General features: G+C 42.4%; 1 protein-coding gene and 1 long non-coding RNA gene across 2 annotated transcripts; one reads left to right on the top strand and one right to left on the bottom strand.

Moving 5' to 3' along the window:
* Nucleotides 1-50,521: 50,521 nt before the first annotated feature.
* On the bottom strand, nt 50,522-63,524 carry LOC307028725. Its single transcript, XR_013805084.1, has 5 exons — nt 59,902-63,524; nt 52,930-52,990; nt 52,584-52,756; nt 52,370-52,434; nt 50,522-50,655 (listed from the first exon to the last, which is right to left on the bottom strand). It is a non-coding gene; the product is annotated as an uncharacterized lncRNA (long non-coding RNA).
* Nucleotides 56,282-67,685, top strand: LOC307028677 (N-acetylneuraminate-9-phosphate synthase-like). The gene is made up of 6 exons (XM_079663912.1): nt 56,282-56,494; nt 56,785-57,000; nt 57,079-57,178; nt 57,382-57,536; nt 57,919-58,185; nt 66,823-67,685. Exons 1-6 carry the CDS (start codon nt 56,363-56,365, stop codon nt 67,024-67,026), a joined length of 1,074 nt encoding a protein of 357 aa, XP_079520038.1. The 5' UTR covers nt 56,282-56,362; the 3' UTR covers nt 67,027-67,685.
* The last annotated feature ends 4,404 nt before the right edge of the window (nt 67,686-72,089 follow it).

The raw sequence follows: 72,089 nt of genomic DNA, 5'->3' as shown, positions 1-72,089 counted from the left end.
TCTGCAGATACATTTTACGTGTTCAGAGAAAAACACCAACAAATGCATGTAGAGCAGAATTAGGCAGATACCCACTGATCATTAACACTCAAAAGAGAGCACTGACATTCTTTAACCACCTTAGATCCAGCTCCCGAGACACCCTCCACTCCAAAGCCCTCCAAAGCCAAGAGCTAACCCCAGAGAAGAGTCCCCTATGTCAGCTGGTGCTGAGGCTAACTGCCCCCTCTCAGAGCCACTCTGACCAGTCTCTCAACAACACTGCTCTCCAAACACCAATCACAGTCAAACGCATTATAACACAATGTAAAGACAACTATTTACAACATTGGGAAGAAGAAACTAGAAGCCAAAGTAGATTAGAATGTTACCTGGCTCTAAACAGAGAGTATGAGCTGGCAGAGTATCTCTCTACTGTCAGAGATAGAAAGCAGAGACAGATCCTAACCAAGTACAGGCTCAGTGACCACAAACTGGCAATCGAAACAGGAAGACTCAAAAGATCCTGGCAACCAAAAGAGAACAGAACATGTGGTCACTGTACGACAGGTGAGACTGAGACAGAGATGCACTTCCTCCTGAAGTGCCAAACATTCAACAAAGTAAGGAGCATTTATTGGAACAAGTTGAACTCTGTAATCCCAGGTTTCAAGGAGGTTGATGACCTCTCAAGACTGAGAGTACTCCTAGGAGAAGGAGACAAGGCACACCTTGCTGCCCAATATGTATACACATGCCACAACCTGAGGGACAGTGAATGAGACTCACACACACACACACACACACACACACACACACACACACACACACACACACACACACACACACACACACACACACACACACACACACACACACACACACACACACACACACACACACACACACACACACACACACACACACACACACACACGTGTTGAAATGTAATTGTATCACTGTATATATATATCATCAATAATATGTAAAAATTTGAAATGTCTGTTAATGTTGTTAATTATTTTGTATTGTGATGCTTTGGCAACATTGTTTAATTTAACTTTCATGCCAATAAAGCCCCATTGAATTGAATTGAATTGAATTAATAGCTGTACACATTTTTTAATGGGCCACATGCCATGATGCACCAACATCATTGTATTATTTATACTGACATTAAGAAGTTGAATCAACTCATTACAAGGAGAGAGAGAGAGAGAGAGAGAGAGAGAGAGAGAGAGAGAGAGAGAGAGAGAGAGAGAGAGAGAGAGAGAGAGAGAGAGAGAGAGAGAGAGAGAAAGAGTACTCCTAGGATTGGGCCTGAAAATAGGCTATTTCTGAATGGAGAGCTTCAAAAATGTCTTCTTCAAAATAAGGAGAATCCGTGAGAGTACTCCTAGGAGAAGGAGACAAGGCACACCATGCTGCCCAATATGTATACACATGCCACAACCTGAGGGACAGTGAATGAGAGAGACACACACACACACACACACACACACACACACACACACACACACACACACACACACACACACACACACACACACACACACACACACACACACACACACACACACGTGTTGAAATGTAATTGTATCACTGTATAAATATATCATCAATAATATGTAAACATTTGAAATGTATGTTAATGTTGTTAATTATTTTGTATTGTGATGCTTTGGCAACACTGTTTAATTTAACTTTCATGCCAATAAAGCCCCTTTGAATTGAATTGAATTGAGAGAGAGAGAGAGAGAGAGAGAGAGAGAGAGAGAGAGAGAGAGAGAGAGAGAGAGAGATGTGTACTGATGGCAAACATAACATATTGGGTAACAAGTTCGACTGGATTTGATAGCGTGTACGGTAAACGTCCTCAACCAAAAAAAGAGCAGGACAGACCTGTCTGTCTACTCCTTACAGCTGTGAAAGAAACATATCTTTCCATTAAATGGAAAGCATGAGGATGCCAACAATATTATATTGATCTCATTTGAGATGAAAATCTTAGAGTGAAGCACAAGTCATGTATGGTTAAACCAAAGTAATTACAAGGCGAGAGAGAGAGAGAGAGAGAGAGAGAGAGAGAGAGAGAGAGAGAGTATACAGTACCTCACTATACAGGTTAATTTTGATTGTTTGTTTTTGAAAAAAAGATGCGTTCTTTTCATATAAACTGTTGGAATATTCAGGGACTCCACTCCTCAACCTTTGAGGTTAAGAGTGAGAATCCAGAGTTCTTAGAATCTATCAAAGATGTTGATCTAATTATATTAACAGAAACATGGTGTAAAAATGCTCTGCTCACTCACTGTCCTCCAGGTTATAATGAAGTAATGGTGCCCTCTATAAAATCAAAAAACATACGCAAGGGCAGAACATCGGGGGGGATCTTGGTGTGGTATAAAGGAGATCTTTGCCATCAGATCTCAGTAGTAAAACAAGGTAAATCACACATGTGGCTAAGGTTAGATCAAACCCTGGGCATAACTGACAGGAATCTATACGTGTGTGCTATTTATATACCCCCAGTAGATTCTCCTTATTTTGAAGAAGACATTTTTGAAGCTCTCCATTCAGAAATAGCCTATTTTCAGGCCCAGGGAAATGTGCTTCTAACTGGAGATCTGAACGGACGAACAGGAATTGAACCTGATGTCATAGACCAACAGGGCAGCCACCATGTATTTGATGAGCCCCCCCTGTTTACCACACCAACCGTCAGCCATCGGAACAGCCTTGACTCTGAAATCAATCAGAATGGCAAAGAGATAGTGCATCTCTGTCGGGCCTTAGGCCTGTACATAGTGAACGGGTGGTTCAGAGGGGACTCTTTAGGGAGATTCACATACTCCTCAGCTCTAGGGTCTAATGTAGTAGAATATGAAATCACTGACATGGACCCCTCCACTATCAGTGCATTCACTGTCAGACAGCAATCCCCCTTTTCAGACCACAACCAAATCAATGTGTTCTTTAAAGTCTCAGGTCCAATGAGTGACACAACAAGGGAACCCAGTAAGCTGTATACATTAAATCCGACTTACAGATGGGCCCCAGACAGTGGAGACAAATTCACCATGGCCTTGAACTCACCTGATCTGATGAATGACATGTCACTATTTGACCAAAATCAATATGTTCCTACCAAAGATGGTGTAAACATGGCCATTGATTATATCAATATGATATTTCACAAAGCAGCTATTAAAGCTGACCTTGTAAAACAAAAGCGGAAGCCTGTTAAAAGGCAAAACGCTGACAAATGGTTTGACCAGGAATGCAAGACCATCAGAAAAGACCTGAGAAAAATAGCAAATGAAAAACATCGGCAACCAAACAACCCAGCCTTACGTATTAGATACAATGACCTTTTAAACAAATATAAATGTACAATAAGGAACAAAAAAAAAAATTATACCCACATGAAACTTGAGGATATTGAGAAAGCCATTGATCAAAATCAATTCTGGGATCTGTGGAGCAACTTCAACACAAAACAACCGCAAGCATTACCCATCCAAAACGGTGACATCTGGAGAGAACATTTTGAAAGTTTGTACAAAGACATACCAATAAATCTAATGAATTCAGATCAATGTATTACAAAAGAGAAACTCCAAACATTAGAAGACACTATTAAAGACAACCAAAACCCCCTTGATTTCCCAATGACTTGGGAAGAATTGACCACACAGACACAATCTCTTCGGCCAAGGAAAGCTTGTGGCCCAGACAACATTAAAAACGAAATGCTCAGGTGCAGCACCCCAGAGATGCAGGGTACAGTGTTAAAGCTGTTCAATATCATATTGCAGTCAGGATGTTTTCCTGACATCTGGTGCAAAGGACTCATTTCCCCCATTCATAAGAGTGGAGACAAATCAGACCCTAATAACTACCGTGGCATCTGTGTCAGCAGCTGTCCGGGGAAATTATTCTGTAGTATTCTAAATAAAAGAATACAAGATTTCCTTAACCAACAATCCATATTGAGTAAAAATCAAATTGGCTTCCTTCCAAAACACCGCACCACCAACCATGTATATACCCTTCACACTTTAGTTAACAAACATGTACACCAAACAAAACATGGTAAGATATTCACTTGTTTCATTGATTTCAAAAAAGCTTTCGACTCTATTTGGCACGAAGGGCTCTATTATAGACTTCTACATTGTGGTATAATGTCGCAAAATGTACGATCTGGTTAAATCAATGTATTTAGGGAATAAGTGTGCTGTTAAAATTGGAGACAAACAAACTGAATTCTTCACCCAGAGAAGAGGTGTTCGTCAGGGTTGCAATTTAAGTCCCACTTTATTTAATATATATATAAATGAACTTGCTGTTCAGTTGGATCACTGTGCTGCTCCTGGCCTCTCCCTCCTAGATAGAGAGGTGAAGTGTCTGCTCTATTCTGATGACCTTGTCCTGCTGTCTCCTACTGAACAAGGACTACAACAACAGCTGGACATAGTAGACCAGTACTGTAAGAACTGGGCCCTGGCAGTCAATATGAAGAAAACTAATGTCATGGTTTTCCAAAAACGCCCCAGATGTCAGGAGAACAAATACCAGTTTACCATAAATAATCATATCATCGAACATAGTATGAGTTACACCTACCTCGGTTTAACGATAACAGCATAAGGAAGTTTCAACATGGCAGTGAATGCACTCAAAGAAAAAGCCAGAAGAGCTCTAAATGCAATTAAGAGAACATTTTATAATGTCCAAATTCCAATTAAAATCTGGCTCAAAATCTTTGATAGTGCGATCCAGCCCATTGCGCTGTACGGTAGTGAAGTATGGGGTCCACTCAGTCACCAGAGCTATACCCGCTGGGACAAACATCCAACAGAGTCTTTACATGCAGAATTCTGCAGATACATTTGACGTGTTCAGAGAAAAACACCAACAAATGCATGTAGAGCAGAATTAGGCAGAAACCCACTGATCATTAACACTCAAAAGAGAGCACTGACATTCTTTAACCACCTTAGGTCCAGCCCCCGAGACACCCTCCACTCCAAAGCCCTCCAAAGCCAAGAGCTAACCCCAGAGAACAGTCCCCTATGTCAGCTGGTGCTGAGGCTAACTGCCCCCTCTCAGAGCCACTCTGACCAGTCTCTCAACAACACTGCTCTCCAAACACCAATCACAGTCAAACGCATTATAACACAATGTAAAGACAACTATTTACAACATTGGGAAGAAGAAACTAAAAGCCAAAGTAGATTAGAATGTTACCTGGCTCTAAACAGGGAGTGTGAGCTGGCAGAGTATCTCTCTACTGTCAGAGATAGAAAGCAGAGACAGATCCTAACCAAGTAGAGGCTCAGTGACCACAAACTGGCAATCGAAACAGGAAGACTCAAAAGATCCTGGCAACCAAAAGAGAACAGAATATGTGGTCACTGTACGACAGGTGAGACTGAGACAGAGATGCACTTCCTCCTGAAGTGCCAAACTTTCAACGAAGTAAGGAGCATTTACTGGAACAAGCTGAACTCTGTAATCCCAGGTTTCAAGGAGGTTGATGACCTCTCAAGACTGAGAGTACTCCTAGGAGAAGGAGACAAGGCACACCTTGCTGCCCAATATGTATACACATGCCACAACCTGAGGGACAGTGAATGAGACACACACGCACGCACGCACGCACACACACACACACACACACACACACACACACACACACACACACACACACACACACACACACACACACACACACACACACACACACACACACACACACACACACACACACACACACACACACACACACACACACACTCACACACACACACACACACACACACACACACACACACACACACACACACACACGTGTTGAAATGTAATTGTATCAGTGTATATATATATCATCAATAATATGTAAACATTTGAAATGTATGTTAATGTTGTTAATTATTTTGTATTGTAATGCTTTGGCAACATTGTTTAATTTAACTTTCATGCCAATAAAGCCCCATTGAATTGAATTGAGAGAGAGAGAGAGAGAGAGAGAGAGAGAGAGAGAGAGAGAGAGAGAGAGAGAGAGAGAGAGAGAGAGAGAGAGAGAGAGAGAGATGTGTACTGATGGCAAACATAACCCATGAGTGCTATATTGGGTAACAAGTTCGACTGGATTTGATAGCGTGTACGGTAAACGTCCTCAACCAAAAAAAGAGCAGGACAGACCTGTCTGTCTACTCCTTACAGCTGTGAAAGAAACATATCTTTCCATTAAATGGAAAGCATGAGGATGCCAACAATATTATATTGATCTCATTTGAGATGAAAATCTTAAACTTAGAGTGAAGCACAAGTCATGTATGGTTAAACCAAAGTAATTACAAGGCGAGAAAGAGAGAGAGAGAGAGAGAGAGAGAGAGAGAGAGAGAGAGAGAGAGAGAGAGAGAGAGAGAGAGAGAGATGTGTACTGATGGCAAACATAACCCATGAGTGCTTTATTGGGTAACAAGTTCGACTGGATTTGATAGCGTGTACGGTAAACGTCCTCAACCAAAAAAAGAGCAGGACAGACCTGTCTGTCTACTCCTTACAGCTGTGAAAGAAACATATCTTTCCATTAAATGGAAAGCATGAGGATGCCAACAATATTATATTGATCTCATTTGAGATGAAAATCTTAAACTTAGAGTGAAGCACAAGTCATGTATGGTTAAACCAAAGTAATTACAAGGCGAGAGAGAGAGAGAGAGAGAGAGAGAGAGAGAGAGAGAGAGAGAGAGAGAGAGAGAGAGAGAGAGAGAGAGAGAAATGTGTACTGATGGCAAACATAACCCATGAGTGCTTTATTGGGTAAAAGTTCGACTGGATTTGATAGCGTGTACGGTAAACGTCCTCAACCAAAAAAGGAGCAGGACAGACCTGTCTGTCTACTCCTTACAGCTGTGAAAGAAGCATATCTTTCAATTAAATGGAAAGCATGAGGATGCCAACAATATTATATTGATCTCATTTGAGATGAAAATCTTAGAGTGAAGCACAAGTCATGTATGGTTAAACCAAAGTAATTAAAGATAAAGTCATTTTAACATTTATTTATTTATCCATATTTTGTAATCTCTCCAGTTTTAAAGGATATTGTTGGTTTACTGTCCTAATAGCTTATTAATGATTTATAAAGTGTTCACAACCTAATGAATAAATGAATTACAAACTATTCGTAAACCCTTTATAAGACTACATTGTGCATAACAAGATAGAATCATAACACCTCTATCAGCTGACGCCAACAGGCAGGAACAGGGAGACAAAACACTGAGAGCACAGCAGCCAAGGTTACAGGTGCGTGTGCTCAGTCAGGACAGTATGACCTGATAAACTGGGTCAAAGTTATGGGCTTTGGAAAATATTTCCCCAACAGTTTCTCTCTTTTTATCAATTTTGATAATCTAACCCTTAGTCTAATAATATTTTGTTCAATACTTAAATCAATGGGCGTCTTCAGATTTGAATGTGGACTTACACATCATCAATTACATCAATAACAATCACATTAAGAACAACATAATAAGATTGAAACATTCAATCACAATGATTGAGACAGCCAATCATAATAGAAAAATCATCTCTCGTCAGTGGATCATCTTTTGTCAAAAGCATAATAATGAACACATATAAAACACAGGTGCACAATAGCAAAATATTTGTTTTAAACTAATATCTTTTATCATTTACTCACAAGTTAATCTCACTTATCAAATTATAACATCAAAACCAGCTTGCAGTTTAAAGATTTACTTCAAGGCAATCACTAGTCAAAAGCATTTAAAACGTAGGATCATAAGAGATCCAGCTAAGGTATAAAAATGCACAGTTAAGGTATAAAATTCACACTCACATTTGATCAACCTGTAATCTGCAAAATTGCAGTGTCCTCAATTTTTAGGATTACTTTTACGTTTACGTCATTATGCTTTAGTCAAGAGTAAGGCACTTAGTCTTAGTAAAATCAATAAATTCATTTTATTAAAGTACATTGTTCAAAATCTGAAAAGGAAAAGTTAGGCAAATATTCAAAGAACTTTGTAAAAACCTGGAAAGGAAGGATTAAACAGTCTTAAAACTTGAATTATTACATTTGTAAATGCTACCACTGATCTGTACCAAATTAAGTCTATCAATTATTCTTATTAGTCATACTTACCTGAACATCTACTTATGGTACTTGGAAAGGGTTCTTCTGTGTTTATCTAATGTTGAATATAGAATATCAATTTCTTTAGATTATATTTCTCTAATTTGAGGATCAAATATGCTACATAATTGTTATATGAACTATTATAAATATTTGTTTTGGGCCAAAACTGAAATTAATCCAGTACTTTAAACATCATTTTAGGTCTGTCTGTGCATGGATAATTCATTAAAGAGTTGTGTTGTTAAGCCTGATTGCTGGACGATTAAAGATATTAACATTATCTGTAATATTAGAAATATCTTATTATTCAATACCTTATAATCTGAATATATGTATTTATTTATTTTTGTTTATTGCGAAACTGTAATCTGATCCGACAAAAATATATGAATCACCACTATTTAACACATTTCTGGTTATTGGAAATCTAAAAACAATCCTTAATTGTACATCTGTTAACATCTGGTTATTCAATTCAAAGTTCATCTTTATACGAGAGCTCGAAGAACATGTCCTCCTGACTCGTTCTCCTCCCCTCTTTATGACACTGAGTGTCTGGTGTGTAAAGGCATCCTGATACTGTAGATTAGCAATGAGGTGCTGATTGGCTCAAACTCTTCTTCATCAGAGCGTCATATTTCAACCCCCCCAATTGCTCTGCTTTTGTGTGGCTCATTCAGTGAGCAATGTAGTTGATCCCCCAGTGAACTGGAGGCTCATCTGCCTGCATTCCTTCTGCTATCTGCTTGAGAGGAGTGCAACTGCGTATTCCAAGTAGCACATCCAGGTGTCCCCCCGTGATGGGAGAGGTTAGGAAGACATCAAACTCCTCCAAGAAACAAGGAACCTTGTATTATAGAAGCCTCTGAAGCCCTCGCTCGTCCTGCAGGGTTGTCTGCTTGAGCCCACCGAGCAGAAAGGTGAAGAGAAGAACCCCCTCTCAGTAGAATGGTGAAGAGAAGAACCCCCTCTCATCTCGAACGACCTCGTGCTTCCTTGCCCGTGGCTGGGGGTGCTCTCTGCAGCCGGAGAGTGTGACCCTCTCTCTCTGACCCTTGGCCTTCAGAGCTGTCCTAGTTATTGGGTTAAAAACTGATAGGGATGTTTTCCCGAGTGAAGACAACTCAAAGTAATGGATTAGCACATTATAATTTAATTACAAAAATAGGATAGGCCCCTCAGAATTATTTGGGAGCCTTCCTGACACATGCACATTATCATTTTGAAGGTTTGTGTTAGTCATTTAACATGCAAGAATCATATACTCATCAGTCCATAGCAGAGACATTTTATTTTAAGTTAAAGGTGAGCTAGTCCCTGTGGATATAACCCCTTCTCAATGATTCTAAATGTTATATTAATTCACCATTTACCTTTTGATAACATATTAGTTTATCAGAAATACATTTTCTCTTCCATAAAACATAGGTTTGAGAAATAAATGACCAAATATAAAATAAATTACTCAATATAATTGACTCTTCCCTCCCTTTTCTTACATATGTTACATATGAAATAATAACTTAGGAGTCTATTTAAGCATGGTATAGTTTATAATCTATGAATCGAGAAGACTCAGTATAACCTGTGTGCAGATTACAAAAAACAATTGTGAGAAACATATATTATGCAGGAAATGTACACATTTATTGAAGAACAAAGCATATCTGATTTGGTAGGAAAAGCTTCATCCCCTTAACATCTGTGTTATTATTGAAGGCATAGCACTAATGGTAGTGGGTGTCTGAGGGTGTCATTACTGAGAAACGTCAAACAAAATCAAAACCCTAAATTTGAAAACAGGTTTGCATTCCTCCACTTAATGTGACATTATCATCGGAAACAATAAACGCTAATTGTTTTGATGTAGAATCTATAAATTGAATCGTTAGAGCAGAACAGAATGGTTGTATTGTAGCCTGAGTTTCGTGCAGCCTTTAGTTTGACTAGGCGGAAACATTGTCTATATAATGTGAATACATGTAGAACTAGACATTAAGAGGCCCTTGACATCAGGCCTATTTTAAACAATAGTAGGGGCTTTTACCAGCTCGCTAACTTACATGCATCCTCTGCATAGCAGTATGAATAGCCTTAAAAAAAAATACCCACTCTGCGGGAACGAGAGTCATGTATCTGAACCAAATGCCCTAAGTGATGCCGTTAGTCTCATCTGACTGACCCAAGGGTTGGTGCTGGTGTGAAAGGGATTTGGTTGATACGAGAAATAATTTTAAGCAGTTTAATAAAGAATGTTAAACTATATTTAAAACTGTAATTGAACTTCAATTTATATTAATTATCTGATTCCAGTGCCCAGTTGGAATAGATAATCAACAAAGTATCCATTTTGCAGCAGCAGGGCAAAATGTTTCAACAGTAATTCGTATTATGTCTGAGTCTAGTTCTATCTTATCAGCTTTGTTTCGGAATGTGTTCAATACTTTACGTTTTTATTTCTTATTACCATACAATACATAGATTTAAGAATAAATGAAATAAATAATACAACATTGACCTAAAAGAGCAGACAGATTTTGCAACTCTGACCTCCTCAGGCAGGTTTTTTACGACCAGCAGTGATGCCTCTGAGGGTGTCGGGGTGCAGGACGGGACATAGGGTTTATACAAGGTCACAAACATATCTTAACATACCAGCACTACAATTTAAGAATGTATTCTAAAAACAACCTAATCTTCTTTTCTTCTTAGCACACACCCTGAAAAGTGTGCCCTCTTGTTTACATTTTCCAGTCTTTACACTGGCTTCCTGTGTGTCAAAGAATAGATTTCAAAATACTGCTGCTGGTTTATAAAGCTTTGAATGGTTTAGGCCCAAAATACATTTCTGACCTACTGCTAAATTATGAACTATCCAGAACTCTCAGGTCTTCAGGGACTGGTCAGCTTTCTGTCCCCAGAGTCACAACTAAACATGGAAAAGCAGCATTTAGTTATTATGCTCCAAATATCTGGAACAAACTCCCAGAAACCTGCAGGTCCGCTGCAACTCTGACTTCTTTTAAATCCAGACTAAAGACTTTTCTTTTTGCCGCTGCTTTTAATTGAACTATTCACATCTTAAACTGCACTGTAACTTTTATCCATGTATTTTTTATTTTAATGTTTATTTGATTATCTTTTATTTTTAATAACTGATTGTAAATGCCATTTTCTTAATGTCTTTCATTTTTTGTAAAGTACTTTCAATTGCCTTGTGTTGAAAGGTGCTATATACAGATGCAGCGTTTCATTTCAGACGCCTACCCGTGCGGGTCCGTGATCTGCACGGGGTGGTCCCCTGCTGAAAAGGAAAAGCCCCCCGCAGACCTTGATACGCCCCCTTGATAAATAAATGTAATTTTAATGAAACCAGCTGCAATGGATCATGGATCCACCAGATCAGGTGTGTGTTTACCAGTGTTGGGACTAACGTGTTACAAACTAACGCACACAACTACCTTTTGCGGTAACTAATAACGTTACTAGTTAACTATTCCCATTCAGTAACGCCGTTATAGTTACTGCAGTGTTTCCCCTATATACAAATAGTGCTGAAATATGAGCGCCGCTGCTAGGGGGCGCCAGCCAGGTACCCAAAAAAAAAAAAAAAAAAAAGCCTTTTTCATTTTTGATTGTTTGTTATGTGGATTTGTAGTATTTGTATTACTGGCATAGCCGACACAGGCGGTCGCCAATGTAACACCCTTTTCACCCCGGTTACACGTTTAATTTGCCCTGTACGGTGGGCGCTGTAAGTATGAAAGTGGGGGATGTTGGCTTATCAGGCGCCCGCAGCTCACAGCCAAAGTGGTAGCGTGGTAGCGAGAGAGCGAGCAAGGGAGAGGGCGCACCGGTACCGGCGCTGATGTTATTAGAATCTGGTGCTAGCTGCGCTAACGGATATAAGAAGTAGATGTTTCTACAACCAGGGTGGAGGAGAGCTCTCCTGTCAGACTGAGAGGCTCAGTGAGGTAAAGGACTCTCTGAGTATTTAGATAGTTAATTTTAGTCTAAGTTATCTCAGTGGGTCTCAAACGTTTTGACCACAAATTATGTAAACACATATTTCCAAGGCACTCCTTTATAATTATTAGGATAAATAAAAACAGGTTTGAAATCATTCCAATGTATACTATAGGACAGTAAACCAAAAATATTGTTTAGAGTTGGAGAGATACAAAAATGTGCATAAATAAATAAATGTTAACTAGGTAAAATAAGATATGAATGAACAACAAAAATAAAATAAGCTACATTTATTTGTTATTGGCTATGGTAGGTTATTGGTTATGTTCACATACTTATTTGATTATTAAAATGTAAACCGATCTTTTTCATATGGGCGTTTTAGAGTTGTGCCCCCTAGATCAGGTCTCTAGTAATTGTGTGCTCAAAGTGCACCAGATTGAAGCATTTTACATACCCCCGTACCCCCCTAAAGGATGTGACGTCCATCCCCCAATTCAAACATGTTCATACAATACTGAATACATTTGAAGCCATTTTTACGTCTATTACTTATGTCAATAAGTTTCTGCAGTGTATTTGTCTTTTGTAGACATTTTTCATTTATTCTTTACACATAAGATATTGCCTAAAATCTCGCCTAGGGCAGCAAATTGTCTAGAACCGGCCCTGGTACTAGGCCTCAAGAGCCTTTCTTGTGCTGAAACATAGAAACAAATTGGCGGGGCGCAGTTCGCACGCACTAAAAAATTCCACGCGCTCCGCGCTCACATTATGCTGAGCCCACGTGCCTTAGCACCGCTGCTATGACTCCATCCTAGGGGAAACACTGTACTGTGATTTAAATGGGTGCGTTACTGCGTTACATTATGTGATCCAACTGAACCGAATCTCCCTGCGGATGTAATTTACAGGCAAATACAGCGATGTCCTCTCACAGTACCATGGAAAAGTGAAAGTGACCAGAGAGGAGTGATGATTGGTTAACGCGGGGTAACATTTCAGGGTAAGCCAATCAGAGCCTTATGGGGAAAATACACAGACACACAAACACTTGATAAGGCTAACACACACACATACACGGCAACGTCCACCACCAGCACACACACACTATGGCAGATGCAAGTATCAGCGAGAGCAGCAGCGCATTTACAACTTGGAGATATAACTACTATTTTCAATTTGTGGGGATAAAGGACGCACAAAATATTACGGTCAAATGTAAACTGTGTGCAGGACAGAAAGCATTGTCCACATCGGATAACAGCAATGCCGATCTCCTGAAGTCGCCAAAGACCCCACCATCTCAACCACCGGCAGTGACCCAGATGGAGCAACACCATCTTGTCAAGGGGTGAACACTGAGGCATGAACTCAATTGCACGACTCAAAAGTCAGACTCAGATAGCGTTTCAAAATAAAGACTTTACTGGAATTTTGCACAGTAATAAAATAAGGAAAACAAAACACTCTTTCGAGGAAAACTAGAATCGTGATCTATAGCATAGGTCCGTGAAAGGTCCGTGAGGTAAGCCGATACGTAGGTCTTCGAACTGACAATTAACAGGAGGGAGCTAACACAATATATACACAGGTAAAGGGGACACAGTTGGAAACAATCAGGGCGGGGAAAATAATCAAGGACGCAGGAGACAGAAAGGGGCGGGGAGCGTGGAGGCCTGAAATGAGAGGAAGAAATAATTAAGGGCATAGACATAAAGCACAAGACAAAGGGACATGACAACTCTAACATAAAGAATAAACTTTCACTATAAGTTTCTTGGACATGACAGTACCCCCCCTTCTAGGGACGGCTCCTGACGGCCCAGGCTCCTCTGAGTTGAGGCGGTCAAAATCCTCAATGAGGTTCTTGTCTACGATGAAGCGGGAAGGAATCCATTGCCGCTCCTCAGGACCATAACCCTTCCAGTAAACCAGTAACTGTCGCCCTCTACCCCTTTTCCGACTAGCCAATAGTGACTTGACCGTGTAAACCGGACCTCCATCGATCATCCGGGGGGGCGGGGGGGGTTTGACGGTGGGAACCATAGCGCTCTCCTTCAACGGTTTTAATTTCCCTACATGGAAGGTGGGATGTACCTTCATGGCCCTGGGAAGCCGTAGTCTCACTGAGACTGGGTTTATGACCTTGGTGATGGGAAAAGGACCCACAAACCGGGGAGCCAGTTTTCGGGAGAGTACGTGGAGGGGAAGGTCTCGTGTAGAGAGCCAGACTTTTTGGCCTGGCTGGTATACAGGGGCTGGTCGGCGTTTTCGGTCTCCTGCTCTTTTAACCAGTTGCGCATTCCTGCAGAGTATCTTCCCAGCCGCAGCCCACACGCGCCGACAACGCCTGACCAGAGCGTGGGCAGACGGGACCGTGACCTCCCTCTCCGTGGCTGGGAACAGTGGCGGCTGGTAGCCATAAACACAGTGAAACGGGGACAGGCCCGTGGCAGAAGTAGGGAGGATGTTGTGTGCATACTCAACCCAGGTGAGGTGCTTGCTCCAGGAGGATGGATTCTGGGACACCAGGCAGCGCAGGCAGGTCTCCAGTTCTTGATTTAGGCGCTCTGTCTGGCCGTTAGACTCCGGATGGTATCCAGACGAGAGACTGACCGTGGCACCGATGAGGCTGCAGAACTCCTTCCAGAAGCGTGACACAAACTGGGGGCCCCGGTCGGAGACAATATCCTTAGGGAAACCATGAAGCCAAAACACAATCTGCATCATGACCTCCGCCGTTTCCTTAGCTGAGGGCATCTTGGGCAGAGCAATGAAATGTGTCATCTTGGAAAATCTGTCCACTACCGTGAGAACTGTGGTTTTACCTCCAGAGAGGGGCAGGCCAGTGACGAAGTCCATGGAGATCTCTGACCAGGGCCTGTTGGGAATAGGGAGTGGTTGTAATAGTCCTATTCGCGACCTGGAAGAGGTCTTGTTTCGAGCGCAGATAGGGCACGCCTCCACATACTCCTTCACCTCCTTCTCCATGGATGTCCACCAGAAACGTTGTTTAATAATGAACATAGTTCTCTTGACTTCGGGGTGACAGGTGAGCAGCGAAGTGTGAGCCCAGTGGATCACCTGTGGTCGCTCAGCCTCCTGAACAAAAATCCGGTTAGGCGGGCAACCCCTTGGTGCAGGAGCTCCAGCATTGGCACGTATTACCTCCTTCTCTACTGGCCAAGTCAGCGCTCCTACCACCCGGTTCAATGGGATGATGGGTTCCGGCTCCTTGGCTGCAGGCACAGGGTCAAACAGACGGGACAGAGCGTCAGGCTTGACATTCTGAGACCCCGGCCTGTAGGAAAGAACAAAGTCAAAACGGTTGAAAAACAAGGTCCACCTATCCTGGCGGGAGTTCAGTCTTTTTGCCTTTCTTATGTACTCCAGGTTCTTGTGATCGGTCCAGACCACAAAAGGATGCTCGGCTCCCTCCAACCAATGCCTCCACTCTTCCAACGCTAACTTCACGGCCAGCAACTCACGGTTTCCCACGTCATAATTTCTCTCTGCCGGAGAGAGCTTCCTGGACAGGAAAGCGCAGGGGTGAAGTTTGTTGTCCTTCTGTTGTTGCTGGGAGAGGACCGCTCCCACCCCCTCGTTGGAGGCATCCACTTCCACCACGAACTGGCGAGTGGGATCCGGCATGGTAAGTATGGGGGCAGTGGTGAACATCTTTTTCAGCCGAGAAAAAGCCTCCTCAGCCTGAGGAGACCACACAAAAGGCACCTGAGGGGACGTGAGGACATGAAGAGGGGCTGCAATAGCGCTGAAGCTCCGCACAAAACGTCTGTAAAAATGAGCAAAGCCTAAAAACTGCTGCACTTTCTTGCGAGAGTCAGGGGTAGGCCAACAGGCTACTGCGCTAATTTTTTCTGGGTCCATCCTAACCTGACCTGGGGAAATGATGAAGCCCAAAAAAGTGACTGTTTCTACATGAAATTCACACTTTTCAGCTTTGACAAACAACTTATTTTGGAGCAGTTTCTGTAGAACCAGGCGGACATGTTGTTTGTGGGTGTGAAGGTCAGGGGAGTAGATCAGAATGTCGTCCAGATAAACAAAAACGAAACGGTTCAGAAACTCCCTCAACACGTCGTTGATCATAGCCTGGAAGACTGCAGGAGCGTTTGACAAGCCAAACGGCATGACCAGGTATTCATAATGTCCTGAAGGGGTGTTAAAACCCGTCTTCCATTCATCGCCCTCCCTGATCCTGACCAAATGATAGGCGTTACGCAGGTCTAACTTGGGGAAAACCTTGGCTTCCTGAAGCTGCTCGAAAGCGGACGAGATGAGAGGGAGGGGGTACCGGTTTTTAACCGTAATGTCATTGAGAGGTGAGTAGTCGATACAGGGCCTAAGAGACCCATCCTTTTTGCCCACGAAAAAAAACCCTGCACCTGCTGGGGATGAGGAATGACGAATAAGCCCTGTTTTGAGGGAGGCATCAATATAGTCCTTCATGGCCTCTTTCTCAGGTCCTGAAATTGCATAAAGTCGACCCTTAGGAATGGGAGACCCGGCAATCAAGTCAATAGCACAGTCATAGGAGCGGTGAGGAGGAAGAGCCAGAGCTTTGGACTTACTAAAGACTTCACTAAGGTCGTGGTAGCAGGGAGGAACTGAAAGTACATCCGGAAGATATATATTTGGGACTGTATCCTGCCTAACACTCCCAGTGTTACATCTCCTGTCAATCTCTGCTACCTGCTTAAAACAGTGATCAATGCAATTCTTTCCCCACCCCTCCACCCTCCAAGATTGCCAATCTATGTGAGGGTTATGAAGTTTCAACCAGGGAAACCCCAAAATGAGTGGATGTTGGGCTGAGTTAAATAAGTGAAAAGACATTGTCTCGTGGTGGTTATCATTACATCTTACTTCCAAAGGCTCTGTTTGGTGAGTCAATTTAAACAACAGCCGCCCATCGAGAGCACTCGCTTCAAGAGGCTGGGGTAGAGGTTTAGTTTTTATGTCCCATTTTTTAACTAAACCCCAATCCATAAGACTTTCGTCCGCCCCTGAGTCAATGAGAACACCATGAGTAACTACATTGTCTCTGATTTTTACCTGGATTCGGGTCAGGGTGCGAGGAGGAAAGTCAGAGGAAGAGATCCGGCTCACCAACGTACTCCTCTTTATTGGTGAGCCTCCTCTTTTACCGGACAAGCCACTTGTGGGTGTCCACGCTGCCCGCAGTAGAAACAGAGACCCTCCTTGAATCGACGCTGACGTTCTGCCAGCGACAGCTTGGCGCGGCCCAACTGCATTGGCTCCTCCACGGAGCCAGGGGGCGCTGTTGTCCGGAACGCAGGTGGTGAGGGGTGACGGAGCCTCCAAGAAGAAGTAATATCAAGCGGCGAGCGTCTCCTCTGGAGAGGCGGATCAACCGCATCCTTGGATTTATTCCTTCTCCTCTCTGTCAAACGATTGTCTATCCTTATAGCCATGGATATGACAGAGTCCAAGTCAGCGGGCAGATCGAGAGGCGCCAGCTAGTCTTGTAAAGAATCCGAGAGACCGCTGACGAAAGCGTCAAACAATGCAGCGGAGTTCCAGCCGCTGTCGGCTGCCTTAGTCCGGAACTCGATGGCGTAGTCAGCCACACTCCGCTGATGTTGTCGCAGCTTGATCAGAGCCCGAGCTGCTTCCCTGCCCGGCGTGGTTTGATCGAAGGCCTTCCTCATAGTGTCTATGAAGTTTTCCAGAGACCCGCAGATAGGCGAGCCTCGGGACCATTCTGCCGTGGCCCACGCTGCTGCTCGACCGGAGAGATGAGAGATCATAAAAGCCACTTTGGAATTGTCCGTGGGAAAAGCAGCCGGTTGGTGGTGATAGTGTAACTCACACTGCACGATGAACGGCCGGCAGCCTTCTGAGTCTCCGGAGTACTTTTCGGGTGGAGCCAGACGCATGGAAGCACTGTGCGGCTCAGTAACCCGGTTGGGATCGAATCCGGTCACCGCTGGAACCGGAGGAGTCGTAGGAGGAGAAACAGCCTGCAGGTGAGTGAGCACACGCTGAACCTCTGCTGCCAGTAGATTCACTTGGGTCGTCACCGATGTTTGTAGTTCCCTCTGGCTGCTGGTTAGATTCTGCACTCCCTGCTGCATGGTGGCCATATGCTCCTCTTGTTGCCCAAGACGTTGGCCCTGAGAGCGGATAGCGTTCTTAATCTGATCTGAGTCGGCTGAGTTCATTTTGATGGTCAGTTCGTACTGTCAAGGGGTGAACACTGAGGCATGAACTCAATTGCACGACTCAAAACTCAGACTCAGATAGCGTTTCAAAATAAAGACTTTACTGGAATTTTGCACAGTAATAAAATAAGGAAAACAAAACACTCTTTCGAGGAAAACTAGAATCGTGATCTATAGCATAGGTCCGTGAAAGGTCCGTGAGGTAAGCCGATACGTAGGTCTTCGAGAGACAACGAACTGACAATTAACAGGAAGGAGCTAACACAATATATACACAGGTAAAGGGGACACAGTTGGAAACAATCAGGGCGGGGAAAATAATCAAGGACGCAGGAGACAGAAAGGGGCGGGGAGCGTGGAGGCCTGAAATGAGAGGAAGAAATAATTAAGGGCATAGACATAAAGCACAAGACAAAGGGACATGACAACTCTAACATAAAGAATAAACTTTCACTATAAGTTTCTTGGACATGACACATCTAAACAGCCAAAAAACGATTTTTTAAATCGCCACATGTCACCCAGAGTCAACTGAACAGATTGATTGCTGAAAATAGTTTGTTTGTCTTCAGTGTCAGTCTGACCGTTTATTATTTATCTAATTGTTACTGCCAAAAGAGTGTAGTTCTTGTTTAATTGTTACACTGCCAAAATAGTGTAGTTGTTGTTAATGTGTACACTGTGGTGATTGACATTATTCACCCACGGATCTATGGGTTGGGGTATTGTTCTGCACGGACATTTTAGTGAACCGGACTTCCTGTTTCCGCCGGTCTTCGCTTCCCGGGCATGAAGTTGTTTACAATGGTTTTCAGATGCTAAATAAAAGTCTAGCTTGTACCTTTGATACCCCGCCTCCGACTCCCATCTCTCGGCACCACAACACTGCCAAAAGAGTGTAGTTGTTTTTATTTCATATTGCACTACTTAGAACTTGATTGTTGAGGCCACAATAAAGATGCCTGCTTTATTGTTATTGCACAGATTACAGGTACTGAGACAACGAAATGCAGTTTAGCTTCTAACGGTGCAACAAGCAGTAAAGTGAAAAGTAATGTACACAATCTACAGAATAAAATATAGAATTAATTGAATGATGAATAAACAGTGAGGGGTATGAATATACTAGATATACACAGCAGCCTGTGAGCAGTATTAACAGTGTGTATGAATATGCTAAGATATATAAAGTATGAAAACGGTAAGCAGTGCAAGTATAGCATACATGCCAACCTTTCCAAATCCAAAAGAGGTAGGTTTGCGCGTGGCAAATGTGCACGCCCAAATGAGGTAATCAGAAGAAATGGAACCCCAGTAATCACATGTATAAACCATGTATTTAAAATATATTGCATAATTTTATGCATTTTTCAGAAAAAGTGGTAGTTTGGTAAACAGTGACATCAACGACATGTCTGGTCTGTAAAATGCCCGAAAAACAAAAGAATGGGAGATAAATATCCCAAAGTCTCCACATGTTATTATATTTTTAATGTGTTTCTGGTCCTCTTTCAGTTGAGACAGTGTAGATGAAGGATGTGTCAGGATGTAGAACTCTTGTGTGAACATTGGATAAAGCCAGGTTCATATTCTTGTTTCATGTTGTTGACATATTAGAGTCAAAGGTTTGCACAGAGCGAAATATCTTTGTGTTGCGCCATAAATCAGAAAATACTCCATTAAAAAAGTCATTTCCTGCATTTTTATACCGATAAAGTGTGATATAAATAATGTACAGGCTTTCAGATTGCTGTAGTTCACTAAACACATTAACGACATGTTTGGTGTTGAAAATGTCCGAAAAAGTGAAAGAATGGGAGATAAATATCCCCAAATCTCAAAATTGCATTATATTTTGTCTGTTTCTTTCAGTTGAGACACTGTAGGATGCTTCCGGAAAAGACCAAACACTGGATGTCTTTCAGTCGCCAACATGTGTTTTCGAGACACTGATATTAACGGGGAAATCCTGCAGGACTCAAATGCCTCGTCGGGGGTAACGCTGCCTTACCCGCAGCGTTACCCCCGGTCTGCCAGTAGGGCCTGGCTCATTTCGTGGCATCTGCAGGCAGTGGCAAGTACTTCCGGCATCTGCCACAGAGGCCGCTACTCCGTGGTATCTGTGGCAAGTACTGTATATGCCAGAGATGCCACAACTTGCCGTGGCATTTGCGCATGCTGAACGGGAGTTGCCACAAGATGCCAGAGTTAAGAGAAGGTTTACTTACGGTAGCTGCCACTCGCCTTCCGTGGCAAATGCTGATATTTAAACCCGTATTTATCGCGTAAAATGTCGCTGTTTTGGCATGACTTTATCGGACTGATCTGTACACAAGACTGATGATCTGTTACTGATGGTCCGATCTCTATTTTTCAAAAAGATTAAACATTATATGTTCTATAGATTTTACTTGGAGAACGTGGTTTGTTAAAATAAATAAACGTGCTATTTTTATGATAACTGACTAAAGATATATTATGAGTAAGTTGAACTAAAGATCTAACATTGTTGACCAGAGTTGGGAAATAGGCTAACTTGTATACTCAAGTACTGTACTTGTGATTTACAAATAGCCTACTTGTGCTTTAGTTGAGTATGTAAATGGTATGTTACGTAGTACTTACCCCACTACAATTCAGAGGTAAATTGTGTAATTGTAGCCCACTCCCCTACATTTATTTAATACGCTACCTTTAGTTACTTACTACAGATTCTGATTAATGATGATAAATATAATCAAGTCTTAAATCAGACTTTATAGATACTCCTGGAGTAAATTCACAAGATACCCTAGACGCAGAGGTGCCCAGTACGTCGAACGCAATGCTGGTAGATAGCGAGTCATTCATAAAAAAAAAAAATCCAGCTCCGTTAAAATAGACAAAACAAGGTTTTGATCCCTCCCCCCTTGGCCTCCCTGCCACTTAATTCAGGAGTTTACTTGATTGACAGAAAAAGCGACCTATTGCTTTCCAGTCTGTTAACCCAGAATGCAAAGCGATACAAAATCAGTCAAGTGCCGGGAGAGACAAACAACAAAATGAGTGCGGGAACGAGCAAAAAGCTGAAGACATACCACTTCCACACAGAATGGGAGGGAGAATCTTTTTTTGTGATGTCACATTCAAAGGTTATTTGCCTTATTTGTAAAGCAAGCGTCGCTCTGCCAAAGAAAGGTAACGTGGAGAGACATTATCGGAGTGTTCACAAGGCATATGACAGCGACTTCCCTCCGAGTAGCGAGTTGAGAAAGAGAAAGGTCATGTATTATTGCTACACAAACATTATCTCTTAGTCTTAGTGTCGCCAACTCGTTTCTAACATGCAAAAAGACAAACAAATGCGTCTATGGTCGGTGTATTTTCTATCTTTCCAATCCAGAAGAGATCTCTCTCTCCCCCGTCTGTTTGCAAGGGGGCGGGGCAGTTTACACACACACGCAGCTGCTACATGCAGCAACACACTGAGGAGATGGTGGAGAGAAGCGCTCCAAGGTGTGGTTACATGTTACCAGTCTTGAGGTGGACAATGCTCGTCACCAAAAGTGTTTAGCATGTAAGGGCGGTAACACGAGCAATTTGTCTAAACATTTAGCAAAAGTGCACCACATTCAGACGGAGGAATGCACCGGGTTCGACTGTCTTTCTAGTAGCTCTGTAGCCCCATCCACGAGTAACGTTTCCACGTCAGGTGTTATGTATGCTAGCAGCAACACACGGAGTTAACTACATTATACAAACATGGGTTAATGATTAGAGGTAACTGAGTTATTTATTTTGTTAAAGTTTCAGCTATTCTGTTTACAGTTCTGTCATCAGATTATTTAATAAGATTTGTTAAAACATTGTTGTTTCTTTTGATGTGAAATATTATTTATTTAATTCAAATAAAAAGCAATGTTAATTTTGTTCACAATTTGTTAAGTTAATTTAATAATATATGTATTTTTGAATCAAGTATTCATCTTTATTGTCTTCATTGTTAGTTTCCACATGCCTAAAACAATCTCACTTGTAACAGAGTATTCCAACATTTAGGTTGGCTACTTCTACTTTTACTTCACACTAGAACCGCCAGGGGTCGCTGTATAGCCTACCTAAAACCACCAACGTGTGAAATGAACGAATGCATTGACTTTCAAGGTACAATGTTATTTTATTTATCATACTAGAACACAATGAGTGTTGCCACTACTCGCCGTGGCATGTGCCTTGGCATTTGTGGCATCTCCCACAGAGGCCACTGTGGTATCTGTGGCAAGTATATGCTACAGATACCACAACTTGCCATGGCAAGTCAATATGCCACAACTTGCCGTGGCAAGTATATGCCATATGCTGTGGCATTTGCGCATGCTGAACGGGAGTTGCCACAAGATGCCAGAGTTAAGAGAAGGTTCGGTAGCTGCCACTCGCCTTCCGTGGCAAAATGCTGATATTTAAAGCCGTATTTATCGTGTAAAATGTCGCTGTTTTGGCATGACTTTATCGAACTGATCTGTACACAGGACTGATGATCTGTATACAGGACTGATAGTCCGATCTCTTGTTTTCAAAGAGAGTAAACATTATAATTGAGATGAGATTTTACTTGGAGAACATGGTTTGCTTAAAATCATCCCCCTTCTAAAACTGCCACCATCCATCCCTTATGTACGCCTGTTTTATTGCGCAGGTAACGGTCAGCACAATGGCCAAGCGACCAGGCGAACAATAGCATACTTGTGCTTTAGTTGAGTATGTAAGTAAATTCACAAGATACCCTACAGTATACAAAGTCATTAAAACTAGCTGCACCTGTACCAGCTTTGATAACACTTTAATGATCAATATAATGAAAACATGTAATAGGCCTATGTACTTTAAGTATATTTGTATGCTAATAATTTTGCGCTTTTACAAAAATAGAAAGATAGAAAAATAGAGATTGCACATCAGTCCTGTGTACAGATCAGTCCGATAAAGTCATGCCTAAACAGCGACATTTTACACGATAAATACGAGTTTAAATATCAGCATTTGCCACGGAAGGCGAGTGGCAGCTACCGTAAAACTTCTCTTAACTCTGGCATCTTGTGGCAACTCCCCTTCAGCATGCGTAAATGCCACGGCAAGTTCTGGCATATACTTGCCACGGCAAGTTGTGGCATCTGTGGCATTTACTTGCCACGGCAAGTTGTGGCATATAGACTAGCCATGGCAAGTTGTGGCATATACTTGCCACAGATGCCACAGAGTAGTGGCCTCTGTGGGAGATGCCACAAATGCCAAGGCACATGCCACGGCGAGTAGTGGCAACACTCATTGTGTTCTAGTATGATAAATACAATAACATTGTATCTTGAAAATCAATGCATTCGTTCATTTCACACGTTGGTGGTTTTAGGTAGGCTATACAGCGACCCCTGGCGGTTCTAGTGTGAAGTAAAAGTAGAAGTAGCCAACCTAAATGTTGGAATACTCTGTTACAAGTAAAAGTCCTGCATTAAAATGTTACTCAAGTAAAAGCGCAAAAATGATTAGTATAACAATATACTTAAGGTGCATATTACATGTTTTCATTATAATGATTGATCATTAAAGTGTTATCAAAGCTGGTAAAGGTGCAGCTAGTTTTAATGACTTTGTATACTCTAGGGCAGGGCTATTCAACTACACATTCAGTTGGGCCAGATTTTATAACTACAAAATTCAGCTGGGCCAGACATTCAGCGGCCTGTAAAAAGCGGGTAGTGACACATTTTAAACCAACACATATTACTGCGATGAAAAACATGCAATTTTTATTCATTGTTCATCTAACAAAGGTAGGTCAAAAAGTGCATAAAAACACAACAAATTAGCATTAATTTAACAGAATCTGAAAAAAAGTGCACAGTTGTAGCATTACATTTGTTTGCTTTAGAAGTCAAATATTCAGGTTATTTTTTTTGAACCAGGCACATCACAAAGTGCATTTACTGAATACAATAATAGCAGTCTTAATAAATGTCCTCACATACAAAAAACACAGCTAAAGAGCTCCAATGCAACACAAAGAGGTAGTACTGTAGCAATACTATTTTTTCACTTTTCAAGTAATAACAAAAAAATCATACGTTTTGGTCACATTTGACCCAGACACATTACAAAGTGCATTTAAATGAATACAGAAAGAACTCTCAAGTTACCCTTCAGTGCACAAACCCATAACAAGGGATACGGGTAACTATATGAATGAATACTACACTACACGTCTACTATAGTAAACTAGGTGCTTACTATCACCTCATTTGTGATTTGTCATAGCTGACTTTCTCAATGGGGGAAGGGACATTTTTTGTTTTGAACAAGAGCAGTGATTTTTGGCTCATAGGATATCAATGCAATCCTAAAACATTGGTGAAAAGTGCTGTCAGTCAGGGAGCAGCGAGTGCTACTTTTGATTGAGTTCATGTGTGAAAAGCTTGATTCACATGTGTATGTTGATCCAAACATACTGAGCACACAGATCGCTACTTTCTGAACGTTAGGGAACTGCCGTTTTTTGACATCACTCCAAAACTTTGCTGGCCCGTTAGTGCGCTGCATGTCAATAAGTTCCAGTGTATATTTCCCCTTGTCGATGCAGGGAACCACTTCCTTTGCTCTGGTTCATACGTCCCCCTCTATTGCAACAGTGAAGGGGTCTCTGGCAAAGCCCATCACCTCTGTGGGCAGAGCAAGTCCATCCAATCGACCGGCAAAGTTCTCTTTCAACCTCGCAATGAAATCTGTAATCACATCCGTGATTTGTGCCGGAGATGTGATGTGTTTGGGGAGCGTCGGAAAATGCAGCATCCGACCCGTGCTCAAGTCGGTCGCGAAAAGGTCCAGCTTGACTTGGATCTGCTCCACAAGATCAATTACCGTTTTGTCTCTGTTTACGCTTCAGAGTTGAGAGAGACATGTTTTAGAGTTGCTATCATAGGACCACCGTTACTAGCACCACTAGATGCACTTTCAAAAAACGTGCTGCGTTGTGGTTTGGTGGTTTCTATGCAACGCGGAGTGTTGCGTTCATGGTCTGTACTAGTGTAAGAATTTGGCTACGGGAGGCTGGGCCACTCGGGAGTTGGTTCTGGGCCGCATCTGGCCCGCGGGCCGCCAGTTGAATAGGCCTGCTCTAGGGTATCTTGTGAATTTACTCCAGGAGTAACTATAAAGTCTGATTTAAGACTTGATTATATTTATCATCATTAATCAGAATCTGTAGTAAGTAACTAAAGGTAGCGTATTAAATAAATGTAGGGGAGTGGGCTACAATTACACAATTTACCTCTGAATTGTAGTGGGGTAAGTACTACGTAACATACTATTTACATACTCAACTAAAGCACAAGTAGACTATTTCTAAATCACAAGTACAGTACTTGAGTATACAAGTTAGCCTATTTCCCACCTCTGGTCAACAATGTTAGATCTTTATGTCAACTTACTAATAATATATCTTGAGTAAAAATAGCATGTTTATTTATTTTAACAAACCACGTTCTCCAAGTAAAATCTATAGAACATATAATGTTTAATCTTTTTTGAAAAATAGAGATCGGACCATCAGTATAGATCAGTCCGATAAAGTCATGCCAAAACAGCGACATTTTACGCGATAAATACGGGTTTAAATATCAGCATTTGCCACGGAAGGCGAGTGGCAGCTACCGTAAACCTTCTCTTATCTCTGGCATCTTGTGGCAACTCCCGTTCAGCATGCGCAAATGCCACGGCAAGTTGTGGCATCTCTGGCATATACTTGCCACAGATACCACGGAGTAGCGGCCTCTGTGGCAGATGCCGGAAGTACTTGCCACTGCCTGCAGATGCCACGAAATGCGCTTGCTGTCTCTCCGGTCTGCACGTTGTTTCTCTTTCAGAAACACAGAGGACTACTGTTTGTATGATGCGATCACGCTGCAAACGATGTCCACCAAAAGTCGAGTCCAGTGTCTATGGAGTGTCATTTGTATTTGTTATAGTTTGGGAAGATTGAAAATCGGTAGGGAAAGCCAGCTAAGTCGGTAGGCGGTAGAAACATTTCAAAAGCGCTAGACTACCGTCCAAATCGGTAGGGTTGGCATGTAGTATAGCATAAAATATATGGATATTAATTTCATGATAAACATTGTGGAACAATGATGAAAAATGTGAATGGAAATGGCGACGTAAAACTGACATAAAACAACAACAAACTTTTGCCAAGCTAATGGAGAGTTTCATCAGCCGCGGGTAAAAACCACCAATGAGCGCTCAGCTCGAGATACCCGCGAGTCGAGAGAGTGAATTATATCTGCATTTTCTCTTTTGAGAAGCCCCCACCCCCCATGTTGCAAACTCATTGTTTAAAACTAATTGGCCATCGGAATGTGTGGAGTAAGTCTCCCAAGGGGGATGCTCACATTCCACAGCTCCCCCCCCCCTCCTGTGATCTCCCAACCCCCAGTCTGTAGGTTTGTGTTCGCAGCTAGGCCCCGCCCCCCGCACACAGAGAGACACAGGGAGATCGCTCTTCTGGAGTGAAGAGAGCGGAAATAATGATATTGCAAGTTAGAAATGTAAGATGCATTTTGACAGACAAGATGGCCAGTCTGCAACTGCACCCAGCCCAGCCCACGTAAACTGTCAACGGGGGGAGCCTCGCTGCTGGGGGAACGGTGGACCTAGTGTCCCGACTGGAGTGGGAATAATAATAATAATAATAATCCGTGCATTTTATCCATTAATTTCCCCAACATTGTGGTAAAAAAACCACACGTTTAATCCATGTTGGTGTACTACAACTACAAAAAGCATCGGTTTGTTTTCTGATCAGGAAATGCAGACCGGCTCAAACAAACTATTTTTAAATCATCTTCCTCACGATCATTTAATGTATCATATGTTCGCCGAATTGACATGAAAGCACTAATAAATGTAGTTTAATCTACTTGAGTTTACAACTACAAAAATAATCGATTTGTTTTTATATCACATCCGACGGGAGGAAATTTAGCAGCTCTCACTACCGATTTTTAATCCTAATTTAATCATCATCTTCACCACGATCATTTATGTTTATGTTCCCCGAATTGACATGAAAGCACTGACAAATATGAATATACTGTAGTCAACTTCATTAAAACGTTATTAACGTGCCTAAACTCAGTAATTCACCATTTCTACGCAGGACAACACACTTTGTCCGTGTTTGGTTCTCTCGCCGCACAGTGAAAGTTCCCGCATTGACTTCATTTCTGGCTTCCCCCAAAACTTCAAAATGAGTCGAAGGAATTTCCCCGCAATGTTCGAAATTATTGATATTTATCGGAACGGTATCGCACCTTCTTTTTTAAACTGACGGTTCGAGATTACTAGTAGCCCAATATTTCATTGCACAACAGTTGTTGGGATGCTGTGAAGTATTATTTTAATTATTTGAAGTATTAAAGTAACGTGTTATGGCAGGAAAGTTCAATCTGGTATATTCATTTTAATGTCACACACACACACACATACACTGTGAAGCAAACGATGGAATCAACAAACTAACTTACTACCTGGGATCCCGCCCAGAAGGGAAACCGACCAATGGAACACTGCCAACTCACTGTCTAGCTCGCTCAGAAGTGAACTCTGTGTATAAATGTTGTGATCATTTTGAAGATCGGGGCTCTTGTTTCTGACTTGCCGTTCCTGAGACGTGTCTCACACGGGGGTAGAACCTGAGCCCGGAGTACTCTGCAGAGTGCTTCGTGATTAGGAGTTTGGGTGATGTATTTGTATGTTTTACCATTAAAGCAGATTATTGTTTAACCCTTATCCTGGCTGCTTTGAATTTTTCCTTCTTTTGAGAACCCGCTCATATAGGAACGGCGCGGAGCAGAGATTCTGCCCCAACAGCTGTCACAGGCTCTTTAAACTGTCGCATTTTCTGTTGTTTCTATCGCGCATTGCCGGTATGAAAGGTTCTGTGCCGGAAATATCAAACATTTAATAAAAGTGAAAAACAATGAACAAGACTTAACGTATTAATAATAATTAATTATATTTATTCCGTTTGGATGTAGGATTTTTGACTTTGTTTAGAGCAGTAGTGATCTTCAGCAGAGAGCTAAGCGCTGTCAGACCGGACCTAACCCTGAAAAGTATTATCATCTGAAATTAATCATTATGTTATTCATATTAAATACATATTGTATTTTTACAACTTGTATTTAGAAATACTCTGTTGTAATTATTGATGCATAAATGTGTTCATCCATTCAATGTGGCATCTGCTATAATGGGGTTAATGTATGATATTACTCAATAATACAATACATTATAATATATGATATGATAATTATATTTTAGTTTTATTCATTTCTTATTTCATAGTTTCTCATTATTATTATTTTTATCGCTCATCTTATTTTTGATTTTATTAATCTGTGTGAATCTGTGCTATCCTGTTTTTCACTCTTACCCTGTTGCTGTTTGAACTACTGAATTTCCCCACGGGGATTAATAAAGGTCCATCTTATCTTATCTTAATGTATAAATTGATTTACTTCAATCTACTGTACTGTGTAAAAACACCCCAACAATATTACAAAAAATATACTGCATAAAGCAAACTATATACTTTATTTGATCTAAAATATTGATGTTTTTTCATTATAGTAGCCTGTGAAAACCATAACAAATAAGTGATTAAATGCTACAGTATTCAGCAAACACAACTGCAGAGCTGCAAACATTGCAAACAGAATAAGTTCTACAACACCCAGTTGTCTTTGTGTATTTGTGAATGAAGCGCCATCTCATGGTTAAATCCTGTAATTGAACAAATGGGGAAATTTGGCAACACCCCCAGCCACTGGGATCCGCTGGGCTTTTGACTGGGACACACCCATGTGAGTCCTATCTGGAGTGCTACATCTGTAAATAAACTTGCCTTGCCTTGCCTTGCCTTACAGCTCTTGTTAATGATGGTCTACTGATCTGTAATAATAATAATACATTTTGTCTCTATAGCGCTTTTCTTGAACCCAAAGACGCTTCAAATTTGGGAGGGAGGGTAGACAAACAAAACAAAAACAAAAAGAAACAAAGAAACAAAACAAAACAGAAAAGCAGTCAGGAGGAAGTTGATTGAGAGGGGGGGGGGGTGGGGGGGCTTATGGATACAGAGTTGAAGAGGAGGGTTTTGAGGCGGGACTAGAACAGGGTGAGAGACTCAGACTCACGAAGGTCTTGGGGGAGGGAGTTCCAGAGCTTCGGGGCTGCCACAGAGAAGGCTCTATCCCCGAAGCTCCGGAGTTTGGCCTTGGGGATGGAAAGCAAACCGGCTGAGGTGGATCTGAGGGACCGGGGTGATTGGTAGAGGATGAGGAGGTCAGTGAGGTGGGGGGGGCCAGATGGCGGAGGGCTTTGTAAGTGCAATGGATGCGATGTGAAACGGGGAGCCAGTGGAGTTCTTTGAGGACCAGGGTGATGTGATGCCATGATTTGGTGTGGGTGAGGAGTCTGGCGGCTGCGTTCTGGACACGCTGGAGTCTATTGTCTTTCCCGGGTCGCCGAGGATGCTGGCGTTGTTTGTTCGCCGCTCCTCCGCCCCAAATATTGTTCTTTAGTCCAGATTAGAACCTCTCCTGTCTGGCTCTCTACTTTTGAAACGTCAGTCATCAGCAAAAATAGCAGCATCTCTATATCGAATCGACACAGATCTTTGTGTTGTCGTCTCCTACCTGCTGGCTCTTTCCTGCTCATCGGTCCCTAGCTAGCATCATCGGACCTAGCAGGCTGCTACCTAGATGCTCCTCGGCTCCCTGAAGTCTGCCGAGCTAACAATTCTGTCTCCACCCCAACTCCACCCCAACTCCACCCTAACTCCAGCCTAACTCCACCCTAACTCCGCGGCTCGTGTGGGGATTCCCATCCCGCTGCGATCAGCCGGCTTCCCCGCTGACATCGTCTCTCCCTGCCGCCTACAGCCGGTGGCTAACAAGCTAGCTAACAAGCTAGTAGGCTGGTCACCCGGCTCCCACTCTGCACCAGGCTGTCAGCCCCTCCTACGATTCTCCTCCGGAAACCACTGGAATCATTCTCCTGATATGCTGTGGATTATCACTCTCCTTTTATCTGGACTCACACCGCTCCTTCTTCCACGGTCATCCGGCTCCTGGTCTCTGCTGCCCGGGTCCCCAGCATTAGCTAGCTCCGTGCTAGCGCCACTTCACGGGATCATGCCGCCGCTCTACACCCTGTCAGATCTCCACTCCTTTAATAACCGCCTGCCTCCGGATTGCATGGACATCCTCGCAGATAATGAAATACTCCGCAAACGCCGTCCTCCACACAGAGGCTCTGGCCGTAAGTTTTTATTTCATTCCACGTCTCCACACTCCATCCCGTCCATTCGGTCCTGTCACGCGCCCACACTACGCCATCACAACAAAAAACATGTGAATCTGACCAATCTCCTTCCACTTCCCAAGTCCACACAACCCCCCCCAATGCAACGTCACCTCAGAGCAGCCCTGCTCAACACACGCTCCATCCACAATAAAAGCCAAAACATGGCAAAAGCCCCTGGACTATTTTTCTTTAAATCAAATCACCCCAGTAGGATTCACATACATTGACAAACCTCGCCCACAAGGGCGGGGTGGTGGTATAGCTGCTATTATCAGAAAGGAAATAAAAGCTACCATAATCCCCATCCCTGATGCTTCTTCATTTGAACACCTGATCTTTAAACTCTCTGGTCCCACTCCCCTGGTCACAGCCATCATCTACCGTCCCCCGAAGCCAAACCCTTCCTTTCTCTCCGACCTCTCTGACATTCTCACTCAGCTTTCTGCCATATCCCCATCTGTTCTCCTCTTAGGTGATTTTAACATTCATATTGACGACCCGACCTGCAAATATGCCTCTGAATTTAAGGAATCCCTTCATTGCTGCAACTTCTCTCAACACATTAACTTCCCAACACACAGCCGTGGTCACATCCTGGACTTGGTCTGCTCCACTGGTCTCCCCATCCATCATCTGTCCGGCCTCAATCTCCACGTCTCTGATCACCTGGCCATCATCATGGACATCAACATCCCCATCCCCGCCCAAAAGCAAAAGCGCACATTAACCTACAGAAACCTTAAATCCATCTCACCTTCAGCAATCACTGCCTCCATTACCTGCAAGATGTCTGTCTCCCCCCCCCCCCCCACTTTCTGAAAACCCATCTGAACTTGTGGACTATTATAACAGCACCCTCTCCTTCTCTCTCAATTAACTGGCCCCCACAAAAACTAAAAATGACTCTTTCATACACTCCGCCCCCTGGTATACCCCCGAACTCCGCCAAATGAAATCAAGGAAACGTTAACTTGAACGCCAACACAAGAAAACCACACTAACAGTCCATCTTCAAATCTACAAAGACTATCTCCAGCAGTACAGTAATGCACTCAAAGCAGCCCGGTCTAATTACTACTCACAACTCATTCAGTCTGGCTCCAGCAACCCCAAGCGTCTGTTCTCCACCATCAGCAAACTTCTCAAACCCTGTGACAACGCCACCTCGTCCTTCACCACCGAACAGTGCAACTCCTTCCTTTCGTTTTTCCAAACCAAAATCAGCAACATTTACAGCAATCTGACACCCTCATCAGCACCCCCCACCTCCTCTCCTGGCTCCCCCCCTTCACCTCACAGCCCCTGTCCCACTTCTCCCCTGTGACCCCCATGCAACTGTCCCACTTCATGACTGGAATTAACTCCACCTGCACACTTGACCCAATGCCCTACAAATTTGTTAAAGAGAGCGTCCCTGCCATCTCCCAGCTCATCGCCACCATCATTAACTCCTCCCTCAGATCTGGATCAGTTCCCCCCTCTCTCAAACTGGCTACTGTCACACCCATTCTCAAAAGACCTGGACTCACACCTGACATCATGTCCAACTTCCGGCCCATCTCAAATCTCCCCTTTCTGTCAAAAATACTTGAACGTGTCATTGCCTCACAACTAAAATCCCACCTCAGCTCCAATGACCTCTTTGAGCCATTTCAATCCGGTTTCCGATCAAAACACAGCACAGAAACAGCTCTTCTGAAAATCACAAACGACCTCCTCCTCTCCTCTGACTCCGGCAACCTGAACATCCTCATCCTCCTCGACCTCACCGCAGCATTCGACACCATCAACCACACCATCCTGCTGTCCCTCCTCGAATCATCACTCAACATCACTGACACTGCACTCTCCTGGCTGAAATCCTACCTCACCGACAGACATCAGTTTATCAACATCAACAACTGCACCTCCTCCACTGCTCCTCTGTCCCAAGGCGTCCCCCAGGGTTTGGTGCTTGGCCCCCTCCTCTTAATCCTTTACATGCTCCCCCTTGGCAAAATAATTAGTCGCCACAACCTTCAATTTCACTGCTACACCGATGACATCCAACTTTACATCTCAACAAAAACCATCACCCCCACAACACACTCCACTCTCACCAACTGTCTCTCAGAAATAGAAGCATGGATGCAAACAAACTATCTCCAACTGAACAGTGCCAAATCAGACATCATCATCATCGGCCCCCCATCCCGTATCAAAGACATCCAGAATTTCAACTTCACCATTGACAGCCACACTCTATCTCCCCCCCTCACATCCGCAACCTCGGAGTCATTTTCGACAGTCAGCTCAAATTCAACCACCACATAAATCACATCACCAGGACCGCCTTTTTCCACCTCAAAAACATTGCCCGTCTCCGCCCATCACTCTCCTCCTCTGCTGCTGAAACCCTGATTCATGCATTCATCACTTCACGACTCGACTACTGCAATAGCATCCTCTATGGCATACCATCCAACCTCCTCAATAAACTCCAACATATCCAGAACTCTGCTGCCCGCCTCCTCACCCACACCCGCTCCCGAGACCACATCACTCCCATCCTCCAGAACCTCCACTGGCTCCCCGTCCGTCAAAGAATCCACTTCAAAGTCCTCCTCATTACTCACAAAGCCCTCAACAACCAGGCCCCCCCCTACCTCACAGACCTGCTGCACCACCACACCCCTTCCCGCTGCCTCCGCTCATCAGAAGCCAACCTCCTATCCATCCCCACCCGCACCAATCACCGGACCTGGGGGGACAGAGCCTTCTCCGTCGCTGCCCCCTCCCTCTGGAACTCACTCCCACAACCCATCAGAGACTGCACCGACCTCACCACCTTCAAAAAACTCACAAAAACTCACCTCTTCAATCTGGCTTTTAATGTGTGATTGTTTTTGTATTATTTGACTTTAACTTTAACTATATATTTATTTGTTGTTCCTTTCTTTTCTTTTCTTTTTTCTTCACTATTATCTGTAAAGCGTCTTTGAGCACCTGTAAAAGCGCTAACAAATTAAATCCATTATTATTATTATTATTATTGAGGGATGTAGTGCTGATGCCGTAGAGGAGTGAGTTGCAATTGTCAAGGCGGGAGGAGATGAAGACGTGAATGACTCGCTCAGCTGCAGGGCGGGTGAGAGAGGGACGGAGTTTGGCAATATTGTGGAGGTGGAAAAATTAGGTTTTTACAACTTGACGGCTGTGGGGCTCGAGGGAGAGGGTGGGGTCAATTATAACGCCAAGGTTGCGTGCCTGGGTGGAGGGGGAAACAGGGGTGCCATCAATGGTGACTGTCAGGTTGGGGGTTTTGCTGAGGGTGGATTTGGAGCCGATGAGGAGGAGTTCAGTTTTATTGCTGTTGAGTTTGAGGAAGCTGTGTTGCATCCGGAATTGTATTGTAGTCAGACAGGATTCGATGTGGGTGAGGGGGGGGGGGGGGGGGTTGTGGGGGGATTTGGTGCTGAGGTATATCTGTGTGCCATCAGCGTAATAGTGAAAGTCCATGTTGTATTGGCGGAGAATCTGACCAAGGGGGAGGATGTAGATGATGAAGAGGAGGGGGCCGAGCATGCCCGGCGCCGTGGGAGGGCCAGGGAGGGCCAGGCCTTCCCATTTGACATCCCTGCCCTCCCCTAATAAACACGTTTTTTATTATTAAAAAAAAACAAAAAAACAAATATTTTATTTTTTTAATTATAAATAAACGGCGAACTTTTATGCTACAATGTATGTGATGTCAGATAGTAACTTAAAAAAATCGCAGGCTACGTCAAATAAATGCATGTGTCTGTTGTGATTTGTGATTCGTCCACATTTAGACCAATCACAGCGTCACACTCTGCCGCCTATTCTGGATTTGTTTATTGTGTATTCTGTAGACATTTCTGTTTGAATTACAAAATGGATATCAGAAATTGGCTTAAAAGGTCTAAGGATTTATTCAAACGAAATAGCGATGAAATAACTGCAGCCGATGGTGCTGCTGGCGACCCTGCACCTGCAGTTGCAGCAGCACGCCTTAATGTCACAAGCTTGACCTCGGCAAACCCCGGGACTGAGTTAGCGAGCCCAAGCCTTGACTCATCAAGGCGGCCGCCACCAACGCTGTCCTCCGAGGCACAGCTCCTTGTGCCCCTACCATCACCACCTGCGTTGCCACACCCTGCACCACACCCGCCATCATCCTCCTCCGTGCCGGTCCCTCCACTACAGACGCTACCTTGCAGCACATCAACTGGTACTATTGGGCCAGCAACCGCTCAAAGACCAACATCCCCAGATGATCTTGGGGTTAATAAACCCAACCAGGTGAAACTGATTGTTTTCAAGAAATAAGCGCACTTTTGCCACTGCATGGTACTACAACAGGCCATGGCTTGAGTATTCGTTAAAAGCAGATGCAGCCTTTTGTTTCCCTTGTAGACAGTTTAAAGTAAATACGTCTTCATCTGATGCGGCTTTTACTGTCAAATGTTTTTGCGACTGGAAACACGCATTACAGACTGATAAAGGACTGATAAGGCATGCCGCATCAAAATAACACATTTCATGTGAGAGTTGTGGAGAGAGGGAGACAGATACGCGAGGAAACAAATAAGGAAATGAGTACTTTGGTGAAAATCAGCTGGCACGGAACCGCTATTACGTGTCGTTGATATTATAGCTTTTTTTAGCTGTCAACCAACTCCCTCTCAGAGGTGACCACGATTCACTCCACAGCATGTCCGAGTGCAGTGCATAGGAAAATAAACCATGCCCAAGGCGGGCTAAACAGTTCATCGTCTCCGTCTCTATATTTCTTTCCTGAGGAAGCTACCATCCTTAACCAGTGTGCCTTGCTCGTGATTTACCAGTGTTTGTGCTGCCACGCACACAATGTTTCAAAAGTGGTTTCAATGTTGCCCTTTATTTGTGTATGTATTTGTGATAAGTGTGCTTTTGGCCTTGCTGTTTGATATATATTGTGCCGCTGGCCCGCAGCACATGACGGTTTTGTGTGCCCTCCCATGAAAATCATATGCCCTCCCTTTAGATTTGTTCTGGCGCCGGGTCTGGGGCCGAGTACTGAACCTTGGGGAACACTTTGGGTGACTGAAGCTGTGGCAGAGGAGTGGTTGTTGAGGGAGATGAAGTGGGATCTGTCGGAAAGGTAGGACTGGAGCCACCTCAGTGCAGTACCTTTGATACCGATATCCTGGAGTCGGGTAAGCAGGATGGTGTGGCTCACGATATTGAAGGCTGCACTCAGGTCGAGGAGGATGAGAATGTTGAGGGAACTGGTGTCAGCAGAGGTGAGGAGGTCATTGAGGACTTTGATGAGTGCCGTTTCTGTGCTGTGGTGGGGACGAAAACCAGAAGGGGTTCAAAAAGCTGGTTGGTTTGGAGATGGCGGTGGAGTTGTTTGGAAATGATGCGTTCTATTGTTTTTGAGAGAAAGGGGAGGTTGGAGATGGGGCGGTAATTACTGAGGGAGGAGGGATCCAGACCGGGTTTCTTGCGGATGGGACTGACAGTAGATGGTTAACCTAATATAACTAACAGACATGCAATTTGACCGAGAGGCATTTCAGTGCAGAATACATTTATTGGGCACAATTTCCACACTGTGGATTCTTCAATCTGCTGTTGGTCTGCTGTTGGCCACCTTCTCCTGGGAGATATCCATTCTGGCACTCTGTCGTGGCACTCTGAACACTGGCTGAAGGGTTCCCTCGAGCAAGCTTCTGGCCTCCAGAGTCCAGAAGACAAACCTTTTATGAAGGTAGATATGGTGCAAAATGCGAGAGCGTGTAAAACCTGATGTGAGCACTTGCAGAAAATAAATCTGAGCTTGTGTGCATACATTTACACTTGTATAAAATATCCACGTAACTGTGAACCAAATTTACACTTGTATAAAATATCCACGTAACTGTGAACCAAATTTACACTTGTATAAAATATCCACGTAACTGTGAACCAAATTTGAAGTCACAGAAGAAAAAAAAAAGTTTTGTAGCTTGTAGAAAAAAAATGAACTTAGTGATGAAATGTTCACTAGCAGAAAAATACATATTTTTTAAATATATTTTCCATTACAACTGCAACTTGGTTATTACAACCTCTCAAATCAGTCATTACAACTTGACGAATCTGCTCTGTGGCAGTATAAATCGACGAATCTGCGGTCTTGACTTTGCTACACTTCTTGCGATAAATGTGTCGCAAAAATAATTTTCACCTGTAGATGTGGGGGAAGAGAGGGGGGTTGGAGTGAAGGGGCGGAGCTATCAGAACGACGAGGCTCGGCTGACTGGTGGAGACTGCAGGGCTAAGTGTCGCTACCAGTCCGCTGACATGGCGCGTCAATCAACGGTAAGTTTTGCCCGTTACTTGCCCAGTATTACTTTGAATATTATTATTGTGATTGAGGATTAAATCCGCTTTGAAGACCACTGTTTTATATCGTGCAGTTTAGCGGCAAAATAACGTCAGTTAGCCAGCTAACGCTAGCTTTGTTGAGTTTATGCTAGCTCAGGGCTCGACATTAAGGACTGCCCAATGGCCCGGGGCCATCTAGTATTTAGCTCGGGCAATGAAGCCTCACCTGCTGGTTGCCCGATCGGGCAATCTATTATGTGTCATGTCTCGCAAATTATGTTAGTTAGTTTTTGTCTTGGTCTAGTGATTTTCCCCTTTATTTTTGAATAGTAACCTTTCCTCTCGTTTCAGATACTCTGACCTCCCTTCCTTGTGTGTCTCCCACTCCTGTGATTGTCGACCCCGCCCCTGATTGTTTCCACCTGTTCTCCATTACCTGGTGTATTTATTGTCCTCGTCTCCCTTTGTCCTGTGCCAGTTCGTTTCGTTCCTTGTGACTACCACCAGCATTTGCAATCCAGGATTAACCCCAAGCAGAGCTTTGAGCCACGTCTTGTTTAAGTATTTTTGTCGTTCATGCTCCTAGTGTTTTTTCCTCTTTAAGAGTGATTTTGTTTTTGTACCACTATCGTTGAGCTTTGGTTTGAATAAAACCTTTTTTTTGTTAAATTCTGTGAGTTGTGCATTTGAGTTCATACCCGTTTAATCAGTCGTAACAGTACGAACTGGCCTAAACATGAACCCAGCCGACTCTGAACAGCTGAGAGCAGCGCTTCGCTCTCAGGGAGGCCGCCTCGCTCAACAGGAGGATCAGTTAACGGCCATCCAGCAGGGAGTATCACACGTCACAGACAGCCAGAGGGAGTTCGAGTCATCTGTTACAAACCAGATTAACCACCTGGCGGGGCAGATCCACCACCTGCTCGCTCACCTCAAGACTGAGCCCTCACACCCACCTCCGGCCGGACCCGAAGCGAATGCGGACCCGGCGCCCGCTTCCCAAACCGTGTCAATCCGCCTGGCTCCGCCTGAGAAGTTTTCCGGGGAATCCCATGACTGCCGTCCATTCCTGGTGAATTGCAGCTTACATTATAGCCAACTACCGACAGCCTTTCCCACGGAGAGATCCAAGGTGGCTTTTATGATTTCCCATCTCACCGGACGAGCGGCGGCGTGGGCTACGGCTGAATGGTCACGTGACTCGCCGATATGCGAGTCTTTGGGACAGTTTACGGACTCCCTGACGAACATTTTTGACCACACGTCCCCAGGCAGGGAAGCAGCTCGGGCTCTTTACAAGTTAAGTCAAGGAAGACGCAGTGTGTCAGACTACGCAGTGGAATTTCGCACCATTGCGGCCGATAGTTGCTGGAATTCTTCTGCTTTGTTCGATGCCTTTATTAATGGGCTTTCTGACCCTATTAAGGATCAGCTGGCACCCTTGGATCTGCCAGTGGAACTAGACTCTGTCATTGCCATGTCCATAAGGATTGATAACAGACTTGCTGAGAGGAAACGGGAGAAGGACAGGGCTGCACTACCCTATTTCCACCCTAGAGGGCACTCCTACTCTTCTCACTCTCAGGAGACTGCCATGCCACGTTCCTCTTTCCTTCCATCCCAGAGATCAGCGTCCCCCAACAAGGCCGAGGAGCCAATGCAGCTGGGACGTGCCAAGCTGTCCACGGAGGAGCGTCGGCGCCGCCTGCTGGAGGGAAGATGTTTTTACTGCGGTCAACAAGGTCATCTTCTCTCTGGATGCCCGGTAAAAGACGGGGCTCACCAGTGAAAGGGAGGGCACTGGTGAGCCGTCTTTCCACGGCAGACTTTCCTCCCCGCAAGTTGACCAACATAAAGGTAATCTGCCATGAAAGAAGTAACTCTCAAAAAGTGTTAATTGACTCTGGGGCTGACGAAAGCCTGATGGATTGGGGATTAGCTCATGAACTGAGACTTAATACTGAACTTTTGTCGTCCCCTTTGAAAGCCAGTGCTCTGGATGGCAAACTTCTATTTCATGTCACACACAAGACCGAACCCGTCACTATCATGATTGATGATCATTGTGAACTCATGTCGTTTCACCTGTTTAATTCTGCTCAACATCCTCTCATCCTAGGTTTTCCCTGGCTAACCAAGCATAACCCCTATGTTGATTGGCGGTCAGGTAAAATTAAGGGGTGGGGGCAGGAGTGTTCACAGGATTGTTTTAAGTGTGTGGGAAACATGGCAGTAGGAGGGGTTTCTGGGGAATCTAATACCGATCGGGTTACTAATACTCAACATAGCCTGGACCGCAAGAATCAAACCCCAGATTTAACTTCTGTTCCCCCCTGTTACGATGACCTGGTCAAGGTATTTTGTAAAGTGAGCGCCACCTCCCTTCCTCCTCATAGGCCGTATGATTGTGCCATCAATCTGTTACCTGGGGCTCCAATTCCGAAGGGTAGGTTATACTCCATCTCGGGTCCGGAGAAGGAGGCTATGAAGGAGTACATTGACACCTCTCTTCGTGCAGGTCTGATCCGCCCGTCTTCCTCCCCGGCTGGGGCGGGTTTTTTCTTTGTGGGAAAAAAGGACGGGTCCCTTAGGCCATGCATTGATTATTCTCCTTTAAATGACATTACGGTAAAGAACAGGTATCCTCTCCCCCTCATGGCTACTGCTTTTGAACAACTTCAAGACTCTAACATTTTTACCAAGTTAGACTTGCGTAATGCCTACCATCTGGTGAGAATTCGTGAGGGGGATGAGTGGAAGACTGGTTTTAACACACCCACAGGGCACTATGAGTATCTCGTCATGCCATTTGGTCTCACCAATGCTCCAGGAGTTTTTCAAGCACTCATTAACGATGTTTTAAGGGAGTTTTTAAACCGTTTTGTGTTTGTATATCTTGACGATATTTTAATATACTCACCTGACAAAGACTCTCATGTTCACCATGTACGTCAGGTCCTCCAAAAACTCCTGGAGAACAAACTGTATGTGAAGGCAGAGAAATGTGAGTTTCATGCTAAGACTGTATCCTTCCTAGGCTTTATCATAGCTCCTGGTCTGATCCAGATGGACCCGGCCAAAATCAGTGCGGTGGCTAAGTGGCCTACGCCAGACAACCGCAAGGGGGTGCAACGTTTTCTAGGCTTTGCTAACTTTTACAGGCGCTTCATCAGAAGTTTCAGCGCCATTGCTTCTCCCCTTCATGTTCTCACGTCCCCTCAGGTGCCTTTTGTATGGTCTCCTCAGGCCGAGGAGGCTTTCCGCCGTCTCAAGGAGAGGTTCACCTCAGCCCCCATCCTCATCATCCCCGACCCAACTCGTCATTTCGTTGTAGAGGTTGACGCCTCAAATGAAGGGGTGGGGGCTGTCCTGTCGCAGCGGTCCAAGGAAGACAACAAACTTCATCCCTGTGCCTTTCTCTCCAAGAAACTCTCCTCTGCAGAGCGGAACTACGACGTGGGGAACCGTGAGTTGTTGGCGGTAAAGATTGCTCTGGAGGAATGGAGACATTGGTTGGAGGGGGCTCAGCTCCCTTTTATAGTGTGGACCGACCACAAGAATCTCGAGTACATTAGGAAGGCTAAAAGACTAAATTCTCGCCAATCAAGATGGTCTCTGTTTTTTAACCGTTTTAACTTCACTCTGTCTTACAGGCCGGGGTCCCAGAACGCCAAGCCGGATGCCCTGTCCCGTTTGTTTGACCCCGAGCCGGTTGCCAAGAAGCCTGAATCCATCCTGCCACTGAACCGTGTGGTAGGGGCGGTCACTTGGCAAATAGAATCTGTGGTGAAGCAAGCTAACGGTGAGAGCCCAGCACCTAGTGGTTGTCCGCCAAACCGTCTGTTTGTGCCTGTTACTGTACGTCCACAGGTCGTCCATTGGGCTCACTCATCGCTGCTCACCTGCCATCCTGGCGTCAAGAGGACCATATTCTTTATCAAGCAACGTTTTTGGTGGAGATCCATGGAGCGTGAGGTCCGGGAGTATGTGGAGGCCTGTCCTGTCTGCGCCCGCAACAAGACATCCTCCAGGGCACAGATGGGGCTGCTCCAGCCGCTTCCGGTTCCCAGCCGGCCCTGGTCTGAGATTTCCGTGGATTTCGTCACTGGGCTCCCAATGTCAGAAGGTAACACCACCGTACTCACGGTGGTGGACCGTTTTTCTAAGATGGTTCATTATATTGCCTTACCCAAGCTGCCATCTGCCAAAGAGACGGCAGAGATCATGATGACTCATGTGTTCCGTATCCATGGTTTCCCCAAAGATATTGTCTCAGACCGGGGTCCGCAGTTCATCTCACGCTTCTGGAGGGAGTTCTGCAACCTCATCGGGGCGTCGGTGAGCCTGTCATCCGGGTACCATCCGGAGTCCAATGGCCAGACCGAACGCCTTAATCGGGAATTAGAAACTGGGCTCCGCTGCCTCAGCTTCCAGAACCCTTCCTCCTGGAGCAGGCATCTCACATGGGTAGAGTACGCCCACAACACGCTCCCCACGGCCCCTACTGGGTTGACTCCCTTCCAGGCTGCCTATGGGTATCAACCTCCTACCTTCCCGGACCTCGAGAAGGAAGTCACAGTCCCGTCCGCCCATGCCCTGGTTCGGCGTTGTCACCGGATCTGGTCCGCCACCCGCAGGGCTCTTCTAAGGAGTGGGGAACGCATGAAGGTGGCGGCAGATCGGAAGCGTCGGCCAGCTCCGGAGTACAGGCCCGGCCAGAGGGTCTGGCTCTCTACCAGGGACCTTCCCCTTCATGTGGTGTCACGAAAATTGGCACCTAGGTTCGTAGGCCCATTCCCAGTGGCCAAAGTAATTAACCCTGTCTCTGTTCGCCTTCGTCTCCCCAGGTCTCTGAGGGTTCATCCCACCTTCCATGTGGGACGACTGAAGCCGGTAAAGGAAAGCCCCATGGTTCCCGCGGCCAAACCCCCTCCACCCCCCCGAATGCTCGACGGCGGCCTGGTCTATACGGTCAAGCGCCTGTTGGCGGTCCGGAACAGAGGCAAAGGGAGACAGTTCCTGGTTGACTGGGAGGGTTATGGACCAGAGGAACGCTCCTGGATCCCATCAAGATTTGTTGAGGATCAAACTCTCATGAATGACTTTTTTCGCCAGCACCCTCAGGTTCCTGGGCCGTCAGGAGTCGTCCCTAGAGGGGGGAGTACTGTCATGTCTCGCAAATTATGTTAGTTAGTTTTTGTCTTGGTCTAGTGATTTTCCCCTTTATTTTTGAATAGTAACCTTTCCTCTCGTTTCAGATACTCTGACCTCCCTTCCTTGTGTGTCTCCCACTCCTGTGATTGTCGACCCCGCCCCTGATTGTTTCCACCTGTTCTCCATTACCTGGTGTATTTATTGTCCTCGTCTCCCTTTGTCCTGTGCCAGTTCGTTTCGTTCCTTGTGACTACCACCAGCATTTGCAATCCAGGATTAACCCCAAGCAGAGCTTTGAGCCACGTCTTGTTTAAGTATTTTTGTCGTTCATGCTCCTAGTGTTTTTTCCTCTTTAAGAGTGATTTTGTTTTTGTACCACTATCGTTGAGCTTTGGTTTGAATAAAACCTTTTTTTTGTTAAATTCTGTGAGTTGTGCATTTGAGTTCATACCCGTTTAATCAGTCGTAACATTATGCCAGTATCATGCAGCTCGCGGATCCAGTAATGAGTGACCCGACAGTAAAATTAAACATATCTATAACTAGTTTAGGTAGTTTGAGAGGTAATTAAAATAGCTACGTGTGATATTCTAACCTGAAGTGTGTGTTTTGTCCGCTCACCGCTGCATGTGATCATGCAGAGCTGCGTGTCGACTCGTCAGCAGCAGCTGATCTCTCTCTCCCGTCAGATTAGACTTCACTCGCGTTTATGTCCATATCGATAAGATCCAGCTAGTTCTAGCTAATGATATGACTACCTGCTTATTAAAAGACACCTAAACAATAAATGTCGCTCTGCAACCGGGTGAGGCCACAAAGTATAGCGCAGCATTATGCATTTGTTTACATGCCCACCGGAACCCCGAGGCATTACCAACAGATCAACGCACAATCAACCCAGACAGGACATCTCTTTCTCCACATTACGTGTTAGACATTAGAATCGACTATTATTGTCTGTCACATACTCTTCTTGTCTGTCACATAAGTGGCGCAACTGAAGCGGTATTGCGCTAAAGGGAAATTATTTTGACCGAAGAGATTTAGATTTGCCGGCTAACGGGAACTCCGACGTCATCATGTTGTGTGCTTCGCGGATGCGCTCGGCTCCTCTCGACTGCTGCTCGGGTCTGCTCGGTCAGCATCCGGATGAGGAAGCATTCATTCGACCAACTTACAGTAGATAACATTACAAACATTTTTAACAGGGGCCATAATAGTGTAAATAATGTTTCTTTTGAAAGTTATAACTGAATGTAATGTTTTCTACTTTTTTACATCTGGGAAGGCATTTGCCTTCATCAGATGGAAAGTGTCTTGACCAACAACTTAAGTATTTCTTATAGCTATGCAGGGCATGCAAGGGAGCAAACACAAACAAGAGCAAACAAACAAGTGAAATGAAGAATAAAATTGAAATTGTACAATATAATATTGTGGTGGTTCATCTTATAATTCAGTCTAGAGAATGCACCAGACAGCATCTACAGTAAGACCTGGAAAAATCTAAATGTTCTAGGGCGAGGCCCCCCAAACCCTTCGTGCCATTTCGTCCGCGCGCATTTTTCAGGGCAATCTCTATTGGGCTCAGGACCATCTGTAAATTAGCTCTCCCAAAATCCTTAATGTCATGCACTGTAGCTAAACAAGTATTGGTTGTCTACAGCAGTAATTAATATATTATAGCCTACTGCTTTGGCACTAACGGTTAATAACCGTTTATGAAAATAAAACCAATTGAACTGTACTGAAATAATGACAAGTTTTATAATTGTCTTGTGCTCCTGCTGTGTTTTCAAAGCCTTTGTAAATTATCCATGCTATTTTCTATTTTGAACGAAGACTTCAGAATCTTAAAATCCCTTGACGTTTGTATGCAATTGTGCTAAATTCAACTCTGGAATCAAGCAAATATTAATATGTTTGCATGACATTAGTTATTTATATTTTGCCATCACTTAATTATAGGTTTAATAATTTAAGTCAAGCTAAGGTACATGTGATGGTAGCTAGTTAGTGCTCTTACCTGTGATGCCTCCTCCAAACAGCATAATAACCAGACTGTACCATTAAAACTAAGTACCAGTTCTAGATCCTTGACTTTAGTCAAACAATTCAAAAGACAACATGTATTTAAAGACCAATCTTTATTTGAAGGTACCTCTTAACCTGATATATTAGTTATACAGTAATAGTATTGACAACCTAAAAAAACTGAGCAACTCAACTGTCAACTTTATATTTCTTATTGTCTAAAGCATTTATTATTCTCATTTTTCCCCTCTCATATTCAGTGTGGACGGATTGAGACAGCGTGGTGTCCAGAGAGCTGCAGAGACTTCAGGGAGAAACCTCCATGTGATGGACGTCCTGTCTGTTGGTTTGGAGAGGACTGAGGGTCTTTCCTCTGCGAGGAGATCCAGGCCTGATGCCATGCTGGGCAAAGCTGATACCAACTGCACAGGCCTAGTCTGTCACTTTATTTGACTAAATGTGTTTACTTATACATTTAATAGGTTTACACCTTCTTTCCATATGTGCTTTTTATTTAAAACATGTTTGATTAACTTTTGGTTCACATTTCAATAAATTGAATTTGTATTTGCACTCTTTTTGTCAATTATTCTTACTGAAAATAGATTAAACATTCACATCTGACTGTAGATTGGCCCCATTTATTTGTGATGTTGCAAACTCTGCGGTACAAGGCACAAGTGTTGTGAAGCTCATAAAGTGAGGCAAATAGAAATAATCAGCTGATGGAGAGTAGATGTGGAAATAGCTGCATCCCATCAGCTGACTATGTTTTTCGCCACACTTTATAAGCCTGACTATAACCACCCCTTCTCTGAGGCGCAGCGTCACAAACAAATGATGGTCCTTATAGACTTCAAAAATATTCGGTGTGCAGATCTTTGTTTTCACATTAAAAGTAGTTTCTTAGTGAATGTCCTGTACTGGTCTTAAAATCTCATAACATCAGCTTTTAATGTTCCTCTTGGATGTTCTTGACCCTCAGATAAGGAGAAAATGTTTTGTCTTTCAGGCATGTCCTTTCCTAACAAAAATGACAGGAAACATAAAACATATTATTGCAGAACAAGTGTGTTATTTATGAAAGAGGTGTGTTTGTGTGTTTAGGGGCTGTTGATATAAAAAAATGTTTAATAGTAATCAAATTATGAATGAACAGTATGAAATTCATCAACATTGAAATGTATTTTATTATCAAAATAATATTTAACTGTTACAAAACGTAGTGCAACTGTAGAAGCTTGCTTTGTTGTCTCACTGAAAGAATAACTTTTACCACGTTTTTACAGACAATATTGAGAGATAAATAGTAGCAGTTCTGACTATGTGTTAAATAGCTTTGCCTTCAATACATTAAATTAGAAAGCAGACAAAATCACATTGCTTGTTAACATCTAAATGTAACCTTTTGCATGGAAAAACCCCTCAACTTAGTGATGTGTAGGTGATGTAGTATTTAGTATTGTTTAATGGAATGTATATCAGTGTATTAAAGTCAATTCTTCATTTATTTAAACCAATATCTTTCTTGATTCTTTGTACAGTATGAAAAAATAGTATTTGTAGCTGTGCTGAAGTTCACTGCTGTGAGGAGTCCAGTTCTGTCTCTCACTCTCTGGTCCAGCCTGTCTGCATCACCTGGACACCTTAAACAAACAGATATATATGTAAAGTACCATGTGTACAAACAATATAACTGATTATCTTCTGTTGAACATGTTGGATTGTGTATTGTCCGAGTCAGGCAGTGCATGACATTAAGGATTTTGGGAGATGGCCCTGTGGGCCATCTAAGCTAATTTACAAATGACCCTGAGCCCAATAGAGATTGCCCTGAAAAATGCGCGCGGACGAAATGGCACGAAGGGTTTGGGGGGCCTCGCCCTAGAATATTTAGATTTTTGCAATACCGCTTCAGTTGCACCACTTATGTGACAGATAAGAAGAGTATGTGACAGACAAGAATAGTCAATTCTAATGTCTAACACTTAACCTGCAGTATTATACACACACATGACCAAATAAGGACTATGTGGCAGTTCTCCTCGATTCCATTGGCTCTGACGATTAGAAAGAGATGTCACATGTCAAAATCCAGCAGGGGGAGCCAGAGATATGAAAAATCCACCCAAATGGCCCCAGAAAATGATTTTTTTTGCTAAATCTGTCTAAAAATGTCAAATATCACTTGTTTTGCATCAATCTTGATACAGGGTACTTATTATATGTTGTACTTTGGATTCCTAAAGCTTCTAGTCTACTAACCCATCATCCAAGGTTAGTTTTCACTATAAGTACAAAATATGTTTTGGACGGACACTATAATTTACAGTTTTTTACCATGTTCAATCTGAATTTTCTTTAAAATAAAAAACATCTATATTGAATCTGACTTTTCTACATCCAACTGACAGGTTTATCATTACTTTGAGAAAAAAAAATATTAATGTAACCCTTTTAGAAGGGAAGATATGGCCATTTGTTATGGGAATGTCATTTTCGAGCCTGAAACCTGAAAAACAGGCTCAGGGTTTAACAGGTTTTTAATGTGGAGAAAGAGATGTCCTGTATGGGTTGATTGTGCGTTGATCTGTTAGTAATGCCTCGGGGTTCCGGTACTGTGGTCAAGCCAGCCGTCTTTCACTTTTGCGTGGTCAAACCAGCCGCCCCTGTATTTCGAGTGCGCGATTAGTTACAGGTTTACGGTAATGCAATAAAACAACCCTGGGAAGCTGGTTCATTTCTATTATTTTCAATTGAGGAACAGGGTAATTTATGAGAATAATGTTAGGACTTATTGCTTCATAAACTTGTTGCACAAATACTATGAACTACTTTTACTGTGTACTTTTTGAGAATGGCAAAATTCCCTCCAGAGAACAAGAAGGAACATTTTCGTCTAACTTTGATGTTGGATAAAAAACATTTCTTCCATAAGTAGTTTATGAGTCTGCCATGTTTGTACTTAATACTTCTTAGACTACTTGCACAAATAATATGAACAAATTTTACTGTGTACTTTTTCAGTAATTTGAGTTTCAAAGTCCCCTCCAGAGAAAAAAGATTGAGCATTTTCGTCTAACTTTGGTGTGGGATAAAAAACATTTCTTCCATAAGTAGTTTATGAGTCTGCCATGTTTGTACTTAGTACTTCTTAGACTACTTGCAAACATAATATTAACTACTTTTACTGTGTACTTTTTCAGTAATTTGAGTTTCAAAGTCCTCTCCAGAGAACAAGAATGAGCATTTTTGTCAACTTTAATGTGGTCTAAAAAACATTTCTTCCATAAGTAGTTTATGATACTGCCATGTTTGTACTTAAAGAGCAACTTCAAGGTTAAAGACACCTGTGAATAAATGTGTAGGAAAATGATGAATACACTAGATTTTCAAAAAAATATACAGAAATATACACTACAGTGACATCTGGCGTCGTTTTTGTAAGAAATGTTCACTTCCGCATAAAAAAGCCTCGGCATGTGACCTCCCGCGTGTGACGTAACACGGGGGACACAAGGGGGAGAGCGGCCGGTGTAACGTATTCATAAACATGGATCCCAATGCTAGTTTCGACACAGAAGACACAGAAGCAGTTGAACATAAATATTCGAATGCATATGACGGACCACAACCTTATAATTATGAGCCTGCTAGGCGTCCAAGAGACCAGGAGCAGCCAAGGATTAGAAGAAATAATGGCCATCGGAGAGAAATTGAGTTGTGGTGTGAGGAGAACCAGTGGAGAACTGGGCAGCTATCTTGGTGAGTGACCGGCGTTAGCTACAGAATGTTAGCTAACGTCACATCACAACATTGTAAAGTTAGCTATCATATATCAGGCTATAACTAAAGTAGCATTGATAATATAGTCACGTTACTGTCAGGACTGTTGATACTGATCCATAACAGAAACTAATGCGCAAGTATTAGCCGTATCTCGCGTTAACTAATGCAACTCCACACTACGGTGCTGTGTACCGGAGGGGAGACGCGAGATACGGCTGATACTTGACGATCTGGCGGAGAAAGGTTGTGGAGCCTCCGTTGATATGTTGTTGTAAATGGCTTGATGGAAAGCAGGTGTGTAGTCGGGGAGGGTGCACAGCTGATTGCAGCAGGTGGGTGGAGGTTGAGCCGGGAGCCAGGAGTGACAGTCACCACGCACACACAAACAACACAGACAGGGGGAAACAAACAAACACAAAGGAGACGGCTGGAGCAGTACAGCCACCACAGCGTTACCTAATGCAACTCCACACTACGTCTTACGGTGCCGTGTACCGGAGGGGAGAGAGAGAGAGAGCAGCGAAGGGGGGAGAGAGATGTAATACGCTTTCCTGATAAAGCTGTGGAGAGTATGTGCTGCAGGGAGGTGGATGCACAACGCACCCAGGAACGAACGCTAGCTCCGGTCCTTTTTACTGTGGACTCGATGTCCTGACAGGCTGGTATTTTTGCAACCTGCACAAACACAATACTGCACCATGATTAAAAATGGTGAAATACAATGTAAAACTACCGAAAAATACCAGCTCCTTAAAACACAACCGCTCTACTCAACGCAACTCTACTATACCCGCGGTCAGAGAGCGGAGATGTGTCCCCTGCGTGATGTAATATGACGCGTTTGACGTATGACCTTAAAAAAAGCCGTTTTTAAGAGCAGAGCTCAAAATTGCTCCTTTCCCTCTGAATTCCTGCCCTTATGTCTCGTGAAACATATCAAATCCTGCATTCACTTTTTTTTATTGTAATTCACAAGCAAGTTTAAGCATAAATGTAGAAAAAATTAAAACCTGAAAGATGCTCTTTAATACTTCTTAGACTAATTGCACAAATAATATGAACTACTTTTACTGTGTACTTTTTCAGTAATTTGAGTTTCAAAGTCCCCTCCAGAGAAAAAAGATTGAGCATTTTCATCTTACTTTGATGTGGGATAAAAAACATTTCTTCCATAAGTAGTTTATGTTTGTACTTAATACTTCTTAGACTACTTGCACAAATAATATATATTATTATTAATTAATATATATATATTTATATATACAGTCTATGGTTTGACCACGCAAAAGTGAAAGACGGCTGGCTTGACCGCAGTGTTCCGGTGGGCATGTAAACAAATGCATAATGCTGCGCTATACTTTGTGGCCTCACCCAGTTGCATAGCGACACTTATTGTTTAGGTGTCTTTTAATAAGCAGGTAGTCATATCATTAACTAGAACCAGCGCCATATAGATAGAAGCGTTACGACAGCGGAAGTTCAAAAACGGTTATCGTCACGTGGTTCATGTAGACGAGGATCATTCCCCGGAAGTTCATGGCGGGCAATGTGAATGCATTCATAACAGGAGATAGAACTACGATTTTTGGTAATTATTAGTGAATAAAGGTTTTGATTTGCAATATTTATACAACAAATCGATATGTGTATGTATTTACATCAATATGTTTTAAAGAATAAAATAGAATTTGCTAATATTAATTGATAATATTAGGATTAGTGTGAACAACTAGTTTACATGTTAGGCTAACAGTGCCTTGGTTAAAGAGCCTGTTGCTGTTTATAGCTTTGAATTCTTTAAAAACAATATTATCTTCTTAAACTTGTATGGTAGTCAGGAGAATCACTTTCTAATGTTTGTTGATATATTTAGAGGGAGGGGATCTAAAGTAATGCTTCAAAATTCAGATTAGATTCATTTCTACCATTTTCTTAAATTCATGGTAGTTTCAGTAATCCCATGGTAATTGAGGAAACAAGTTATCTAAATGACTAATGTCATCTTTATGGCTTTCAGAAAGGACAGGAGACCGACAGGTGACTATCAAAGGACTAGCAGCAGCAGCAGCATGATGAGGATGATGTTAAATGTGTTGTTTTAGGAACATCCATTGCAAATACATGGAATTCAATAAACATTGAATAGCATATCATGCAGTTTGTCTGTGCCTTTTCCTCCGTGTTGTCCTGGTTTGCTGTGCTGCCTTCTAGTCACCACCATGGTTTGCTGTGCTGCCTCCTAGTCGCCACCATGGTTTGCTGTGCTGCCTGGGGATGCTCAAATCGCTCCGAGAAAGGAGTACGAATGTACGGCTTCCCCACTGACACAGAGCGGAGGAAAAAATGGCTGGCTCAAGTCAGCAGGAGCAATTTCACGACCAACGGCAAAAGAATATGTGAGGTTATTATATACAAACACTGCATTAGCACTTTTTCACAAAACGAAAACCACACCATTGGGAAAGCTTAATGTTTTGTTTAATACAAAAAAACAGGGAAAGGCTTGACAAACACTGAAAGTTGAGACTCAGGGTGCAGGGTGAGGGTCTCAGTGCAGGTATTCAGGCTCCATTGAATCCCTCTCTGGTTCTTGTGCTGAAAAAGGGAGTAACAGACAGGAGAAAGGGTTATACACACCTATATAGCACACCTATTGGATGGGAAATTGCCTTGGGGAGATAAGGTGTGGTCTTTGTTCCCAACTGAAGTTATGGAACTTTATTATTTGTGAGTTTAACAAAGTATGACAAATGGCATCACTAGCTGGATCTGATCGATACGGACATAAACGCGAGTGAAGTCTAATCTGACGGGAGAGCGAGATCAGCTGCTGCTGACGAGTCGACACGCAGCTCTGCATGATCACATGCAGCGGTGAGCGGACAAAACACACACTTCAGGTTAGAATATCACACGTAGCTATTTTAATTACCTCTTAAACTACCTAAACTAGTTATAGATATGTTTAGTTTTACTGTCGGGTCACTCATTACTGGATCCGCGAGCTGCATGATACTGGCATAATAGATTGCCCGATCGGGCAACCAGCAAGTGAGCTTTCATTGCCCGAGCTAAATACTAGATGGCCCCGGGCCATCGGGCAATCCTTCATGTCGAGCCCTGTCAGGGTCCTTTTTCTTTTACTGTAACTTTGGAAGTTGTGTTACCAATGCTTACTGTTTATTTGATATCAATTTGGTAATACAATTAATAAAAACAACAAGGTTTGGGTTTGTTCTTCAGATATGACTGACGTTAAGGTGTAAGCTCAATAATGAACTCCAGCTCAACCAACCATATTGTAATATCTAAGTAATTATCTTGAAATATTACTTGATTTCACATACACTACTTCGACGTTAGCTAAATAGAAAATAGCATGGATAATTTACAAAGGCTTTAAAAACACAGCAGGAGCCCAAGACTGTCAGCGACACGAACCGTTAGCCCCGCAGTCTCCACCAGTCACCCGAGCCTCGTCGTTCTGATAGCTCCGCCCCTTCGCTCCAACCCCCCTCCCTTCCCCCACATCTACAGGTGAAAATTACTTTTGCAACACATTTATCGCAAGAAGTGTAGCAAAAGTCAAGACCGCAGATTCGTCGATTTATACTGCCACAGAGCAGATTCGTCAAGTTGTAATGACTGATTTGAGAGGTTGTAATAACCAAGTTGCAGTTGTAATGGAAAATATATTTAAAACATATGTATTTTTACTGCAAGTGAACATTTCATCACTAAGTTCATTTTTTTTCTACAAGTTGCAAAACCTTTTTTTTCTTCTGTGACTTCAAATTTTGTTCACAGTTACGTGGATATTTTATACAAGTGTACATTTGGTTCACAGTTACGTGGATATTTTATACAAGTGTACATTTGGTTCACAGTTATGTGGGTATTTTTATACAAGTGTAAATGTATGCACACAAGCTCAGATTTTTTTTCTGCAAGTGCTCACTTCAGGTTTTACACGCTCTCGCATTTTGCAGCATATCTACCTTCATACCTTTGGCCATGCCTTTGAAACAATAAGAACAAGATGTAATCAAAAGTATTGCATAGGGAAAGGCTAAGGCATTGGTGCACAATTGATATGCATTAATAATCTCAACAGATATTGCCATCCAGAGTCTTACAGCTCTTGCTACTGATGGTCTACTGATCTGTAGATGGTTAACCTAATATAACTAACAGATGTTCTATTGACATGCTACTGAGTTTGTTGAGAGATTGTAGATAATCTACAAGTGACCCTCAAAATAAAGTGTTATTGAAATTAAAACACACATATTGTTAAGGGGTTTCATACCCTTGTATTTCAAAACGCTCCATGAGAAGAAGACACCACCACTTCCGAATCAAAGGCATGTCCATCTGAATGAAATGTGAAAGTGACAAAGACAATTTTTGATTCACAATGTCCATAATAAATCATTTTTCTTCAAGATGAACAGTATGATGCAACATAAGCAACACTTTAAGCAGGCATTTACTTCTTTGGTAAACAATAATCATAAACTAACCTCCTGGAATTCAAATCCGGCGATCCAATGGACAGAGTATACTGGAACAAAGAAGATGGAAAACAAAGCATTATATTTACAATGTTTACAGAAGCCTGCAAATGTACCAACTGATACCCTACCATAAGCATAAAAATCCTGCAGTCATTTCCACAGATCTGGCGTGGCAAACCCTAAAATCAACAACAAAAAAAGATAACATTAAATACATAACTGATAGATAAAACCCAAGTCTTCTCCGTCACATGATGATTTTTACATGATGAGCAGAGTACGGGCAATAGTAATTTATCTTTGCAGTAGCTATGGATTTATTATTAATATTTGTTGTGCATTGATTATTCACCGCAATATCATGCCCAGTCTTCTCAGTCCAGCTCCCAGGATCAATCTACTGAGCAACATTTCTACAAGACAAAAATAAAAGAATTAACAAAAAGACATTTTGGAAATCATAATGTTAAAGTTCTTTGGTACTTGTGCACATAAATCTACAGTAGCTGCCACATGTCTTTGTCAAAATTGCCTTGCAGTCCGAAAACCAATCAGGTTTAACCCTAACCCTAATCCTAACCCTAACCCTAACCCTAACCCTAACCCTAACCCTAACCATAACAACCACTGACATGTTAGGGTTAGGGTTAGGGTTAAACCCTAAAACATGTTTTAATGTGTCAGTGGGTGACATGTTAGGGTTAGGGTTAGGGTTAGGGTTAAACCTGACTGGTTTTCGGATCCCCCCAGACCCCCCCAATAAAGCAAAACTGCACTTTTCAGAGTGGCCTTTTATTGTGGCCAGCCTAAGGCACACCTGTGCAATAATCATGCTGTCTAATCAGCATCTTGATATGCCTCACCCGTGAGGTGGGATGGATTATCTCGGCAAAGGAGAAGTGCTCACTATCACAGATTTTTTCAGATTTGTGAACAATATTTGAGAAAAATTGTTATTTTGTGTATATAGAAAATGTTTTAGATCTTTGAGTTCATCTCATGAAAAATAGGAGCAAAAACAAAATTGTTGCATTTATATTTTTGTTCAGCGTAACTGACTATGTAACTATTTGTATTGAAATTCTAATGTTAATTATGGTTATTTTATGTTTTTTGTGAGTCACTTTGGATAAAAGCCTCTGCTAAATAACATAACCAGAACATACGGTTTCATTAAACAAATAAACAAAAAGGCTAACGGCCCGTCTACACTACAGGCATGAAAAAATCTTGAAGCTGGGCGTGTCTGAAGCTTGGCGATTTTTTGCGAGCAACCAATCACATGAATCTCCCGCCCCCGACATACAAAGCAATAGCAATGTTAAAACGAAGTAAACTGGATATAAACTCTCCAAACAGGCGAAAAAACGATCAGTTTCACCCACTGTCTCTGCCACCTCTCTCCATGCCTGGTTCCTCCGGTTTGTATCCCGGTAAATAGTTACGGTCGTAAAGAACCGGGTGATTTGCTACCGTAATATCTCGTTTGGAATATGAGGAAATGAACTGCGGTCTGGCTCTCCCAGCTTGCACGCGGTTTGATTGGCTGCGCTTGCACTGGCGGGATTTGCATAAACGGAATTTGATTGGCTGATGCCAAGCATCGAGCCTCAAAAGTTGAACATTGTTCAACTTTTGATGCCCGTGATGCTTGCAAAGCCATGCCATGCTCCCCACAATGCAGTTCGGCGAAGATTACAAATCTTCTACGTCACCCCATTCAAGTGAATGGGCGAAGCGTTGAAAGCATTTTTTGATGCCTGTAGTGTAGACGTACCGTAACAGTTGGTTTTGCAGCGAGTCATCATAGGCTAACAGATGACATTTAGCACATGTTGCTTGTATTGCTGTCCAATTGAATACACCAGAATAGTTGATAACTTTAAACAAACAACATGATTCACATTACTCACACTCTTACTGCAATTAGTGATTAAATCAACAATTAATGTAAGACACCTAGTTGGGCTTGCCAAAATCACGCTACAGTTTCATTAAACAAATAATCAAATATGCTAACGAAGCTAATGCTTTTGCCGAAAGCTATAGCTAACGAATAATTGGTTTTAGTGCCTTTAATACTGTTAGAAGCTATCAGAAGCTGTTTTTTTGTATTGCCTTAAGACTATCATAGTTAATGTTAGCTAATCACACTTCATTTCAAGATACCGGAATTGTTATTAATGTTAAACAAATAAAACTTTAAAAGCACTTCACATTACTCACAATCTCTGCGTTGTCGTTCATATTCATGTCTCCTGCTCGCTAGGTGGCAGTGTCACGAAAAACTATGGTCGTGCGAGTGCGGTCCTGAGAATGCGGTCCTGAGAGTGTGGTCCCGAGAGTGCAGTCTCCGACGCTGCAGCTTCATGCTACTCGAGCGCATAGACTTTTTTTCCGCTACCCTTTCTCTCCAACAACAGCCCAGTTAATTGTAGTCCTGCACGGACCAGCCTATACACTCGCTATCGATGTCATCACAACGATGAAACCCAGTTTTGTTCTACACTCTCATGCCACTGCCAATCCGTGATCAATTAGCCTATAATTTTATGTACGCACCCCGGACCGGCACCAGTTCCTCCAGAAATGTAGAGAACTGTGGCGCATCAGGTGATGCACGCACCTCCCGCTGCCCCGTCTTACAAGCACGTAGAAGACAGGCACAAACAACGAGAGTGCTTTTAGACCATCTTGTTTTTAATAGAGACGGCGGTGGTGTGAGTTAAAGCTATAGACAAAGGCTGTGACTTTCTCCCTCTCAGTGCACTTCACCAGCCACACACATACGGGGAGGTATTTACACACACACCCCGAGCTGCAAATGGAGCCGTGTTCATAGAGGCGATAGCGGTAATATCTCTGGCTGCTTATTCTCAAATGCTAGTGTTGGCCGCTGAAACCCCCAGAATTCGGCGATTTGTCCAATACAAATCTTTACATTGCTTTCATACAGAAGTTCCACTTTACTGATGCCTCTCTTTTAAGGTTTCCCTAAACATGAGCTGTGTTTGTGTGGCACTTCCATCCCGAGCAGCATACACAGAGGAAATCAGCCAGGACAGAGTCCCCAGGCATTGATCCCCTGGGTTTACTATCCCCAAATGTTCATTAATCAAAAACGAAACACAACCGCTCAGCTTCAAAGACAATTTTACAATACCGTCAATCACAGATTCTGGTAAGGCAATGTCCAAATGTGGATTTGAAATTACACTTACCAGTTCTGAAGATTTGTTGGTATCCTGCCGACAACGCCAATTTGTGGGCTAGTTCAGAGAGAATAATCAACATTGTGCATAACAAGATAGAATCATACCACCTCTATCAGCTGACGCCAACAGGCAGGAACAGGGAGTTAAAACAATGAGAGCATAGCAGCCAATGTTACAGGTGCGTGTGCTCAGTCAGGACAGTATGACCTGATAAACTGGGTCAAAGTTATGGGCTTTAGAAAATATTTCCCCAACAGTGAGTACATTATCAATATAACTTTCTATCAATGTTAATTCTTGATGAATGATGAAAGGTTACAACAATGTTTTTTTCTTAATGTTCTAAAAAATGTTGGGCCCCCGTGGTGAGGGTGTTTGGGGTGGCCATGGCCACCCCCAGCCAACCCCCAGCTCCGCCACTGCCCACAATGCGGAAATCCTCCCACATCTGGGTGGTGCAGCACTTTAAGACCCCCGGTCACAGGCAGCAACCGCCTACTTCTCATCCTGCTCTCCACTAGACTACTACGCTACTTTCACTTGTTTCGTTTTTACCTCTTTGTGGTCAAAATGCCTTTAAAGTTCGAGCTGTGTCCCGGTAGAATGATCGGAGGAAGTAACCCTTGCTTCATCATTGCTGAGATTGGACAAAACCACCAGGGAGACATTGGGATCGCCAAGAAAATGATAAAAATGGCAAAGGTATTACTATTGAAATGCATGGGCATAGGAAGTATCCTCAATGTGGGTGGGACAGTTTGATTTTTATTAAGAAACTGTTCCTTTTCAACTCTAGGAAACCTATTTGTTCATTATTAATATATTTTGATTTGTATTCAACTTTGCTGTAAATTGGAATGCTATGCTTTATTTTAGAAAGACACATTACCGTCATTTTTGCATGTTTATCTCGTTGTTACACCAGAAATTGATTAAAAAGGATTAAATAATGAAAGTGTATTAATTGAACACGATTGTATCAACCTTCACAGGACTGTGGTGCTGATTGTGCCAAATTCCAGAAGAGTGAATTGGAGCACAAATTCAACAAGCAAGCCTTGGAGCGCCTTTACACTTCCAAAAACTCCTGGGGAAGAACTTATGGTGATCACAAGCGCCACCTGGAGTTCAGCCACGAGCAGTACAGGGAGCTGCAGAAGTATGCAGAGGAGGTGGGGATCTTTTTCACCGCCTCTGGGATGGACGAGGTAAGAAAGACAGTTTTGATGAAGCCTTAAGACATTTTAATCAGGTTTAAGTTTAATAATGACTTTTATTTTCTTTAGATGGCAGTGGAGTTCCTCGATGAGATCAATGTGCCTTTCTTCAAAGTGGCCTCTTTAGACGCCAACAACTTCCCCTATCTGGAGAAGTGTGCCAAGAAAGGTGAGACTGGACCTTTATAACTGGGGAAATTAATACATGTGAGATGTATTTAATGGTGAATAAAAAAAAACCTGTGCATTTAATAAGTATTACATGTAAGCCATATCTAAAAAGATTAGATAAGCTACAGGGATTCCTGAAGGCATTTAGCCTTCTGCCCATGTTAGCTAAGATGTTTACCAAGCTTATGTTGTCTGTATCAGGACGGCCCATGGTAGTGTCCAGTGGGATGCAGAGCATGGAGACGATGCGTCGGGTCTACCAAACAGTGAAGGAGCACAACCCTAACTTTACCTTCCTGCAGTGCACCAGCGCCTACCCTCTGGACCCTGAAGATGTCAACCTCAGAGTTCTAGCGGTGGGAAGAATTGATTTTTACTATTAATAGTATTACTTTTATGAAACGGTTTGCACAAAACAACACATTATTAAATATATTTCAATCAGATCAGATATTATTACTGTATTAAGAACTACTTTAAAAATGATAGATTTTCCCAAAAGATAGATTCCTCAAGATCTCTCTCATATCTGTATATTTGTTTTTTGTATTGACAAAATGGGTATAAAGTGTTGATTATTGATCTTGAGTTGATGGTAAGCAGATGTTTTTACTTTTCTTGTCACTGTCATGCTATTTGTACACCATTGTTTCCAGTCTTAATGCTAAGCTAACAATGTTTGTTAACCAAAATCAAAGATCAAAGATTTATGAGTCACATTTGTACCATCCACCACAGGAATACAAGAAGGAATTTCCAGATATTCCCATTGGGTATTCTGGCCACGAGACTGGGATCAGTATATCAGTTGCGGCCGTAGCTATGGGGGCAAAGGTCGTCGAGCGACATGTTACTTTGGATAAGAAGTGGAAAGGAAATGACCATGAAGCCTCGCTGGTGCCCAGTGAGCTGACCGAGCTGGTGCGCTCCATCCGACTGGTGGAGAGGGCCATGGGGACCGGCATCAAGACTATGTTACCCTGTGAGAAGGCGTGCCACGACAAGGTGAGTAATCGTCAAGAAAAGCATGCACAATAAGCATTAAGGTGCTTATTTTACTAACTTTGTCTATTTGCAACAATAGATTTCACTTAAATTAGTCACAAGCTAGCATGAGATAAGGACATAATTGCATATTTAACATAACATTTCATAAAAGTGATACAACATTTGTTGTCCTTTTCGAAAAGCAGATATCTCAACTTCAATAGAACCAGGCCCGGTTCCAGAACAAAATGATTCAGGGTTCATCTGAGATTAGAGAGGGTGCAGTGGTAAAGTGCTTTTTTTATAAGTGGGGAGTGGACCTAGCACCCTCTAGGGGGGTCCGGTGGTATAAGCCCCCGGGAAGATTTTTTTTTAAATATTGAAGTTAAAAGCATCAATCTGGTGCACTTTGAGAGCAAAATGAAGAGATCTTTGGATACATCTCAACACCCTTATGAAACAGAACTGTTTCAGAACCTCTCCTTTCACAAAGCCACTGACTTCATGTGCTCTTTGCTTGATTCATGCCTTCCCATTCCCTTATCACGTACAAGAGCATGGCGCCGGTTGTTGTAGCCAGTTGTGGTGAAGGCATCTGACGTACTTGAACCGAAATGTCTACATGCATAGCAGAAGATGGTATCTTTTTTACATGAATATTCCAGCCAATCTCGGTTTTGAAACCATGAGCTGCAAAATGAGCGTCTTACCCCATTGTACAAGCGAGTTGGGTACTTTTAAAAAAAATACTTGGGCAGGCTAGTAGCGTAGGCAGAAATGTACTTTAGGGTGGGCCTGTAAAAAATAGGGTGGGTCCGATTTTTCTTCTGCGCATCAGAAGCTAACAACAATCCCCGCCGGTACCGGTGACAGATTACTTTTAGAATACTTTTGGAATACTTTATTTCCCCATAACAGATGGGTATGTTTTGGTGAACAGGAGACACGTATTTTACGGTTTTAATGGCTTATCAAGAGCACAAACACAACATCTTGGTGTTATTCTGGACAGCTCTCTCATCTGCACCTCACATAAAAAACATCACCCGGACTGGATTCTTTGTACTGTCTTAAAACCTTTCCTTAGAATATGTTATGAATTGTAAGGTGTCCTTGGGTGCTTTGAAAGGCGCCCCTAAATAGAATGAATTATCATTATTATTTATTATTATTATCTGAAACGATGTAATAAGAATATGCAACTTTTAAAACTTTTTCAAGTCACTTGCCCCATGCATTCAGCAGCAGCAGGCCATTCACTTTGATTTTATCCCGTTATAAATGTCATCCTTTCGACAATAAATAAATCCTACATAAACGTTATCTTGCACATTTTATCTAACCATCTCCGTTTCTAACTTTCAATATATTTTAAAATAGATGTCTCTCTCTCATCTGCGTGCGTGGGCGGGGCCTCACAGACACGCTGCATCGCTCTCTCGCTCAAAGACATGCTGCAGCGCTGTGCAGTGTTCACACAGTTCTGCCGGTAATGAATATTACATTTTGTGAGGAAACTTTTCCACCAATAATTCCAATAAGTATTCCAAAATGTATTCACTTCAGGTTTACGAAAGTAACTGTAATCAGATTACTCGTTTTTCAAATGTAACGCCAGCTGAATACACTTGATTTTTGTATTCTGATTATGCAACGCCGTTACATGTATTCCGTTACGACCCAACCCTGTGTATATCTCTCCGGACTGTCCGCCAGCAGATGAAAAACACCCACCTCTCCGCCTCTTCCAAGGGACGAGGGAACCGTGCGGTAGAGTTTCCGTTAACATTTTTTTTCTTCTGACAGCCCAGCAACAGGAGGGTTATGGCTAGAAAGGATCCGTCTAATGCAGTGGTCGCCAACCAGTCGATCGCGAGTGTGCTGCGGGTAGATCGTTGACCGTAAAAAAAAAAGTAACAAAAGAAAGAAAAATTAAATTAAAATAATAATGTTCGAAAAATACGTTTTTAGATGTAAACCTATCATCCACCACCCCGTTAGCAGGTGCCACTTGATTGACGTATATTTGAGACACCTCAATAATATAATACATTAACCGTGCTTTACGTGAACCTCATCATGACACAAGAGACGACGGCAGGACTGTAATTTCCCGTGTTCAGTGAACGCAACAGAGGCAACACACCAGACCAATCAGAGAGTTGCATGGAAATACACGTGTGCTTGTGTCATTCAAACTCGGCTCTGTGTGTTTGTGGCGATAGCGCATTTAGTGTGATAGAGAGGGAGTGAGGGAGAGAGAGGGACCGGTGCTAGCGGGGACCGTGATGTTAGCATCTGGTTAGCTAGCTGCACTAACGGACATAAGGAGCTGTTTCCACAACAAGCTGGAGGAGTGTCCTCTCCTGTCAGACTGAGGGGCTCAGGTGAGCTAAAGGACTCTTGAGTGTTTAGAACAGTTTTGTCACAAATTATTCAAAAGATTATTTCCGCGGCACACCTTCATATGATCATTATAGTTATACAAACAATAAGAGAATAAATGAAAAACAGGTATGACATAGCCTACTATATGGCAGTAAAACAAGAATACAGTTTAATGTGATTTGTAAAATATCCATAAAGATAAAGTAAATCTGTTTACAGTTCTGTTTCATCTGGGTGCTGAGAGAGGTATCCATAGATCTCTTCATGTTGCTCTCAAAGTGCACCAGATTGATGCTTTGAACTTCAATATTTAAAAAAAAATCTTCCCGGGGGAGCATCCCCCCGGACCCCCCTTGAGGAGGTGAGGTCCGCCCCCCAATAGCACTTTACCCCTGCCTATATGCCGTGAGCTGATTATGGAGCCTTCATTGTAACAGTAATTCAGATGCAATTAGCCTATATAAAAGGCCTCAAATTGGAAGCATTGTCTGGGCCGTCTTTTCCACTCAATTTTGCAATAGGTAGATCTCGCCTTTCACCTAGGCAGAGGTCGGTGATCTTGGGCTTAAAAAGGTTGGTGACCACTGGTCTAATGTAAATATGACGTCACGTTCTCGTTTCAACTCTCGTTGTAATCGGAGCGGCTCGGTTGTAATCGGAGCGGCTCGGAAGCGCAGCCACGTGGCTGAATGTTTACGTTTGGGATGGCGAGAAACTAAACTATATTAAATTTGTAAATACTTGTTAGCGGTCTTGCTGTTGAAAGAAGAATGACAACACTGTAGATCAGCAACACTATGGTTTATTTTGTATTCACAGGCAAGTCAACGTTGTTGCAGTAAAAGTCCCAAGATAGCTCCTGGTGCAATAAAATGTATGTTGCATGTTACTGCTGTAGATGTGTTTACCTCTTTTATATCCCGTTGGGTAGTTTAATCTGCAGCAATGCACCATATTCTATAATATCATCATATATGTGTAGCTTTGTCTCTGTCGTATCTTTCAAGAGTAAAGTGAAACAGCTGTTTTCAGCTTTGTGATGATGTATTTTCCAGCTGATCCAATAGGCTTTTTAAACACCTTACTGGCATGGAGGGAGGGGAATTTTCTCAACACATAAAGGAACACTTTATCCTTCAGTTTATCACAAACATTACATCAACACATTTGGAGATCCTAATTTGAATCCAGTCTGTAATTTGATATTAAGGTTTTAATAATGAAATGAGGTCATGAATCGAGTTCAAGGTTAAGATCATCTTTATTATCCTATGTACAAAAATGAACATACAACATTAATATAACAGTAACGAATAAAACAAAATAACATTATGCAACTCTGATCTTCTTGCTGATACTTTTCAAAGTTACTTTTACATTTGCTCTACTTCTCCTGCTACTGTTTGCTCTGCTTTCAACTTCTCTTTCAACTCTGCTCTTTACTCTGCTTTCCCTGTTTCCTCTGTTCTCCTCTCCTCATCTTCTCCTCAGACTATCCTCGTTTTGCTGTATCCTCTCCTCTCCTGTTCTCCTCTCCTCATACTCTCCTCCTTTTGCTGTCTCCTCTCCTCTGTTCTCCTCATCTCCTCTCCTCCTTTTGCTGTTAGATATTTAGACTGTAATGACAGCTTATGATATACTTTTTATAACTACATCAATCACATGCAATGGATTCAAAAGGTTGTTTTACTTAGCACCTCTTTACAGCTCCATTCATCTCCAAGCTTCCAACATTCACCTGGCGGTGGTGCCTTGGATGAAAACAACTTTTGATATGATACAATACAACAACAATAGTTAACACCTATCCACAGCAATAAGCACAATGAGAAGACTAATGGTCTCTTTTATATCAGTTTCTATTGGAGTGAAATGAACTGTGCCATGTCACATAGGATTGGAATGGATGATTGGCTGTGTTTTGTGAATATAGAGGAGATGGCAAAAGTAAATATACTTTGTTCTTACCTAAAGCATCTATCCTCCTCTTCGTACCCCTGCCTGCTCCTCCCGCATTAGACTCTGGGGACTTAGCTTTTAAAATCTTGTTCAAGCTGTCCACTCTGTAGTTGGATCTCATGACCTCAGCTTTATGACCCACCCGGCCTGAAAAAGGGTGTCTACGATGGCTGGTACTGAGAGGTGTTATGGTCCTCTTCTGCCTTTTGTGTTTGGGGGGCGTGAAGGTGAGAGGAAGACTACTGTCATGTGGGGTGTGTTGCTTTACGTCCTCCAAAAGATCATTTAGTCTTGATATCACTGTACACATGAACGTCTCATCCTGTAGGTGGTATGTGTGCTCAGTAATTTCCCGCAATAAGGTCCCACACTGCTGTCGTTTCCTATCTCTTGAGGACTTTGAGTGGTTACCACTGCTCTGATTACAACGAGAGTTAGAACGACGTCTCTTCCCGCCCACCCCGACCCTTTCCGATTACAGCCGAGCCGCTCCGATTACAACGAGAGTTAGAACGAGAACGTGACGTCATATTTACATTAGACGGATCCTTTCTAGCCATAACCCAACAGGAGAGGTAGGGAGAGACGTGGGGAGAGGGAGGCGGGGCTATTTCATCGTTATCAGAAAATGATCGTATAGATCGCTGCTAGATGAGGGCATTCGGGGCTCTTCTTGGAGTCTGGCTTTTAAAAAAAATGCAAGTTCATTTGTGAACTTTGAGCCATCATTTATTTTGCATGCAGCGCTATGCCTCGCTCACGTTATTATGGCGCGCGCCGGAACCAACAATTAGTGGGTTTTTTTTTTTTAAATGACACCGAAGCTTTCTCAGGGTGGGCCAATGAGTAAACTGGGTGGGCCTGGCCATCATTGACTGCTGTGTAAGCACCTTGCAGATGACGAATGCGCAGCGGCACAGGTCACGCGCACCTGACATGATAACGTTACCGTTTAAATTGCCCAAATAAATGCAGCAGACTATGTTAATTAACCACAATTACAATTTATATACAATACTATATTCTTCTTCTTCTTCTTCTTCTTCTTCTTCTTCTTCTTCTTCTTCTTCTTCTTCTTCTTCTTCTTACTACTATTATTATTATTATTATTATTATTATTATTATTATAATTATTACTATAATTATTATTATTATTATTATTATATATGTAATATTTTTCACTTTTCATTTTTTTTTCATTTTTCAAATGAGGGAGCAATGCACCCTTATGCACCTCCGTAGAACCGGGCCTGAATAGAACTAAGGCTGGAGCCACACGAGGACGATAACGCAAATGGACCGAAATCAATATCAAAAAAGTCTTCCGTCCACACGCAATAGGCACCAGAAACTTGTCCGTTCACACAAGACCGCTCGAAAGCGCTGGAGACGCTGTAGTAGCCTACATATGCCTCTGTCGATGCTCTGGCTCTTTTTCTCCCTCCCAGAGGCAAGCGTTTGCTCCTGCTGTAAATCTCTCCAGTAGTCAGGGCCGCCCCTGGCCAACTTGGGGCCCCAAGCGACATTGTGAGATGAGCCCCCCCCCCCCAACCGACATGAGTGAAAACATTTTTTTGGAAACAAAGTAGGCTACTTTGCAAATATAATTCCTGTTTATTATTATTATCGACACAGTTACTTTTTTTTACAGTGAGGTAAATGGTAAATGTGCATTTATGGCGTTCAGTATGCGTTTACAAGTGAATACGTCTGCATTTCCTGCCAAATACTAGCCTCAAAAAGATTAAAATACAATTAATGCAAATAAACTACTTCTACTAATAATAATAATCATGATCAATTCAAGTTATTTTTATTATAATATAGTTGTAATATAGTCAAGATAAAACATGCTTATGATATGCTCAAAAACTGATATTTCTTAAATCTGTATTCAAATGTAGTTCCCTCTGTCAGCAATGTATCAACAACTACACACACATTTCTATCAGTATTTCTCTGTGTTGTGGTTGACATGATGATGACTGTTAGGAGTTAAGGGGAGGGGCTGAGCATCACCATGAAATATGCAAATTGACATAAAAATGAATAAAAGGGGAAAGAATGCTCCATGTTTTTTAGGCTGTAAACTTTAACTGTTATGTAAGCCAACTAGACAGACAGTGTATCATTCTTCCTCCTGTACATTAGCAGATAAAAGGCATCACATACTTGAATGAATGGTAAATAAAGAATGCTGGAAATAACTGCATCTCCATTACCCTATATGCTATGCAGAGACTGCCTTCTTCATGTCGTGAATTGCAGCTGATGTTTTAATATGGCAATTGGCAATTTGACTGACATACAACATTTGCAAGTTGTACATTTGATTCATACAATAACCCATCTTCGAGTGATGCACTAGTTTCTTCATGTTTTGTTTTTTTCCCCCTCTTGCTTGCGCCGGACTGAAACTGTCTTTTGACCGACATCTCTTCACCTGCACTAGTGGCCGTATCAAAGCCGTGATTGGTCAGATGTCGATTCATTGCAACGGTGTCAGGTTACAGACGTGCTCCCCTTAGCCGCGTTCACACCGGAGTACTTTTCCCACTTTAGTTCCGATATAGTTCCGAAATGTCGCGTTCACACCAAAAAGAGCCGGAACTAAAATTAGTTCATGAGAACCTTTTTACCCCCTTTTCCATCCCTGCTAGAGAGCAGGGACTCTCATGCGGCTCTCTTGTGAGAAAAGAGCTATATTTCTGATTGGCTGGGCGGATTGCAAACCACGCCCCGTAAAACTCAAAAAAAGTGTTGTGAAGCCACCATTTTATTAGCATTAGCATTAGCATTAGCCCAGCGCAGAAACGCAGAGAGACTAACTTATGGCAACACAAAATAAAACATGGGAGCGGTGGAGATGAGGAGGTGTCGGCATTCTGGCGATTTACTCGGAAGGCTTCAGTAGAAGCCAGTCCCCAACAACCGGGGACTTCCGGCCGGGGATTTTGGGCGGCAGTATACGCCGTGAAGTTGTTTGCGGCCTGCCAGTAAACCCAAAGCAGAAGAAGAAGAAGTGACGTCAGCGGCTTCATTTGCCTAATCCACCCCCAGGGACTTATTCCGGTGTGAACGCGATCTGTACTTAGTTAATCAGAACTAAAGAGTTCTGATGAACTAAGTTATCATGAACCTTTGTGGGAAAAGTACTGCGGTGTGAATGCGCCTCTTTTCACGTCTCACTCTCGCGGGGGGTGCGCGGAGAACTGAGCGGAGAACTGTGCACAGCAGCTGAGGCCCTCTGGGCGGGGCCCCCTGCGCAAGGCGGGGCCCCATGCAGCCTGCGTGATTGGCCTGTAGGGAGGGGCGGCCCTGAGTCCACCAGCAGATGAAAAACACCCACCTCTACGCCTCTTCCAAGGGATGAGGGGACCATGCAGCAGAGTTTCAGTTAGATTTTTTTCCGCCGGTCAACATGTCCGTTAAAGTTTAAATCTTCCGGACAAAATTAGAAAAGTGCCGGTCAAAGGTCTTCTTTGTTATTTATTGAGCTTTAAAAAAAATTGATAACGACTCTATATAATAATATAATAATAAAAAGCTTCTCTTTTCCTCCCTGTCTTCTGACAGCCCAGCAGCTAATCTCTGAGCAGGAGAGGTGGGAGACACGGGGCTATTGCTTCAACGTTATCAGGAAATGATCGTATAGGCGTAAACACAGAGCCGTTTGCCCCCCCATAGCATTTTGTTCGCAGATCTACCCACCTTGGGACCCGTTATCGTTTTATGCGTTTCCATGTCGGCCTCGTGTGGCCGAACCGTCTATATGATAGAGAACTGTAGCGGATATGACCGTTATCGTCCTTGTGTGGCTGGGGCCTAATATACACCAAACTTAACAGTGTCAGTGTATTTCAATCCTCATGGTTTTTTAAAGACAGTTGTCTTCATATACTGTTTAAAGACTGATTTATGTAACATAATTTATTCCAGATAAAACAGTGAAAATTGAAGTATTTTCGGATTTATGGAGCAATAACAAGACATATCCCAAATTTCCTCCATTAAAAAAACCCATCTTATATGTCGACAAAATGAAACTGGCTATTTTCGCCTGGCTATATTATATTTTTTAGATTTGTGCTCTGGATATGTATGCAAATTGGTAAATTCTTGAAAAGATAATTCCTCATTTGCATATTTAAAAAGAACACATCAGAAAACATAATTTGGTAAAAAGGCATTTGTTTATAAAACGAATGAGGTGTCTCCTTGTAGAAAAACATTGGAGATGTTACTTTTCATATTTTTCCTTCAACCTTGGCCATGATAACAATGAGAGTGTTGTTCCTTGTCTTCCAGCTTGGTAAGTCTGTGGTGGCGAAAGTAAAGATCCCCAGGGGGACGGTCCTGACTCTGGACATGTTGACGGTGAAAGTGGCCGAGCCTATGGGCGTCGCTGCCGAGGACATCTTCAAGCTGGTCGGTAAGACCGTGACGGAGGAAATGGAGGAGGACGACAGCGTCTTGCCAGAGGTGGTGGTGGGTTACTGCAAGAAGTGCTGAGGATGGAAGATTTGAAGTGGTTTGAAAATGGCAATATAATACATTTTATCTGGGGCTACTTCAGAAGGAGCTTGTGCAATGGTCAATTAGCTTATTGCTGCTTAGGTTCCTGACATTAAAGTGATGGAGGATCAGTAACTACCTGCATAATTACACAGTTTTAAAGCTTTTACATTTTTTAAAAGCTGCCTTTATATAATATACTATCTTTCTGGCTCAACAGGCTGTTATTTTACAAATGTTGCACTATAGTTTTAGCCCTCACTGAGGAGATTAAATTAAGATTGAACACACGAAGCTCCCCATTTCACAACAGTATGAACAAAGACCCAGTTTGCCAAATATTAGGTGTACTTTTCTCGTAACAACTCAGTCATTTTAATTGTGTGATGTCAAGCAAAGTGTGTATTTGTACTCATTCTTTAAAGTAAGACTACTGGAGCCAGACACTAAACAAAACCAAAAGAAGAAATATGTACACATCCGGGACACGGCTGAATTTCTTCTCTCAATATGAACCTTCTTTTGCTTCTTCAGTCTTTATGCTGTCACCAGCAACGCCTCTAATCACAGTTGCAAGATGTAGGATGTTTACACTTTACTTGACAAAATCTGAGATCTATGATGTGCAGAAAATAAATAAATGTTGCCAGAACTTCCACCTTTTCCGCTTTGGTTGTCTTTAATGTTGCTTTGATGCTCAGATCAGCTCTGTGCGTTCCACATTCATGGTGTACTCTCTTTGACATGATAGGTTTGTTTTTATAGATGTGAAGTAATTATCTGGAAATTGGCATAGCATGCTATAATTTGTGTATTGTGCAAAGTGTTTTAAAATCTAGACTGAAGATGGAAATTAGCCTCTCTGGCTAATCTGGCACATTTAAATGATGGACTCCGTTGCTCATGTTGATTAATGTGCATTGTCCCTCGTTAAATAAATAAATACAAATGTCTTATGTATAAGAGCTGTACACACAAAAATGATGTCCTGAGATACATCGGAATTCAAAATATTCTCAATATAATAATGTAAGTAAATAATAAATGATAAGAAATGTAATTCCAGTAACATCATTGTGGTCGACAACACTGAAATGGTCACAATAAACATTAAACAAGGTAGAAATAAAGCAATTATTAACTATAAGCCATATCTGAACCTTTCAAAGTCTATAAAACTATAAGTTCTGTTTCAGCAGAGGCACCCCAATACAATAATAGAGTCCTGTAATCTGATGTTCTGGATGTGGATCAGTCGAGTGAGTCTGACGCTGTTTTAAGTTTAAACACCATCTGCAGATGTAGGAGCCTGTTTGTTATTGCAGGTGTTAATGTTAAATATACTAAACTTTGTATTAAACTGAACACAAATTGAACAATGCTAGAATCTAGCATTTTCTCTTAGGAGCTAGATGCTTTACTTACAAACAGACAGCCTCTCGGTTTACGAACTTAGTTGGTAAGAATGACACTAAAGTATTGAGTTGAAACTTCTCTGACAACAGAATCACAAAATACTGGATGGTAACCTACTGCTGAAAAGTTTACATTTTAATATGTCATGCAAGACAAACTTGCGAGTTGTACCATAAATTAGCTAATGTTCTCCTTGAACCTCCAGATGGAGCTGTTGGAAAGTTGGATTTACCAAAGCAACATGTTCAACCCGTCTGTTACAGAATCCAAGTTTTGTTAGTCCATTTGGCAAGTGTTGTAAGGAACTGTCATTCTGTCAATTAATGTCCGAATATAACAAGAATAGCTCCACATCTTTTCCCAAACAATGACAGTTTAGCAACAAGTCACTGAATTAATGTCTGCTTGACTGCGAGTCATCCTGGTGGAGGAATACTTCCTCCATCTTAACTACAAAATGTTTCAGCCTTAAGAGGAAACAGGTGTGATCCCCCTCACTGAGCTTCAGTTGGGTGCTTAACATATAGAACACAAACAACCAAAACAGCAAAGTGTTTATGTCAGCTGTGCTCTCTTTGTACCAAATTTGATTGAGATTCTAATTTATCCACTTCTGTGTGCATAAAAGTCTAAAGTGAAACTTATTTCCTATTGTCAAATGTATTGTATTTCAAGAAAGCAGCAAGGAGGGTTTTTCAAATATTCAGCAATAACAATGAAAGTAGTTTCAACAATTAATGAAGGTTACCACTCAAATATCCTTAACGTTTTTGTTCCCTTTTGTGGCAACTATGGCGATGAGCTGTAACTGCAAGTGTTGCGAACTTGACTTTTTCTGAGATCTCGCTCATTTGGCAGTAGATCGTCACTTAGAGACATTAAATAAATATTTCAGAGATTAATACTTTAAAACAAATATAAACACTCCTATAATTTTCCTATAATATCCATGTCAGGACTCACAGGTTTAATGATGAGAGTAAGCTTGGCATACTTTTTTTTTCTCGTATGTTTTCTTGTCACGACTTTACAATAAGACTACCCTTATAAAGGATTCATACAGGGTTTATAATTAGGCTGTAAACACTTTATTAATCATTAAGAAACATTTATAACATAACACACAAGGGGGCGGGTAACAACCGTGTCATGGGACCTTTAATAAAACTAAAAAACTAAAAACTAAATGGTAGTAACTCATTCATAAATGGGAATGTGTTTTACACTTTACAATAAGTCTCCCTTTAGGCAGTTATAAATGTTAGTAACTCATTCATAGATGGTCATAAGAGATGCCAAGAAACATCAAGATGGAAGGGGGGGAGAATCAACTCAGTGAACAACAGATACCAAGGATGCTGACTGATGAAGAAAACGAAGTAAGCTAGGTAGCCAATATAAGGCTTAGCAGTACAGATACACGTGGGCTCACTATTTGGCAAGAAACCAGTCACAGTTGCCCTGTTTATCTCATGTCTTATAAAAGCTTATTAATGATTTATAAAGTGTTCACAACCAAATTAATAAATGAATTACAAACTATTTGTAAACCCTTTATAAGGGTAGTCTTATTGTAAAGTGGTACCCATCTAGCTGCACTTTAGAGTAGATATCCTTTCCAGTCCTGGTCACCCCACACCAGTATTTCCCAGCATCCGTCAAACTCAGATCAGAGATGGTCGCTGTGAAGAGTCCCTTTCCGTCATCCTCGATGGAGAATTTGTGTTTATTTGCTTCTGTCCTCTTAATAAGAACATCATTGTCGTTGCCGCACTCGTTCTTGCACAGGTACTTCTCATAATCCTCATAGCCCTGTGCATAGGGACAATATACAGTACTACAGCCTGTCTTCCTTCATATCCAAATACATGGATCAACGCTGCTGCGCTCCTCACACAGATCAGAGCAACTGAAAAGAAAAAACACAAAATAAATTTAAAAAATCATAGTAATCATCTTTAACTTTTATTTTTCATTTGAAGTTTATTTGGCTTCCTATGAATCTCTTATATGTCAATAATATGCTTTTTCTCATCTCATCATGTAGTTAAAAATGCAAGCTGCAGGCTTTATAGCTAAAAAAAATGATTCTTCTAAATGTAATTAGCATAAAAACCGATTAATGCATGTAACTTACTGCACAGAGTGAAATGCAGGTTCTCAAGGCTCCACATCCTCATGTTATTGCATTGCAGTTTAGAAGAAAAAGAAACAGAACGAAGAAGTGGGAACATGTCACACCCGAAATACAGAACGTGTCAGCATGCCAGTCAAATGTTGGACCTTTTTCACTTCTGCATTTAAAGCAGTGGTTCTCAAACTTTTTCTGTCATTCCCCACTTTGAATAGGTGGTCCTTTTCAAGCCCCACCTGTTCCTCATTGCTCCAATAAAATGGTAGGCCAAGCTTAAAATGGTCAAATGTAGCGTTCTATAACAGGGGTCTCTGACTTTTTTTAGGATGAGAGCTACTTTCAAAAAATAAAACAAGTCGTGAGCGACTACGGGGGGGGGGGGGGGGGGGGGGGGGGGGGGGGGGGGCTGATTTAGAACAACAATGCTTATCTATCTTAAACAATCAACAAGAAAATCGTTTCCTGTCTTATGAAATCTTTGTATTGTCTGACTGACTGAAACAGAGAAAACCCACTCACCTAAGCACAATTCAGGACTAAATAAATAATGTGAAGTATAAACGATTCCCTTTAGCTTATTGTGAATGTAGTTTACAGGCACATTTGTTAGAGAAGTTCAATCAAATTGTCACATTGACGCCACAAAGGGGCAGTACAAGCGGACACTTCAACATTCAGACAAGGTTCATGGTACTGTAGAGTAAATGGTCTTTTATCCTCATCTAAAATGAATCATGATATGAAATCTGCCGAGTGAATACATGATTCAATATGTGTTTTTATTTTGTCTTGTCTGACAGAAATATTTTCATTTCATTTTTGTTAGCTTATTTTTTTAACATATATATATATTATTCTGAAATGGGTCGATCAGCATAATAAGTACTTTTAGTTTTTCATGCGTGTATTGATTCTAATACTTTTGTTCTTTTACTTCTGATTGCAGGACTTTTACTTTAACAGAGTATTTCTACACTCTGGTACTTCTACTCAAGTACGAGATCTAAGTACTTCTCCCACCTCTGTGTACGAGTATGGCAGCATTATTATACACAACAATGAACTGGTGACCAAATTATTTTCGAAAGAAAGTTTGCTTTGGAAAATATATGAATCAAAAGTGCATGTTCAAATAAACCAACACGTTCTCACTCCCAACCCGTCACATATTGACGGACGGTCAGGGCCCCTCCCCGTCACTCTATTACGTACAGGGCACCCCTTGGAAGTCAGTTTTCAACGGGCAGGGCGTCCCATAGACCTTCATAGACCTCCCATAGCGTTGATAATATACGCCATGAGAACGCTACCCGGCAAATGCTACCCCGACGGTCGGTTGTTATTGTCAATATTCATATAATAATTATTTATTTTTTAATAGTCACACTCGATTTCGACGATTTTCTTGTTGCCCCAGCTGGTCAACACCTCTTTTAGTAGAAACAAAGGCTACATTAATGTATTAAATCGATGTTGATCCATGTGTGTGGTTGTGGAATTAATGGACGTG

The sequence above is a fragment of the Notothenia rossii genome (genome assembly GCF_949606895.1).
Source record: "Notothenia rossii genome assembly, chromosome: 1".
Lineage (NCBI taxonomy): Eukaryota > Metazoa > Chordata > Actinopteri > Perciformes > Nototheniidae > Notothenia > Notothenia rossii.
This window is presented reverse-complemented; position numbering and strand designations above follow the sequence as displayed.

Bases quoted from the DNA above. Each gene is read 5' to 3' on its own strand.
- LOC307028677 (XM_079663912.1), top strand. From the start codon at position 56,363: ATGCCTTTAAAGTTCGAGCTGTGTCCCGGTAGAATGATCGGAGGAAGT. The intron at 56,495-56,784 runs GTATTACTATTG...CAACCTTCACAG, and splicing joins AAATGATAAAAATGGCAAAG to GACTGTGGTGCTGATTGTGC. The intron at 57,001-57,078 runs GTAAGAAAGACA...TATTTTCTTTAG, and splicing joins CCGCCTCTGGGATGGACGAG to ATGGCAGTGGAGTTCCTCGA.